The sequence below is a fragment of the Anomaloglossus baeobatrachus genome, chromosome 1 (assembly GCF_048569485.1).
Source record: "Anomaloglossus baeobatrachus isolate aAnoBae1 chromosome 1, aAnoBae1.hap1, whole genome shotgun sequence".
Lineage (NCBI taxonomy): Eukaryota > Metazoa > Chordata > Amphibia > Anura > Aromobatidae > Anomaloglossus > Anomaloglossus baeobatrachus.
Genome location: NC_134353.1, coordinates 967,353,985 through 967,426,073, shown reverse-complemented (window position 1 = coordinate 967,426,073; position 72,089 = coordinate 967,353,985). Strand labels below are relative to the sequence as shown.

The 72,089-nt window shown below is 47.5% G+C and overlaps 1 protein-coding gene across 1 annotated transcript; it reads right to left on the bottom strand.

The window, feature by feature from the left end:
* Nucleotides 1–17,981: 17,981 nt before the first annotated feature.
* Nucleotides 17,982–62,405, bottom strand: LOC142257936 (uncharacterized). The gene is given in 8 exon segments (XM_075330237.1): nt 17,982–19,581; nt 19,583–21,465; nt 25,114–25,234; nt 25,358–25,455; nt 26,320–26,443; nt 27,672–27,845; nt 28,799–28,947; nt 62,271–62,405. Coding segments are annotated over 7 exon segments (2,574 nt in total). The 5' UTR covers nt 28,877–28,947; nt 62,271–62,405; the 3' UTR covers nt 17,982–19,485.
* Between the last annotated feature and the right edge of the window lie 9,684 nt (nt 62,406–72,089).

Genomic DNA, 72,089 nt, shown 5'->3' with positions numbered 1-72,089 from the left:
ACTAGATCGCATTAGCAATAGTGGAGCACATTTTCTAATGGGGATAGCACTAAACAAATGTTAAGTAATTAAACAACTAAATACAAACAATTCTACTCACACTTACTTTTGCTCACACTTTGCTCACTCACGCTCACAATGAAGAAGACAGGCTAAAATTCAGAAGTCTTCCTTCCGGCTGTAACGGCCAAAACCCGGTTCTCCTTGAGCTCGCGGTGACTCTTCACTTATCCCAGAAGGCACTGGGAATATGCAAATTATCCTCGCAAGACTCCTTCCCTGGCTTAAGTGCACTGCAATTATTCATGGCAGTTATACAGGGCAGGAGACAGGTAAGGCATGTAAGACAAACAAACTTGCTCCAAATTTTTGTTTATTGCAAAATGTTTCCACCCTATGTATTTGTACCATTTATATGCTAGTTGCTTCAATCCCTCATTTCTACCACTCTTTCACACACCCAGTGCACTCCATCTATATCAGCCCTTCTCTCCTCCTCTCCTATGTACTGCTCTCATACTCTTTTCAAAATTATAAACCATCCAGATCCATTCACTCCCACCATGTAACGTAATAGACATTCTCATAAATCTCTTAACCACATGCTCACTCTCTCTATTCTCCTTCTCCTTTTAGCAGGAGATATTGCACCTAATCCAGGACCTTCTTATAATAGTAAGCTCAATTCCTTCCCTGGCATACTCAGAAACCCCCTAAATCTCATTAATATCCCTTGCATACCTTCTGTCTCTTTTAACTGTGCCCTTTGGAACTCACGCTCAGTGTGTAACAAACTCTCCTTCATCCATGACTTCTTCCTTTCCAATTCCCTCAGCCTCCTGGCTCTTACTGAGACCTGGATTCAGCAGTCAGACACCACCGCTGCTGCTGCTGCTGCTCTCTCATATGGTGGCCTACAATTTTCACACACCCCTAGACTTGAGAACAGAGCAGGTGGAGGTGTTGGTCTGCTGCTTTCCCCAAACTGCACTTTTCAGGTCATCCCTCCTGTTCCCTCACTTATCTTCCCTTCTTTTGAGGTTCACACTGTCAGGCTTTACAGACTCTTCTCCCTGCAAGTAGCAGTTGTGTATCGCCCTCCAGGCCCAACCAGTCAGTTCTTGGATCATTTCGCCACCTGGCTTCCACATGTTCTAGCCTGTGACCTCCCCACTCTTGTCATGGGGGACTTTAATATCCCTATTGATGATCCCCTCTCCCCAGCTGCCACTTATCTTTTATCTCTAACCACCTCTCTTGGCTTTTCACAACTAACTAACTCTCATACACATGAAGGTGGGAATACGCTGGACCTGGTCTTCTCCCGTCTCTGCTCAATGCATGATTTTACTAACTCCCCTCTCCCACTCTCTGACCACAACCTTGTATCATTCTTGGTCAAGAGCTGTCAACCCACTCAGGACACCCCCACTTACCTCCCATATAGGAATATACACGCCACTGACACACAGAAATTTATGAAGATGTTGCAGTCATCACTGGCCCCAATATCCTCCCTCTCATGTCCTGACTCTGTTGTAAAACATTATAATGAAACCCTACAGAGCACCCAGGATGAAGCTGCACCTGCTACACACAGAGCCACTCTGCACAGATGGCAGCAGCCCTGGCACACATTGCAAACACGCTTTCTCCAGCGGTGTTCCAGGGGCGCTGAACGTCTGTGGAGAAAATCCAATCTAGCCAAAGATTTCATCCACTATAAGTTTATGCTCAAAACATACAATGCTGCCCTTCACCTCTCCAAACAAGCGTACTTTAACACCCTCATCACCTCTCTAGCCAACAATCCTAAACGACTCTGATACTTTCCATTCCCTCCTAGGACCAAGAGTTCTGGCCCCAACCACCAACCTCAGTGCAGATAACCTGGACAGTTATTTTAAAGAACAAATTGACCATATACGCCAGGAAATTTCCTCCCAGCCTCATAACACCACACATTGTCTGCCCTCCTACACTTCATCTAGCTCACTTTCACTCTTTGATCCAGTCACAGAAGAAGAAGTCACCAGGCTCCTCGCATCTTCTCGCCCTACTACCTGCACCAGTGACCCTATTTCCTCACATCTCCTTAAATCTGTCACCCCAGCTGTCACCACTCACCTAACTAAAATATTCAATCTCTCTCTCTCCTCTGGTGTCTTTCCCTCCTCCTTCACACATGCCAGCATACATCCATTACTTAAAAAACCATCCCTGGACCAAAATTGTGCCGCTAACTACAGACCTGTCTCTAATCTCCCCTTCATCTCCAAACTCCTGGAACGCCTGGTCCACTCCCGTCTAATCCGCTACCTGTCAGATAATTCTCTCCTCGACCCTCTACAATCCGGTTTCCACTCCTTACATTCTACTGAAACTGCTCTTACTAAAGTCTCTAATGATCTACTTACAGCTAAATCTAATGGTCACTACTCCCTGCTGATCCTCCTGGATCTCTCTGCTGCATTCGATACTGTGGATCACCAGCTCCTCCTCACTATGCTCCGCTCTATCGGGCTTGAGGACACCGTTCTTTCCTGGTTCTCCTCTTACCTCTCTGACCACTCATTCACTGTATCCTTTGATGGCTCCTCTTCCTCTCCTCTTCCCCTTACGGTTCCTCAGGGTTCAGTCCTAGGCTCCCTCCTTTTCTCTCTATACACGGCCCCTATTGGACAAACGATCAGCAGATTTGGTTTCCAGTACCATCTCTATGCTGATGACACCCAACTGTACACATCTCCTGACATTACCCCTGCACTATTACACAATACTACTGATTGTCTGTCCGCTGTCTCCAACATCTTGTCCTCCCTTTATCAAAAACTGAACTTCTCCTGTTTCCTCCCTCTCCTAACCTTCCGAAACCCAATATTACCATTTCACCATTTCTGTGTGTGGCTCTACCATTACGCCCCAGCAGCACGCCCGCTGTCTTGGTGTTATATTTGACTCCGATCTTTCCTTCACTCCCCACATTCGTTCACTTGCTCGTTCTTGTCAATTCCACCTCAAAAACATCTCTAGAATTCGACCTTTTCTTACCGTTGACTCTGCAAAAACTCTTACTGTCGCTCTCATTCATTCTCGCCTGGATTATTGTAATTCTTTACTAATTGGTCTCTCTGTTACTAAACTCTCCCCTCTCCAATCCATTCTGAATTCCGCAGCCAGGATCATTTTCCTCTGCAACCGCTTCACTGATGCCTCTGCCCTGTGCCAGTCATTGCACTGGTTGCCTATCCGCTACAGAATCCAACATAAACTTATCACTCTCACTCACAAAGCTCTCCATGGTTCTGCACCACCCTACATCTCCTCCCTCATCTCTGTCTATCACCCCACCTGTCCTCTCCACAGTGCAGCACCCCCCTACATCTCCTCCCTCATCTCTGTCTATCATCCCACCCGTGCCCTCTGCTCTGCTAATGACCTAAGACTGACATCCTCAACAATTCGAACCTTCCACTCCCGTCTTCAAGATTTCTCACGAGCTGCGCCTATGCTCTGGAACACACTACCAAGGGAAATCCGATTAATTCCCAACATCCACACCTTTAAGCGGGCTCTAAAAACACATTTCTTTACACCGGCCTATCACCTCACCGCCCTGATCTAATCTAGTCCCTTTCTGCCCTTCATAACAAAAAAATTTACTTCCAGTTCTCGTCCCCTGTACCTGTATAAATTCTGGCCAATGACGGGTTCATGCAGCTGCTTTTGAATCCCCTATTAAATCGATGGCCGGACCGTATATGACAAGCTTTTCTCCCCCATTCACCTTTTGTGTCCCCCCTATTTCCTCATAGACTGTAGCTTACGAGCAGGGCCCTCACTCCTCCTGGTATCTGAATTTTGTTATTTGTATTGTCTCATATGGTCTGTACATGTCCCCTCTGAATTGTAAAGCGCTGCGGAATATGTTGGCGCTATAGAAATAAAACTTTATTATTAATATTATGGCTATATCTGGAAAGCCCCTGCATCCATGTGCTGCCGATGAAGCATTTCTGAAGCATTGTACCTACTAGCTGATGTACATAGCTCATATTAAGTTATTATTCAGCAAAGAAGAGTTTATTTTTGGATTTCGGTCTCCACTTATCTCTCTGCTCTCTGGTCCTCACCTGCCATCTCCAATGGCAACTTGCAGTCTGTAGAGGCGTATCACCCAGGTAATCACGACACACACCTACCAAGGACCCCCATTTTCATACAGCATGGCGGGACATAGAAGATGAGCACCAGATCCACGGCTTTTATCCCCGGTCACATTACATGTGGACTACAATACAATGGCTGCACAAAATACACATTTTGAGCCGATGAAGGGGCATGGTGAAGTAGGAGGCGTCAAATTCATTAAAAAGCGAACACCAGTTAATGAACCTGGCTCTTTTTCTCAGTGGTGTGCACATCTCCAGAAGTAATTTTTCAGTTGTAAAGTGGAGTAGTATTTCTAAAGTAATAATGTAAGTTTTGTTGACTTCGATGGCTGCAACCTGGAGGCCTGTTGAAACCGGGGATCCCCCAAAGAGACGAGGACTCCGTATCTGGACCAGTGGCTGCTTCTTGAAGCCCAAAGCCCTTTGGACGGAACAAGCGATCGAGGTCTGCAACAACCGTGAGTACCGGGTGTGATCCCGGAGAAGTGTGACGAGTGGATGACAAGCGCTCCATCAAGAACCATCCAGCTTTGCTGATGCTTCGTACTCAATATCCCAGAGTTGAGACAGAAGCTAGCTTCCCGGAAGCACATCTGGCATCAATTGGAGTGGCGAGTCCTTCGGCTGTGATCAATGTGGCCCAGGGGCCTCACTCAACTATGTATATCAAGATGGTTGAGTCTAGGAGCACCTGGGTGTGAAAGTATGGCTGTGTGGGAGAAGCATTAGGTCCTGGAGTTCCCCCAGTTGTGCGCGTTGCACCTCAGCACAGAACTGTTCCGTGGATATTAGTTGGGAGACCCGGCCCCTAAAGTTGGCCATGAGTGACCAAAGGTACTTTCGTTTGTGCCCCATCCCAATTTTTTGTTGCTCACGTTGTGCTCCCCTCTTTTGGAATACCAAATGATCAAGCGGTGCTGAATCCATTTGCCTCTGCCCCGTGAACACTGCCCCCATAGACCGTACCCTTTGCCCGAGGACATTGCCCCTTTGTCCCAAAGACTTTGCCTCATTTCCCCAAGGATTTTTTCCCCAACAATGTTGTTTACATTGTACTGGCATCCACAGAGAGGGAAGGAGGTGGAAGGAGCATGTGGACCCTGAGGAGTGGGTCAAGGACTGTCTTTGCTGGAAATGGGCAGCTGCACGGAATATGCCATTGCCGGCGAATAAGAGACTGTTGCCTGCAGGCAGCCTGTATATAGATGTGTGTGTACCCGTTCGGTACCTTGATGGAAGAAAATAGACTCTTGCCTGTGGCCATTCAGACTGTGAAGTCAATAAGTGCATGTTGCCTATTGAAAGTCCTGGCCGAGGAAGGCCCGATTTAAGAAGACAGGCATGTAGGAAGTGGCTAGATTACCCCGATCTATGGTGGTTAAATGTAGGATGTCCGATTGTATTTTATAGTGTGTGTATTGAAACAGTTGTTTTATAATAAATACTGTCCGAGTGTTGCTGAGCCGCAGCAGTGCTGCGGACAGCGCCGTCTGGCGGCCGAACGTTTAAGGTGGTTTTATGTTTTACTGTGTGTTTTATAGTAATATAAAGTATAATTTGTAATATGCGAGTAATGTAATAAGATTATGATGTTAAGTATAGAATGTTAGATGGATAGGGATTAGGGCAAGGGAAAGGCTGAGTATGCGTAGTGTAGTAGGTACTTCCGGTTCCCGAGGTAACGTAGAGTCGGGACGGGAGGAGTGACAGAGCAGAGGCTTTTCTGCTGAGACAGGCCTGAAAGAAGTTAGTTCTGCAGAGGTTCCTGGAGTGTGGACGGTGCTTGGTAACGGACCCAGGGAACACGGAGGTATCCTCCTTGTGTCCAGAGCCTATCGCTCACCTCGGGACAGGCAACAGGCAGTGTAGCCGTTGAAGGCAGCGATTGGACATGACAAGAACTGGGTAAGTAGAGACTTCGGCTCGACAGCTGGAAGGGTAATTTCCAGGGAGATGGCTAGGCAGAAGAAGTACCTCAGGGAACAGCATCAGCAGAACTGGATAGTAATGGCCATGTCTGTCAAACAGGTTGAAGAACAAATAAACTGTTCCATGTTGTTTCGTAAAGAATCTCTGTGTTATGTGTTGTCCTACCACGCCTACAACAGTGACTGGCTGCTGGAAGGAGGACGCTCCACTGAAGACCAAAGTAAGTGTCGCACCCCTCATCCGGAGCGGATCACAAACACAGGTTCAGTGTGGTGAAGTGGAGCGGACCCCTATCGGCCCGGCGTTTGCTCCCCTCTACACTTCCATGGAAACACTGAAATTCACAAAATTTTGTGTACATCTTAGCATTGTACAAAAAATCCTCAATTTTTCAAAGTGTTTTACACAAAAAAAAAAATGGTGTGAACACTGTCACGAATCAGCCCCTTAGAGCACACATAAAAAAACAGGTCCAATTAAAAAAATATATATATATTTTTTTCTAAACTGCAACTCCAGACTAAGCAATCTAAAAAATGTGAAACCAATATTAGGATCATACCAGAAGAGGAAAGGTAAAATAGCTTTCACAAGCTAAAACTCCTGAATTCTATTGGATTTGTAGGTATCAAATATTACTACCCAATGAACTTAAATGGTGAATCTGTCAACTAAATTAACCCCCAAAAGAACCTACTCTATATCAGGGGTCTCAAACTCGGCTGGGTGTATGGGCCGCACAGAGGAAAACAAATAATTTGGGGGGCTGCATTCTTTGCAGGACAAAGTGACATTTTTATATATATATATATATATATATATATATATATATATATATATATATATATATATATACACACATATACAGTATAATATATATATATATTTTTTACACACCTTTGGATCACTGATTTTGAACATTTTTCACTTGTTTATTGTAGCAAATATGTACATTCTTTAACTATATATATATATATATATATATATATATATATATATATATATATATATATAAAAAAAATTGATGGTAAAAAAAAGTCATGCCTTATTTTGAGGTTTTTTTACATTAGATTCCTTTCTTGTAACTAATAGTCTTACAATTATTACAATTATCACTATATAGAAATTTTGACCAACATCTTTTAGTAATGTTCCCCATCTTGTTGTAATGTGCCCATCCTTGTCCCCTTGTAGTATTGGGCCACATCCTAGTCCCTATCCCACAGTAATGTGCTCATCCTAGTCCCCATCCTATAGTAATGTGCTCCATCCTTGTCCCCATCTGGTAGTAATGTCCCCAGCCTTGTCCCCATCTTATCGTAATGTGCCCATCCTTTAGTACTGTGCCCATCCTTGCCCCCCATCTTATAGTAATGTTCTCCTTCCTTGTCTCTTTGTAGCAATGTCCCTATCCTATAGTACTATCCCCATCCTATAGTAATGTCCCCATCCTTGTAATGTCCCCATCCTAATGTCCCAATCCTATACTGATGTCCCCAGCCTTATCCCCATCCCAGAGTAATGTGCCCATCCTGTAGTAATGGGGGGGGGGCAGTAGCGGCGGTGGCTAAAAGGGGGCAGTGGCTATAACTTACCGATCGCTCCCCTCACCTTCCACAGACTGCGGAGTAAAGCTGAGGGGAGTGGTCTCCGGCCCCAGATCCACAGTGATTGGAAAGATCGGTCACAAGGCCAATCTCTCCAATCAAAACTGGCGGCGGGTGAAACAGAGGTCACCCAGCTCCAGCCAATGATCAGGGCTATAGCTGCACTGATCATGGCTGGATTTCAATGTTTCAGCCATTTTCAATAGCTGAAACATTACAGTGGCTGTGATTGGCTGAGCGGCATTCTTCAGCCAATCACAGCCTCTGTAGGTCCGGGGAGGAGACACCACCCCCCCTGAGGTCAGGCAGAGGTCTCTTCCTCCCCGAATCTAAGGTACAGTATTTGCAAAGCGATCGCAGCCACCGGGGCCCAAGGGCCGCGATTTCACCATGACGTACTGGGTACGTCATGGGCCCTTAAGTACCAGGGAGCCATGACATACCCAGTACGTCATAGGTCGCTAAGGGGTTAATGTGCTGTCCTTCACATACACACAAAAAAACAAAAACCACCATTCTCACCTGTCCCACGTTCCCTCGGCTGCCTCATCTCTGCTTCTTGGTGTCTGCTGGCCCGTGCCCTTGTTGACTATCGCGGCTGGTGCAGAGGCCGCAGCACCTGTCAGCGATTGATGTCAGATGATTGTTTTGCCGGCGCTGCGCGCGCAGAGTCAAGATCTCTGTGACAACGTTTCCAATGCAGCCGTAGCCATCCACCAATCAGAGGTAAGCAGCTGAGGTCAGGCAGTTTCCATTGGAGGAATAGTTGTGCACAGAGCGCTGGACTCTGAGAGCGCAGCGCCGTCAAACAATCATCTGACATAAAGCGCAGACAGTGGCTGCGGCCCCTGCACCGGCCACGATAGTCAACAGGGGCATGGGCCTGGGGGCCACACGAAGCAGCCTAAGGGGCTGCATGCGGCTCGCGGGCCGCGTGTTTGAGACCTCTGCTCTAGATAATAAAATTCAAGTAGAATTTCTCGAAGTCTGCAAATGCAAGCAAATTCAAGGGCTGTAGAGTTGTAGTCGGTGTCCATTATGGTGGAGTTGGAGTCGGTACAAAATTGACATTAACTCCTAAAATATATAATAAATTGTGTGCAGTAGCTCAATGCAGTATACATGATAAGTATATTACACTGATGCATGAAAATAATGAAGGTGAACAGCAGCTAGAAGAAAGCATCAGATTCGGTATGTGTGAGATGGAGCCACAGTCCTGATCCTGTAACTGAGGAACAAACAGACATTACTACAGAAGAACAGCAAAAGGATCGTATAGAATGAGTTGATCTGGTTGAAGTTGCTTCACATCTCTCTCCTATTTATCATATGCGCTGTATTGTGCACACGCTGCAGCTGGCAATAAGAGATAGTCTGCAAGAGGGACATGCTAGAAATCTGATTGGCAAAGTGAGGAAATTGGATATTGCTGCCAGAGCCCCTAAAATTTATTCCATCTTGAAGAGACGTGCTGAAAAAGGGCAATTGTCGATCAAGCCACTCGGTGAGCCAGCACTTTTTTAATGATTGAGAGATTGCTTGAGCTGAAACCCTTTCTTGTAGACATGGCCAACCCTCAGGTAACACACAGTTAAGGTCAATGGACACAGGTGACTGAATTGAAGGAATTGCTTAATCACCCATTTACAGTGACTAAAAAATTACAAGCTGAAGATTTAACTACCGGCATTTTATAACGGAGTGAAAGAACTTGCTATTTTGCCCGTCCCAAAAAGGAGGTTTAATCACAGATGGCATTGCTGCTTCAATGAAACGGAGAGAGACACAGCTATTTGAAAATAAAATTCTTCTGGCAGCTGTTTATGTGGACCCAAGCCATCGTATATTTCTGGATGATTAGCAGCAAGGGACACTGAAGGTGATGTTCCTGGTCAAACAATGCCTCACAAAAAATCAAATCAGGCTATAGCACTAGGTGAGGAATAAGAAGTAAAACTTAATCTTTAATCATAAATATTATAAATATATAAAATGTACAAAACACCTCAACCATATAAAAACACAAGAAACACAACTGCCCTGCATAAGGTGCACTGTGCAACATAATACCTACAATAGGTGGCAACTATATCGCATTATAGAAATGACCTGTGCAGGGTGTAGAATAGATTAAAATTCTCACGCATGAAGGTAGAAGTGTAGTCAAAAACACAATAGATCACCAAAAACGTCCAGGGGTTCCTACTATCCGTCACAGCAAGTTTCTGTCATCATGTGGAGTTGAGAGGCACCAGGGTCCCGTATCCAGGTCTGTCTTGACCTAACTCCCACAGGCTCCCGTTCTTACAAGGACAGTCCACATCTATTCCTTTTTGCCGTCCCTTTAGATGCCCCACATGCATCCCGACGCGTTTCGTCCCTCCACAGGACGCATCAGGTGAAAAGGCATACAGTTCTCATAAAAAGGGCTAACGCTGGTGCTCAGACACATAACACCAGGCTGCTGTAGATCAGCACATACAGCTGAAATTTACAAAGAAAACCTCATTATGGATTTTTTTTTTATGTTTCTTTCTTTTTAAACATCACTCAGCATTCTATACACTTCACACGGCCTTTTTTTCTGTCGGTTGATACAATAATGAGAATACCAGATTCATTTAGCTGTTTTATGTCTTTCTACACTTGCTAAACAAAAAAAATATTTTTTACTCATTGCTTGAAACCCGTAATTTATTTTATTTTTCTGTACAGGATTGTGCGAGGGCTTATTTTTTGCAGAATATTCCCCAGCGATCATCCCCAGGTCTCTGGCAGCCATAGTACTCATCTGCTACCTGTGATCGCACTGCAGGGAGCTGATGTGGCGATAAGAGGGAAGTCTCTTAAGGCCACGTCTCACTAAGCGCCATCGCTAGCGCCATCGCTGCTGAGGCACGGTTTTTGTGACGCCACAGCAATCTTGCTAGCGATGTCACTGTGTGTGACATCCAGCAATGACCTGGCCCCTGCTGTGAGGTCGCCGGTCGTTGCTGAATGTCCTGCACCATTTTTCGGTCATTGCTCTTCCGCTGTGAAGCACACATCGCTGTGTTTGACAGCGAGAGAACAACGATCTGAATGTGCAGGGAGCCGGCTTCTGCGGACACTGGTAACCAAGGTACACATCGGGTAACCAAGCAAAGCACTTTGCTTGGTTACCCGATATTTACCATGGTTACCAGCGTCCGCAGCTTTTAGAAGCTGGCTCCCTGCACACGTAGCCAAGGTACACATCGGGTAACTATAAGCAAAGCGCTTTGCTTAGTAACCCGATGTGTACTATGGTTACCAAGCACAGCGTCGTTACACGGGTCGCTGGTGGCTGATCTCTGATCGCTGTGGAGATCTGCCTGTTTGACAGCTCACCAGCGACCATGTAGTGACGCTCCAGCGATCCCTGCCAGTTCACATCGCTGGTGGGATCGCTGGAGCGTCGCTAAGTGTGACGGTTCCTTTACTGTCTCAATCTACACTTGCTGATATCATTTTGATTGTGGCAAGTAAAGAGTTAACTGAGCTATGCAAAGATTGGAAGAACACAATTCTCTCTGCTACATCTCTGCTATCATGGGGAATAGAATGCTGTTCAACACCCGAAGGAAAAAAATCACTGACAATTCCCATCCTAATTGAATATGGCATATCAAGATGTAAAAAGCAGTGCAGTGACTAGACGTGCTTAAAAAATAATTGGATATTATACCATTTTTTTTTCGTTATATTATAAGACGCACCAGATTATAAGAGGCACCCCGAATTTGGAGGGAAAAAAAAAAAAGGTAAAAAAAAAAATATGGGGTCCGTTTTATAATCTGGTGGTGTCTTATCAGGGAGAGGGGGCAGCAGCGGAGCGATGGATCACAGGAGGCAGAGGCGGTACTGGAGTACTGAAATACTGCAAGTAGTATAGAGGAGGGCCCAGATACTCACTGCCGGTGCTGATCTGTGCAGGGCCAGTGACGCCGCTCGGCTCTGTGCGGGGGGCGGTGAGTCACCAGCCATTCTAAAGATGTTGGCGGTCAGCGCTTCAAATAATGGCGGTCAGAGTCAGCGCGTGCGCAGATGAGAGCTTAAGCTGAGAGCTCCATCTGCGCACGCGCTGACCCTAGGCGCCATTATTTGAAACCCTGACCACCGACATCTTCAGAATGACTGCCCGTTGCACAGAGCAGCCGCCCACCGAGCAGAATGGAGCAGCCGTGCACAGCGCAGAGCGGCCCCACACAGAGCAGAGCGGCGCCGCCCGATGCACAGAACAGCGTCGCCCAGACCAGCAGCACAGCACATTGCTCGGAGCATCTCCCCTGCCTCCTTTGACCCCTCTGCACAACCCGCCCCCCCCCCCCCCTCCCGGTAAGCGCTACATTCATATTTTAAGACGCACCCCTCATTTTCCTCCCAAAGTTTTGGGAGGAAAGTGCGTCTTATAATCCGAAAAATACGGTATATATTAATAATAACATGTAATGATCCATGTTTGTGTTTTAGAAGATCATTAATTACTATTTTTTTTTATGAAAAACCAAGAAAATTTCAAAACTGATCAGAGTTCGGTAGATACAAAGCGGTAATCCCCGTTGGGACAGAACAGCACTGAACGCGGCTTGAAGGGGCGACATCGCATTAATTGCACGGTCTTGAAATATGATGCATACTTCCCTTGTGTTGCTCTTTTTTTTATAATTCATTATTTAACTTGACGTCATTAAAGAAATCGTAAACCATAGAGATACATTGCACATAGAAAAATGCAAACCATTTCAGGTAAAACAAAATATAGACTGGACTGTGAAAAGTTTTTACAGCGATAAGACAGCCTCCGGTTCCCCAGAGGTTGGAAGACGAAACAGCCCAAACGAAGGGGAGAGAGTAAGAAAGGAAAAAATAGTAGAAAAGAGACATAGTGAGGGAGCAAAGAAAGGACAAACAATAGGAAGAGCAGAGAAAGAGGATAAGAGGAAAAAAGGGGGGGCAGAGACGAGGGGGGACAATGAGGGAAGGAAGGGGGGCAAGTGCCGTCCCTCCAGACACCTTCATTCATAAGGTATCACTTTCCATTTATCTCAGTGCCTCCTTATATTCGTCTGTCTGTTGGAAGTTGAGCCAATAGTACCAGGTGGCCCAGAACTTCTCGTAAGTGTCATGGATCAAAGCTGTCAGGTCTTCCATGTGTATAAGGTCTTTAACCCTCTCGATCCACAGTGACATGGTGGGACAGGTAATTTTCCTTCAGTTAAGAGGCACACATGAGTGGGTCACCAGAATTAGCAATCTCAAGAGCGAATATGCAGAAGCCGACATTTCGCTGTGCTGCAGTCGGTATAACGCCGGCCCTATTTCTCCCACATACCCTGTTATTTTGTGGATAATATGACTCACTCCTGTCTAAAAGGGCTGCAACACACTATACTACCAAAAGATGTGTAGGAAAGTACTTTCTGCCCTGCTACACCGCCAACACATCGGGTCACTGAAGGAAACGTGTAAATGAGAGGAGACTGAACCAGTGTGAGAGAAGTTTGTAATTCGCCTCCTGTAATCTCGAGCTAAATAACGTCTTATGGGCTAGAGGAAACATGTTGGTGCACTGTTCCTGTGTGAAGGGGGCGAGACTAACAGGGAGTAGGACATAGAGTATGTTGGATGGGCCCTGATGTTAGGCAAGTGGATTCAAAAAGAGTCTTAGCCGTCAAAAACTGCGTCCTGGGTGGAAGTGTGTTCAACAAATGCTTTGGTTGGGAACTTCTTCAGTTCCCCAGTGGCACCGGATCTGAAGCAGCAATCAGCCCTTCAAGAGAGAGCCAGTCTGGTATCTGAGAAGCTAGACCGTGCCACTCTATGGACTCTATCCACAATGTAGGTGAAGTCTGGGGGTTTTTGTGTGCTGGTATTGAAAAATGGGCCTCACAAATTGCAGTAGATCTTCAGCATGGATTTGCTCTTGGATGCCTTTAAGGCGAACATTGTTCCATCAGCCCCTGTTCTCCTGATCATCCACTAGGAGTGCCATGGCCTGTGTATGAGACTGCACCATGGAAAATTTAGTTTCCAGTGCATCCACTCTGTCTGTATTGGCAGACAGAGCTTCTTCATTAGCCAAGGCCCTCTCAGCCAGAGAGTTCAAGTCCCCTTTAATAATGCCAGGGCTCTTTCCTGAAAGGCTTAAAATCTTTGGGCCAGTCTGTCCAGGTCGTATTTTGATGGCAGGGTCTGAATCAATGCCCTGATGCTCTGTAGTTATGACAGAGACTCAGACAGCTGAATGGTTACAGAAGACTGATAGGCCGAGCCAGTCCTCCTGTAATGTATCAATATGTGGCTCTGAGCTATGCAGGCATGGATATTCTGGTGTATTAGATAGTCGAGAACGTTCTGCTGGCCCTGGAGACAATTACTCAGTACCTGTAGAGGCAGCAGCAGCAGTCAGGTCTCTCGGCATTCTCTCTGTTTTCAGAGCCATTACTGAGTCACCACGTAAGGCCGACATTGATGAAGTGGGTCTTACCTTGTTTCCAGCACCCACCTGTGCAGTTCTGACCGGGTGAGTATCATTATCGGATTCGTGGCCCCCTCCGGTGTCCCTGGACGGCATAAGGGATCGCTTCTGAGGTCCCGCGTCCCCCGCTTCTCCTCTCTGTACTGCGCAGCAGCACATGCCTGCTCCTTCTCCTGAGATGCCATAGCTGTCAGTCCGTGCTTAGAGGCCCCTGCCTTAGAGAAAAGCTGCGCCAGCTCCAATCTACCTCTCCCTCTGCGCGATGCAACAGCTGGGGTTATGCGGCCTTCTGTTCTCTTCCTCCTGGACATCGCCGCTGCAATCAGGGATGACTAAACGTGGGTGTAGTCGCCTGTGTCCACGGAGCTCTGGAAGCCTACTTACTCACACGGCCATCGCTAACCCGCGCCACCTTGTGTCGCTCTTGATGAGATTTTCATGAATCCCATTCTAGCCAGCAGTCATAGCAATATCCTATGGTTATTATTATTTAACGGCTTTCGGTTTGATCTTGAGCCACGGAAACTTGATGGATGTACGCTCTGTAGGAAGATCGATCTTGTGCAGCCTAGATAAATCCACTAGGGTCTTCTCAGCTTAGTTAGATCCACCAGGGTCTTCTCCGCCTAGATAGGTCCACCAGGGTCTTCTCCGTTATTATCTTGATAATATCAAGCCATCGTGCTGCTGGTCTTTCTCTTTGCCATGTTTCTTCTATTCTTCAAACCATTATGTCCCCCTCCAGTGATTTTACTTTTCAAATGATGTGTCTAAAAAAGGTAACTAAAAATGGAGGATACCAGAATCTACCGCACAACTATTGAACTAAAAGATCTTCTGAAGAAACTGGCACAACTGGACAGTGACATCTTTTTTAATAATCAATCATTTTTCAACTGGCTAACACGGTACCAAAACTTTTTCTCTTGTAACTAAAAAAGGCAAGTCGTAGCTTAGTGATCCTTGCTTCGAGTGATATGTCTGGCTTGACACTCAAAATGCAGCGACGACACTGGAAATCAATAAGAGAATAGCTATCTGTATACCGACAATGAAGTCACTGGACAGGGTCTTTAAATCAAGGAACATTTCACTGGTGATGAAGACACGGCGTGTACATGGTCTGCTCTTTTCTGTAGTCACATATGGATGCGAAACTTTGACAATAGGAAAAAAGATGTAAGAAGAATTGACGCTTTCAAAATGTGAGGAAGGATGTTAATATCATGGATGGAAAAAAGAACAAACAAGTTAATTATGCATCCTATAGACATAATATGAAAACCTTTTCCATCTGCAAATACATGGATCTCCCTCCAGCTCCATGGGAACAGGAATGCTCAACCCCAACCTTCTGTTAATGGACATAGGAGATCAGTGCAAATATCTCCACTTTAGATGTTCCAACAAAGACACATTAATTATCTAGAAAGTCTCACCATACTTTATAGAAACGTTTTAGTGATAATGCACAGCTATGGCCGAAAGTGTTGGCACTCTTGAAATTGTTGCAGAAAATGAAGTATTTCTACCAGAAAATCATTGTAATTACACATTTTGTCATGCACATGTTTATTTCCTCTAAGTGTATTGGAAGAAACACACAAAATAAAATGGAAAAAAAAAGAAAGCAAACTGCGCATAATATCACACAAAACCCCAAAATGGTCAGGACAAAATTGCTGCCACCTTTCCAAAATTGAAGGGTAAACAACTTTGTTTCAAGCATGTGATACTCATTCAAACTCACCTGTGGCAAGTAACAGGTGTGGGCAATACGAAAATCACTCTTGAAACCAGACAGAAAGGGGAGAGGTTTACTGAGGATTTGAGAACCAAAATTGATTAAAAATAGCAACAATCTCAAGGTTACAAGTCCATCTCCAGAGATCTTGGTGTTCCTTTTCCCACAGTGTGCAAGAGAATCAAGAGGTTTACAACCCATGGCACTGTAGCTAATCTCCCTGGATGTGGATGGCAGAGAAAAATTGATGAAAGGTTGCAACACGGTATAATCCGGATGGTGGGTAAGCAGCCCCAGTCAAGATCCAAAGAAATTCAAGCTGTCCTGCAGGCTCAGGTGCATCAGTGTCAACTCGAACTATCCGTCCACATCTGAATGAAATCAAACACTTTGGCAGGAGACCCATTAGAAATGGACATAAAAAAACTAGACTGCCTTTTGCCAAAATGTACATGAGTAAGGCAAAATCCTATAGGGGAAAGTATCTTGTGGACAGATGAGACCAAGATGCAGCTATTTGGAAAAGCACAGGATTCTACTGTTTAGCGAAAACAGAATGAGACCTACAAAGAAAAGAAAACAGGACCTACAGTCACATATGTTGGAGGTTCTACGATGTTTTGAGGTTGTTTGCTGCCTCTGGCACTGGATGTTTTGACTGTGGGAAAGGCATAATGAAATCTGAAAATTACCAAAGGATTTCGGGTGGCAATGTATTACCCAGTGACAGAAATAATCCAAGAAAAACTACCTGCCACCATCAATCATTTATATAGGCTGATTGAACACCCGTACTCATAATGTTTTACCTCACAAAGCTTCAGGGATGCAGATTATAGAGTAAGAGGAACAAAACTCTTAAATTTGATTTATTTCATCCGAATAAGTAGGAAGTGTTTATAAAAACATACAAAAGATGTTAAAGGGGACAAAACAATACAGTATATACAATCAGAAAATAAAAAGGATTAAGAAAAGTCCTAGATCTGTGGTCACAGGGATGACACGCTTTTTTTCAGGGAACTACTCTGAATGAAATATGGGACAATACACATACCGTGAACTGTAACTTCCAGAATGAACAAGGACCATAATTCAGAATCTGTATTAGATATCTTCCTTCTTTTCCTCTCGCTTCCTAAAACTCAATGTGGCCAAAACTGAACTGATCATCTTTCCTCCGTCTCCCCTACACTCCCAACCTGATCTACCTATTACAATAAATAACATCACGCTCTCCCCAGCACCCAAAGTTCGGTGCCTCGAAGTGACCTTTGACTCTGCCTTGTCCTTCATACCACACATCCAATCTCTCACCACCTCCTGCCATCTTCAACTCTAAAATATTTCCAGAATCCGTCCTTTCCTCAATTCTCAATCTACAAAAATGCTAGTGCATGCTCTTAATCTCCTGCTTCGACTACTGCAACATCCTCTGTAGTCACCCTGCTTACACACTTGCCCCTCTCCAGTCCATCCTTAATTCTGCTGCCCGAATGATCCACCTCTCTCCTCAATACCACCCCGCTTCTCTCTGCAAATCCCTCCATTGGCTCCCAATCTTCCATCGTATCCAATTCAAACTACTAACACTGACCTACAAAGCAATACATAATCTGTCTCCTCCGTATATCTCTGAACTAATCTCTCGCTAGTACACTCCAAAACTTTATCTTCAGTCCTCCCAAGATCTCCTTCTCTCCTCCTCTCTCATTTGCTCCTCACACAACCGACTCCAAGACTTCTCCCGAGCATCCCCAGTCTCCTGGAACTCGCTGCCTCAACACGTCAGACTATCTACTACACTTGCAAACTTCAAATGGAACCTGAAAACTCACCTGTTCAGAAATGCCTATAACCTTCAATGACCCCCCTGCCCCACCACCGTGCGGAGCAGCCGCCCCACCACCATGCGGAGCTGCCGCCCCACCACCGTGCGGAGCTGCCGCCCCACCACCGTGCGGAGCTGCCGCCCCACCACCGTGCGGAGCTGCCGCCCCACCACCGTGCGGAGCTGCCGCCCCACCACCGTGCGGCGCTGCCGCCCAACCAACGTGCGAAGCTGCCGCCCAACCAACGCGCGGAGCTGCCGCCCAACCAACGCGCGGAGCTGCCGCCCAACCTACACCCAACCTGCTGTCTCCTCCCCAAAATCCTTTAGAAAGTAAGCCCGCAAGGGCAGGGCCCTCTTCCCTCTGTACTAGTCTGTCTAGTGAAACTTGTATATGTATTCTGTATGTAACCCCCTTCTCATGTACAGCACCATGGAATCAAGGGTGTTCTATAAATAAATAAATTAATAATAATAATAATAATAATAAAAAAATGCAGCTAATGTTGTCACATCAGAATTATGGGCTGTAGACATGGATCACTGATAATCATAATGATTCTTTATGATTTTACATTGCGTCCGTAAAAACTATTGTCTGTTGATTTTTTAAAACTTTCCAAAAAAAAAAATAGACAAGTCAGAAAAAGAATAGCAGCCCATACCGAGTCATCCAGCATACCAAACGTTGTTGAGTTGTGTAACATCATACCATAATATCATAAACAATATCAAGCCACACATCTAAGCCTTCTTCACTTCATGCAGACTACAACTCAAAAATATCTCCCGAATCAGTGCTTTCCTTAACCAAAAAATCAGCAAAAACATTAGTGCATGCCCTCATCTTCTCCCGCCTCGACTACTGCAACCTCCTGCTCTATGGTATCTCTTCTATCACTCTTGCACTTCTCCAATCTATCCTAAACTCTGTGGCCCGCTTAATCCACCTCTCCCCTTGCTATTCCCCAGCCTCGCCACTCTGCCAATCCCTTCACTGGCTTTCCATCGCCCAAAGACTCCAGTTCAAAACATTAATCATGACATACAAAGCCATCCACAACCTGTCTCCTCCTTACATCTGTGACTTAGTCTCCCAGTACCTACCTGCACGCAACCTCAGATCCTCACAATATCTCCACCACTCCTCTCTTATCTCCTCCTCCCACAATCGCGTACAAGATTTATTCCGTGCCTCCCCCATACTCTGGAACACTTTACCTCAGCATATCAGACTGTCCCCTACCGTGGTAAGCTTCAAGTGGAACCTGAAGACCCATCTCTTCCAACAAGCCTACAACATACAATAACCCTCAGTCCAGTACTCCACTGTGCAACCAGCTCAGTCTTCACCTATTGTATCCTCACTCATTCCCTGTAGCCTGTGAGCCCTTGCGGGCAGGGTCCTCTCTCCTCCTATACCAGTCTGTTTTGTATTGTTAATGATTCTTGTACGTATACCCACTTTCACTTGTAAAGCGCCATGGAATATATGGGGCTATAATAATAATAAATAACTATATCAAGTGACCGTCACACTTCATATGTACAAGTCAAAGTTACAGAGTATAAAATGTACAACTGTATGGTAGTGGAGCACAATTGTATTTTTTCCTCTTAGGTTCATTCTTCCCAGTCTGATTTTTTTTATGGTTAACAAGATTTTATTGAAACACAAATCATTTTCTCCACTCTGAAAATCAAATTTCAGCTCTCTCCTGTGTGAGTTTTCTGATGTTTAACAAGACTCGATTTTTTTGCAAAACATTTCTTACATAGTGGACATAAATGTTTTTTTCCTGCGTGAATTTTCTCATGTGAAAGAAGACTTGAATGACTTGTAAAGTATTTCTCACATATAGAACATGGAAATGGCCTCTCTCCTGTGTGAATTCGATAATGATCATTAAGTTTGGCTTTAGTAATAAAGCATTTACCACATTCTATACATGAATGCGGCTTTTCTCCTGTGTGAATTCTCTCATGCATAATAAAACTTGATTTATGTGTAAAACATTTCCCGCACTCTGAGCATGAATATGGCTTCTCTCCTGTGTGAATTCTTGTATGTTTAATAAGAGCAGAATTATTTGAAAAACCCTTCCCACATTCAAAACATGTATAGGGCATCGCTCCTGTGTGACTTTTCTGATGCACAACAAGACTTGACTTACAAGTAAAACATTTCCCACACTCTGAACATGGATATGGCTTTTCTCCTGAGTGACTTCTCTTATGTTTAACAAAAGTTGATTTATCTGAAAAACATTTTCCACATTCTGAACAGGAGTATGGCTTATCCTCTCTGTGACTTTGCTGGTGATAAACAAAACTTGATCTATTTGTAAAGACCTTTTCACATTCTGAACATGAATACGGCTTCTCTCCTGTGTGAAGTCTTCGATGCTTAATGAAACTTGATTTATCTGAAAAACATTTCTCACATTCTGAGCAGGAGTATGGTTTTTCCCCTGTGTGGATTCTCTGATGCTTAACAAGACCTGATTTATGTGAAAAACACTTTCCACATTCTAAACATGAGTACGGTTTCTCTCCTGTATGAATATGCCTATGTTTAATAAGAGTTGAATTATTTAGAAAACATTTCCCACATTCTGAACATGAATACTGCTTCTCTCCTGTGTGAGTTCTCATATGTTTTGCAAAAGCTGAATTAGACAAAAAACATTTTCCACATTCTGAGCAGCAGTATGGTTTCTCTCTTGTGTGACTTTGCTGATGATAAACAAAGCTTGACCTATGTGTAAAGCACCTTGCGCATTCTGAACATGAATATGGCTTCTCTCCTGTATGAATTCTTTTATGGATAGCAAGCCTTGATTTATCTGAAAAACAATTTCCACATTCTGAACAGGAGTATGGCTTCTCTCCAGTGTGGAGTCTTTGATGATTAACAAGATCTGATTGTTGTGTAAAACATTTTCCACATTCTGAACAGGAGTACGGCTTCTCTCCTGTGTGACTTCTCACATGTCTAATAAAACTTGATTTTCCTGCAAGACATTTCCCACATTCTAAACAGGAATATGGCTTATCCTCTCTGTGACTTTTCTGGTGATCAACAAAACTTGATCTATTTGTAAAGAACTTTTCACATTCTGAACATGCATACGGTTTCTCTCCTGTGTGAAGTCTTTGATGCTTAATAAAACTTGATTTATCTGAAAAACATTTCTCACATTCTGAGCAGGAGTACGGCTTTTCCCCTGTGTGGATTCTCTGATGTTTAACAAGACCTGATTTATGTGAAAAACATTTTCCACATTCTGAACATAAATACGGCTTCTCTCCTGTATGACTTCTCACATGTCTAATATAACTAGATTTGCCTGCAAGACATTTTCCACATTGTAAACAGGAGTATCCCGACTTCCCATGGTGATTTATTATGGTTTTAAAAAATTCTGAGCTTTCTGTAATCTTTTCACATTGAAACCCTTGTCTTCCTGTCAGACTTGTGCTTGAGGTGACAAACTTAAATGGGTCAAAAGGTTCCTCAGACTGAAATGGATTATAAATTAGATCTGTACTGTAAAGTCCTGAATTTACATCAACGGTAATAAAGTTATCTTCTGATGACTGCAGCTTGATATCTTCATCTTCTGCTTTATAATTTAGTAATAACGTAAAGTTGTCCTCAAAATTCTGATTGAGATTTTCTGTCAAGATTAAAAATAGATTTCATAAGTTTTTCACTGAAAAATCTTTGCATGTACTTTAAATAAATGTGACATATGAGATTCTTAATAATCATGAATCTGTAGGATTGGAACATTTCAAAAGAAAGCCTCTCCAAGTATGAGGCATTTGTCCATACAGCAGTATTAATGCAGCCTATTAAATCTAGGGGAATATGTGCACCAGTAAGAAGGGGAGTAGCACTGCAAAGTCCAGCATCATAGAATGGGGTTTTGTCTTATTGGTGCTGGAGTTCGACATATTGTGGATCAGTTTGGTAGATTATTGGGAGGGGCTGGTGTTGATGGTGCACATGGGAACTAATGACAAACTTAGAGGTAAGTGGAAGGTCATTAAAAATTATTTTATTGATCATGATGTAAGCTTAAAGTGTAGCTTTCAATTTAATTTATTTTCATAATCAATAATACACATGGTCATTCATTCTCAAACTTCTGAATTCATGGGTAAAATCTGTCTTCAGTGAATACATATTATCCCATTACTGAGATAGGAGGTGACAGCTGAAGCTTATAAAGATCTATTTAACTATTGTTTCTGGAGAACTTGAAGGAGAATGTCTGTCTGCACCAAGCTCCTCTCCCACTGCTTGGGCCTGCCTCTAGCTCCTCTCTCTACCTCTCTATGAAAACCAACTGTCATCTTCTATCTCGGTAATAGGAAATCTGCATTCAAGTCCTTCCCACTTTCTGCAGCTTCCAATTCAAAAATATTTGCATTTTCTTTAACTCTAAATATACTAAAATGCTAGTGCATGCCCTCAGAATCTCCCGCCATGGCCCTCACAATCTCCCGCCATGGCCCTCACAATCTCCCGCCATGGCCCTCACAATCTCCCGCCATGGCCCTCACAATCTCCCGCCATGGCCCTCACAATCTCCCGCCTTGGCCCTCACAATCTCCCGCCTTGGCCCTCACAATCTCCCGCCTTGGCCCTCACAATCTCCCGCCTTGGCCCTCACAATCTCCCGCCTTGGCCCTCACAATCTCCCGCCTTGGCTACCCCCTCTGTGGCCTCCCTGCAAACACTCTCGCAGATCTCCAATCTACTGTTAACTCCACTACTCGATTAATCTAGCTCTTCTCTCACTATTTCTCCACCTCTGTGTCACACTAGGTACAGGGAAGACCAAGCGCATGGCGAAAGGGAAGGGAAACCCTGTGTCTAGGGAAAGGGAAGATGGTGACCTCTGGGCAAATCTACTACTGGTCCCTGGGGTTCTTCACCACCATAGATAGGTACCGCACCTATGCGCCGAACCGGATACCTGACCCTAGGTATCCCTAGTGCTGTACCCCAAATTTGGAAGGGATAGGATGAGCTCTTCGTCAACTCCACTAAACAGTATAGACGACAAGGAGGACCCACATGGAGAAATGCATGAACTACTTAGCTACAGATGACTCAGGTAGACATTCAGCAAAGTTTTCTGCAATGATATCACAGAAGAGTACAAATCACCTGCTTGCCACCAGAGCTTAAGTGAACTAAAAAATATCACCAGCACCACTCCAAAGGAAGGAAGGGATATATAAACACCAAGAGAATATTGATGATCAGCAGCTGCATGGAAGACAAGGTCCAAAAGGGAGAGAAATTAATCCATCAGGAAAGCTACCTATACCAATGAATACTGATAGCAGGAACAATGGAAAGTCAGGGAGCATTCTGCGCAGCCAAACGCTGTGATCTTCTATTGCCAGAAACCACATGACTATCTGTCATCCGTGACACTCTGCCCTGTCAATCCCGTCAATGGTTTCCAATTCCTCTAGTTTTTCCTTCCAAACCCTCTACAATTTTAAAAGCACCATCTGTTATATGTTGCTGGGAAAGTCTATTTTCACTGAATATAGATTTTACCAATGAATTGAGAGTCAACGATCAGTCCAGAAGAAGAAAGAAGATTTCTCTGATTATACTATTTCTCTGACAATAAGACCTACCCTGAAATTAAGCCCTACCATGATTTTACAGAATTTTTGGAGTATTCTTGAACTATAAACCTTGCTCCAAAAATAAGCCCTACTTACAGTTAGGAACAGTGTTTTTGGAGGGGAAACTGGTAAATTGCCTAGGGCCCCCAGCAATTCCCTTCTGATGTTAAAACTGATTAAGGACCTGTGGTGACATCATGGTCATGTGACCATGATGTCACCAAAGGTCCCTTAACGTCAGGAGTTTGGAGAAACTGAAGAGGAGACAGACTGGTAAGCAGAGCCAGCGTTCGGTGGAAGGTGGGGCAAACTGGGCAATTTTTCAGGGCCCCCACTCAATTTCTATCCCGAGATTAAGACTGCTTAAGGACCTGTGGCGACATCATTTTCATGTGACCATGATATCACCAAAGGTCCCTTACCTTCAGGAGTCTAGAAGAAATGAAGAGGGGTCAGGCTGGTATGCACAGCCGGCGTTAGGTGGGGCAAACTGGACATTGTTTCAGGGCCTACACTTATTTTCTATCCTGAGATTAAGACTGCTTAAGGACCTTTGGTGACATCAAAGTAGGAGTTTATTCCCAGACTTGTCTATCATTATGGGGGGGCATGCAGCAATTTTAGCAACATGTTCCCAGCCAGATTATGTTGTATATGTTTAGTGAATATTGTGATATTGTTCAAAAACAAATGTGCATTCTTGTTCATGGGGAGGGGGAGGAAAAGACATCCCCTGAAACTACGCCCTAGCGCATCATTTGGAGGAAATAATAATGTAAAACCCTGTCTCATTTTCGGGGGAAAGGCGATATTACAAAGTTGCTTATTTTGTAATACTGATTTATTAACTAAAGAGTAACCAATGATTAATGCTTAAGGCAAGAAACTCAAAATGTTATATTTTCTTTTATAGTTCAGCCTCTTGAGCTACAGCAAAGACGTTTTTGGGGATTAGGGAGGAAAATAAGAGTTGGAGAAAGGAAAATCCTAGAGATTGGACTGACTTCGCCGTTATCGAAGGGTTCTGTGGTAGAGATGGCGACACCTCGGTGGGGATGTGACCTCTGTGATGGGAGAAAGAATGGCTAGAAGATGGGGGAGTGTTAAAAAGAATGGATTGTGGTAGAGGCGGGCAAATACAGAACCATTGTGTAAGTGAGGACAGGACACTATCTACACTAAGCAATGGAAGTGCGAAAAGTAACAAAGCTATGGATCTTGGAAGAAGGAGAAGAAAAAAACTTAAAGGGCTGGCATCCTAGCACCCGGAAGTGACCCTTGAGGTCAGCAATCACCCTGAAGGTACTTAAGGCACTCCCCCCTTAGGGAAGGTGCCTGAACAACATTGCCTATTTGTAGTAACTTGATAGGGGGGCAAATATAGAACCAGTGTGGAAATGTGGACAGGACACGATCTACACTAAGTAATGGAAGTGCGAAAAGTAACAATGGGACGGATCTTGGAAGTAAAGTAACACACTAAATTAGGACGGGAAGTTACAAGTTCTGAGATTCTGGGATGGGACGTTCTCCGTGGAACTTGTCTGATTGCCGTATTTGGAGGGAATTTTTACTCTAATTTTTTTTTATCATCCTTTGGATTTAAACATTAGGATAATTTATTCAGCTTTTAAACCTAATGAAATCTCAGCAGTAAATTGTGTCTATACCTGCGGTAACAGCTTCCAGAGGTTCCTCCTTTATGTCCCTCACACACAGCAGACCTTTCGTCATTCTTTCGTCTTCTTCTTCTTCTTCTTCCTCCACTTTAATATTAATCAGATCTTCCCCCTGATATATCAGATGTAACAATCAGCACAATACAAGAGACCTCCAATATCTATGACACCTACGACCGTTGGAGCAGAAATGTCCCCCATATGCGGATCCGGTCCAGGGCTCAGCGCCATCTACCTGATGAGTCTCCGGGACATTGTGCTTCTCCTCTGGACAGTCCTGGGGACACAGAGGACGGGGACATCTCTCTGGGGGATTTCTCCTCCTGGATCCATCTGTGGAAACACACAGTAATGACCACATGGCCCCCGATATTATATATATATATATATATATATATATATATATCTATATATATCTATACCTGCTGTGGCCATTATTTCTATGTTTACGTATCAGTGATGACATTGTGGTCCTCACCACCAGTACTGAGGTCTCAGGGACTTATAGTACAGGCAGCTAATGGCTTTCTGATTTGTGAATGTGCTCAACAAGCATTTAATTAAAAATGTCCAGACAAGGGAGTCATGTGTGCTCCCTGGTAACCAAAAATACGTGTCGTATTGTGGTCCTAACACAATGACACACAGCCATTATGTCAGGACAGGTCCATTTTACATCCTTTAGAGAACAGTTTTGTGTATTTTGGCCATCGGAGGTCATCCATAAATACAGACACTGAGATGCTTTATTTCCACCAGAAGATACGATTGCCGGTGAGAAACAGATTTATTATGATTTTTCTTAGATATTTCAGGATTCACAGGTAACTATTACCACAACCTCTGTACTCGGCGTCCGTCTCTAGACCTCATCTGGACATTTGTTCAAACTCGGCCTAAAATAATTTATTTCCTTTTGAGACTGATAAAACTATTTATGACACTACTGGGGAAAAAAATGTCTCATGTGATTCCTATGTGACCTCTCCATAAGATGAGATCATAACACTCACCTCTTAGATGACATCTCTCCTTTGTAACATAAGGTAAGAAACAAGGAGGACGTCCAGTCTCTTACCAATTATCCGCCTTTCCCCCCTGGAATATAACTGTCACAGCAACCAGGTATTTGCCTAATGTACCGAGTATCTGTGGTGTAAGTACAACAATAAAGCCCGGCCTGTAGACCCTTCTTACCAAGTGATATAAGAAGCAGCTGCTCCTCCATCATCACCTCCTCGTACCGCTCCTTGTGTCCTTCCAGATACTCCCACTCCTCCATGGAGAGAAAGACAGCGACGTCCTGACACCTTATAGGAACCTGACAACAACGACACCGACATCACCCAGAATCCTCCAGTGCCTCCTGTATAATGTCCCAGCAGTCACCTCTCCCCTCATCACCCAGAATCATCCAGTGCTTCCTGTATAATGTCCCAGCAGTCACCTCTCCCCTCATCACCCAGAATCCTCCAGTGCTTCCTGTATAATGTCCCAGCAGTCACCTCTCCCCTCATCACCCAGAATCCTCCAGTGCCTCCTGTATAATGTCCCAGCAGTCACCTCTCCCCTCATCACCCAGAATCCTCCAGTGCTTCCTGTATAATGTCCCAGCAGTCACCTCTCCCCTCATCACCCAGAATCCTCCAGTGCTTCCTGTATAATGTTCCAGCAGTCACCTCTCCCCTCATCATCCAGAATCCTCCAGGGCTTCCTGTATAATGTCCCAGCAGTCACCTCTCCCCTCATCACCCAGAATCCTCCAGTGCTTCCTGTATAATGTCCCAGCAGTCACCTCTCCGGTCATCACCCAGAATCCTCCAGTGCTTCCTGTATAATGTCCCAGCAGTCACCTCTCCCCTCATCACCCAGAATCCTCCAGTGCCTCCTGTATAATGTCCCAGCAGTCACCTCTCCCCTCATCACCCAGAATCCTCCAGTGCCTCCTGTATAATGTCCCAGCAGTCACCTCTCCCCTCATCACCCAGAATCATCCAGTGCTTCCTGTATAATGTCCCAGCAGTCACCTCTCCCCTCATCACCCAGAATCCTCCAGTGCTTCCTGTATAATGTCCCAGCAGTCACCTCTCCCCTCATCACCCAGAATCCTCCAGTGCCTCCTGTATAATGTCCCAGCAGTCACCTCTCCCCTCATCACCCAGAATCCTCCAGTGCTTCCTGTATAATGTCCCAGCAGTCACCTCTCCCCTCATCACCCAGAATCCTCCAGTGCTTCCTGTATAATGTTCCAGCAGTCACCTCTCCCCTCATCATCCAGAATCCTCCAGGGCTTCCTGTATAATGTCCCAGCAGTCACCTCTCCCCTCATCACCCAGAATCCTCCAGTGCTTCCTGTATAATGTCCCAGCAGTCACCTCTCCGGTCATCACCCAGAATCCTCCAGTGCTTCCTGTATAATGTCCCAGCAGTCACCTCTCCCCTCATCACCCAGAATCCTCCAGTGCTTCCTGTATAATCTCCCAGCAGTCACCTCTCCGGTCATCACCCAGAATCCTCCAGTGCTTCCTGTATAATGTCCCAGCAGTCACCTCTCCGGTCAGCAGCTCAATCATCTTGTTGCTGAGCTCTAGGATCCTCTTCTTGCTCCTCTCATGTATCAGGGGAGGGGCTGTGATGGGGCTCTGGCTCCGCCCTCCTGACTCCTGGAGATGGATGATGGGCGTCACACAGTCCCCTGGTGTCTTCCTCACTATGGTGTAATCCTGTGGATGGAGAGAGACACTTAGGGAGGAGATTTCCTTCCCGACTCCAGATCTGACAAACAGTAAAATTAAATGGGTCCAAAGACGACTAAAAAAAAAAAAATGGTGAAAGATTGTAAGTAAAAAAACGTCTCAGGAGAGATGTAAAGACTTTCATGTGTACTCTCTGGAGGATACAAGGGAGAGGATATGATGGAAACCACAAAAACAAAAGGCAGAATGTGGAAGAGGAAAAGAAATGATGTAAGAAAACATTTTACTGAAAATGTAGTAGATGCCTGGAAACACTTCCTCAAATGCAACAGGAATAGTTACAGTGACTAAACCTGGGATATATATGTAGCAATCAGAAGGTAAAAAGGAGATAAAATATGGGTTGAATAGTTGGATAATGTGAGTTCCCTCTGCCATTAGTCTTACCGATATATTTATATCCCAGGTTTATAAGGACAGCTTAATGGATCCTGTACTCGCTCCCTGCCATCAGTCTTATATGTGTCTATATAGAAGTAAACCTGGGATATACATATAATATAAAGATAAACCAGATGAGTCTTGTTCACTCCCTTTGTCATTAGTCTATATAGATGTATCATATGTACAGTATATCCCAGGTGTATAAGGGTAGACCAGATGGATTGTGTGCTCGCTCCCTGCCATCAGTCTTTTGTGCCTATATATATAATAGCGGTAGAAATCCTCCCTGAGGGTCACACGCTCCTGGATTTCACGCTCTTGGTTCCCCATTCTTTTCCCATAGATACACGACTACTTGCTCTTCTCATTGCTCCTCTACTGTTGGTGTATGGACACCATGTTGGTGGCTGATCCTTTTTGATCACTTCTTTCCTTCCCTGCTCTGGGCGCTGTTATACAGGACACTGCATCTTATGATTCTGGATTTCCTCTCCTCGATGTCACATAACACAATGACAGGAATGTGGAGGAGTTACCTCTCCGCTCAGCAGGGAGATGATCTCCAGGGTGAGGGTTAATAATCTTCTGCTGATCTCGTCCCCGTCCTCGTCCATTTTCGGGGGATCATTCAGGAGAAGGAGGGATGAAAACTGGATCAGCTGCAGGGATCTTGCCCTCCTGGGGTCTATTGTAAAGGAGAAGATGGAAATCATAAAAGGACAAAATAATGTGATATACAGAATATCAACAACTAAGCATCGAGAGGAACAGGTTCTCCAACCCATCACCACATGGATTATAGGAGGATCCCAACATGGACATCCTGAGGCTTCTCCAGGTCTGTACAATACAGTGGAACTTCGCTTAACGAGTAACCCAGTTAACGAGAATTTCACGTAACAAGCAAAGCTTTCTGTAAATTTGTAACTCTGTTTACGAGCAAGCTTTGCCGTATGAGCAAAATCCTCACCGCACACACTTCCGGTTCCGTACATCCACCGCGCGCTAACCTGCTCTTGCAGTCCACACAAACACACACAAGCACGCACAAAACACACAAACACACACGCACGCACACACATGCAGTATTATGCTCACCTTCCATTCCATTGCAGGCCTCCTGGGTTTTGTAGTCCGCCGGTACATCGGGACGAGGGAGGAATCTTCGCGGCAAACTACAAGACACAGGAGGCCAGCGATTGAACGGAAGGTAAGGTGAGCATAATATGTGTACCTTCCGTTCCATCGCTGGCCTCCAGGATGTGTATCGGCAAGCATTGCGACGAGGCAGGAACTTCCCCTGTCAGCCCCTACTCAAAGGCAGCGCGCTGGCCAATCAGAGGCAAGTGGCTCCTGCCTTTGACGTCAGCGCTCTGGGTGCGGAAGTTCCTCCCTCGTTGTTATGGTAACCCGACACACAGCCCGTACCAGAAAACAGCAAGTCCTAGCAGGCCGGCGATGGAACGGAAGGTAAGGTGAGCATAATATGTGCGTGTGCATGCGTGCTTGTGCGTGTTTGTGCATGTGTGGAATGATAGAATAGGGGACCAGGATGGGACATTGAACAAGTTGTGGAACGGATCGTCTGCATTGCAATGTTTTCCTATGGGAAATCTTGCTTTGCTGAACGAGTAACTTGGTTAACAAGCACAGTCCCAGAATGGATTGCTCTCTTAAACTTAGGTTCCACTGTATAGAGAATTTATATTAATTTTTTATAATTTAAATGGTAAAATAAAAAAATTGGAATTTAGATAGAAAAACATATTGATTTGTGTTGCCATTTTCTGAGCCCGTCACTTTCTAATTTCCTGTTGGAGTTGTGTGAGGTTATTTTTTATAATGATCTGATGCGTTATCAATAATCTTTTGGTATATTATATATATATATATATATATATATATATATATATATATATGTGTGTTTTAATCTCTTTTTTTGTATTTTAGGGAGGTGTGGCAACTGAATAAGCAGCAATTTTTCCCTATTCATTATATGGATGAATTATTTTTTTAACCTGGAAAACATGAGTTTGAGATGACAAATTCTCCAGCAAGGCCAAGTAATGTGGAATCTTAAGGCTGTGTGCGCACGCTGCATCCATGTGGTGACCACAAATAAAAAATAGCAACAAAAAGAGGAATAAATATCCTCCAAAAATTAAGCATTACTTACAGCAAAGAAAGGCAGCAGTTGTACATCGCCCAGGCCAAAAACGAATACTCTACCAGGATACAGCTAAACCCCCACTAAGTGGAAGCGTCACAGGTGCAGGAGAAGCGAATCACACACACACCTCCATGAAATGGAAGGTGGCGAATGCTAGATGATAAAACTGCACACTAGTGGCTTGCATAGAGCGCTGTTCACACATGCAGATAACACAGTCACAAACCAGCAACCTATTAGGTGACGCCCATACTATTAGATCAGGCGGGCTGCCAAGCCGTACTCCACCTGTGTATCATGCACGGACAGACACTCTACAGTGCAAGGCCCAACAGAAAGGGGCCTGGTTGCATCCTATACAAAAAAAAATATTATATATATATATGAGATTTTAGTTGGTATTATGGCCATAAAAAGGAAGCCTACAATCCTCGTCACGGGAACCTCAAGCTTGTACGTGACTACAAAGATGTATTTTGGTCCCAAAAAAAAAAAAACCTGCTCCCTTGGCATGCATTTCTTGCCGTGTTTTACTGCGGTTTTTTTTCCAGCGTTTTTGCCCAGTGCGTTTTTTTAAGTCAAATCTATTGATTGGAAGTGCTCAAAAACGCTGGAAAAAAATTGACATGCTGCAGTTATGTGGTCACTTCAAAGACGCAGCCAAAAAAGTTGCAACGTGTGGACAGAAAACTGAAATGTCATAAACTGTGCAGTTCTGGGACCAAAACTGCATCCGAAAAACGTGGCAAAAAAACGCAGCGTGCGCACAAGGCCTTATTGTTTTGTGGGTGAAGATTTCGCTGCCTCCTGAGAGGAATGAGGTTAATAATTAATCAGAAGGAAATATTCGGTTTTCAAACAGGAATGAGGATAGAATAAAACTCTGTCGCCTTTTCCTCGCTGGAATGAGAATCGAAGAGAAGCTTTACTTCTTCTCCATTGTGGACTGTCGTAAGGGACTGTCGTGGTCCCGATTCATCAGCAGTCTTGATAAAGTGAGCGCTGGCATAAATTCATGAACTTGGCACCATCAGAAGACACTCCTGTCATGAACTAGATGACAATGGTCATAATTTATTGTGAATTTTCTGTCCGCACTCGGTCACGCCCGCTCCGGTCCACTCACTGCATTCGTTACAGAAAGTTGCTGGAGTTCGGCATAAAACACCAATTCTTAAGACTTAAGCCTGCTTTACACGTTGCAATTTCGCATACGATATCGTATGCGATTTGAAACGCCCCCATCGTATGTATGGCACGTTCAATTTGTTGAACGTGCCGCACAAACGATTAACCCCCGTCACACATGACCCGCCCCAGGGCCGTAGGGTTCTCGGTTCCGGGTGTTGGTTAATGGGATTATGTCACGGAGGCCTGTGCCCGGTTCCGTGGCCCTGGTGGTCGCTGAAAGTCAATAAATAATAAAAATAATAAAATTAAAAAAAAAGAAAGAAAAAAAAAAATAAATAAATAAAAGTATTTTGTGACGCCACCTACGGTTCCAGTATGGTTACTGGGGCTGCAGGTCAGACCTCTGGGGTGATGGTTAGGCAGCCAGTTGTTTACGCTTCCCGTAGGTGAAGCGGGGTCCCCAGGGCAGTTTTAGTAGTACACAGATATGGCGGTTTTTCTTCACAGCCTTTTCAACTGTCACTTTAGTGCAGCAGCCTTTAGTGCAGTGTCAGGCCCTTGAACCTGACACATCATCTGATCGCTTTGCCTTCCAGCAAACTGAGTCACTAATTGTGTTGTGTTTTATTTATAATAAAAATATTTTTCTGTGTGTTGTGGTTCTTTTTATCAGTACTAGAAATTCATGGTGGCCATGTCTAATATTGGCGAGACACCATGAATTTCGGGCTTAGGGCCAGTTGATAATATACATCTAGCCCTAACCCCATTATTACCCAGCGAGCCACCTGGCTTCAGGGCAGCTGGAAGAGTTGGATACAGCGCCAGAAGATGGCGCTTCTATGAAAGCGCCCTTTTCTGGGGCGGCTGCGGACTGCAATTCACAGCAGGGGTGCCCAGAAAGCTTGGCCCAATCTGTGCTGTGGATTCCAATCCCCAGCTGCCTAGTTGTACCTGGCTGGACACAAAAATATGGCGAAGCCCACGTCATTTGTTTTTTAATTATTTCATGAAATTCATGAAATAATAAAGGGCTTCCCTATATTTTTGGTTCCCAGCCGGGTACAAATAGGCAGCTGGGGGCAGCCCGTAGCTGACTGCTGTACCTGGCTAGCATACAAAAATATGGCAAAGCCCACATAATTTTTTTGGGGGGCAAAAAACTCCAGCATGCAGTCCTGGATGGAGTATGCTGAGCCTTGTAGTTCTGCAGTTGCTGTCTGTCTGTATGGAGGAGAGCAGACAGCAGCTGCAGAACGACAAGGCTCAGCATGCTCCATTCACTAGTGTATGGAGGAGAGCAGACAGCAGCTGCAGAACGACAAGGCTCAGCATGCTCCATTCACTAGTGTATGCAGGAGAGCAGACAGCAGCTGCAGAACTACAAGGCTCAGCATCCTTCATCCAGGACTCTATGCAGGAGTTTTTTGCCCCCCAAAAAAATTATGTGGGCTTCGCCATATTTTTGTATGCTAGCCAGGTACAGCAGGCAGGTACGGCTACCCCCAACCCCCAGCTGCCTATTTGTACCCGGCTGGGAACCAAAATTATAGGGAAGCCCGTTTTTTTTTAATTATTTCACTTATTTCAGGAAATAATTAAAAAATAAATGACGTGGGCTTCGCCATATTTTTGTGTCCAGCCAGGTACAAGTAGGCAGCTGGGGATTGGAATCCGCAGCACAGGTTAGCCCGAAGTTTCTGGGCCCCTCTGCTGCGAATTGCAGTCCGCAGCCGCCCCAGAAAATGGCGCTTTCATAGAAGCGCCATCATCTGGCGCTGTATCCAACTGTATCCAACTCTTCCAACAGCCCTGGAGCCGGGTGGCTTGCTGGGTAATCATGAGTTAATACTAGCTTTGTTTTACTAGCTAGTATTAAGCTAGAGATTCTTAATGTCTGGCAAGTTTGACCTGGCCATTAAGAGTCTCCAATAAAGGGTTAAAAATAGACACCACACAGTGAAAAAATACTTTAATAGAAATAAATACACAGACACATTAGAGACTCCATGTTTATTACTCCCTGTCATCCGTCCACAATCCATGGTCTTCTGTCTTCTTTCTCCTTCAACCCATGCAGCTCTGCTACATTAGTAGCGCTGCATTGGAAGAAGACGCTGCTGCTCCCATGCAGTCTTTTCACTCCGAGTGAGCAGCAGCTGCGTGCTGTTAGTGGTGACGTCACCACTGACAGGCGCGTTGCTATAGCAACGGTGATCTCCGTTATTGACCGGCTGTGGCAGGCGATGAATAATGGAACGGTGAAGCAGACCGGGAACCCGACCGTGTGCCAGAGAATGTCGCCGGTACACGGAGATACACAAACGATCATCGCGTACTGGAGAGATGAACTGACAGGACCTAGCATGACGTCAAAGCCATGTGACCAGTCTGTAGCCAATGAGATAATAGACAAGTGACTGGTCACATGCTAGTTTGATGTCACGATAGGTCCTTTCATCAGTGCTGGTTACCGGGAGGACGCAGTGATTATCGGAAGGAAAAGCGTCGGGAGACAGAGTGCAGGACGCGTCGCGGGGACCTGTAAGTGTTATGGCAATGTTTATTAATTGTATGTGTACATATATAATGTGTTTTTATGTGTTTCTGTTTGCCTCCCATTGTTTTCAATGGGGTTGGAGAGGTCTGTCGAATGGCTCGCCGAACCGAACTCGAACGCAGCCTCCGTTCGACGAACCGAACTCGAGCCTTTAGAGGCTGGCTCATCTCTAGTCAGCACCAAGACGTCCTTCTGGCTTTGATCCTGGAGCGTCATGAGACTTGATCTTACTTGAAATCGACCATTGGCTCTTCCCCAGAAGCATGTTGCGTGCCTTCCGACCTAGGGTCACATCTTCCATAACTAAATCCAATTCCTTTAACTGCAGTCTCCATCAAGTTTTCTTGGCAGAATACAAAACTAGATTGCCCGGCCATTCTTCTGCGCAGTGAAGAACACGGAGATGTGGGGAAAGCTGAGAAGGAAAAAGGCAGGGCACTACTCTATATAGTCAGGATCAGTTCACAACCAAGCATGTCACTGCTGTACACTCTGCCGGTAATGCGTTTAACTGTTTTTTGCCAGGATAATCACAGCTCCGTGGTGCTCATATACAAAGTCCACAAAAGTTCAAGGCATAAAAGTTAAGAAAAAATATGAGCACTCACCGGTTATTTGCTGTGTGGAAAAACCTTTTATTCAGGCATCGGAGTTACATGCTGTGCAGGGAGGGGAGAGGGAAGGAACAGGCAGCACGTGTAGACGACGCTCGTTTCGCACACCTGCGGTGCTTCGACGGGTCTAATTGTGACATCACATACTGATATTTAAATTAGCAAGTCAAGCTGTCATCAAAAGGGGAGTGATTAAAACAATGTTAAAAACAAAACCTATACAGGTGATGTGACAAACTGAAGAGTGCAATGTATGGCAGGCAACGAGGCAAATAAAAATTAATTTAGCCTAAAAAGACTACTAAGTCGTTTTTATCATTGAAGCCAATTTGGCTCATAGCCTTGTATCTCATGATATATTGAGCTTCTTTGCGGAGCAGTAGTTTGTGGGTATCACCGCCCCCTACTGGTGTTTCCACCAGTTCCAGTCCAGCAAAGGTTAATAAATTGCAGTCTGCATTATGTGTAGTTATCATATGATTGATCAATTTTGATGTTCTCTGAACCTTATAAACAGTGGTCCAATTGTCTTCCCTATATAAAAGAAGCTGCAAGGGCAGAAGACGATATAGACCACCATTTTTGTCCGGCATGTAATTAGTTGTTTCGTTGTGTGCCATATATCGCCTACTCTAAAGGATTTTTCTGTTACGTGATATTGGCAAAAAGAGCAATTTTCACATCTGTGGTTACCCACTGGTCCTGTGCCATGCAACCATGTTTTGGGGGGGAACGTACCATTTTTTAACCAAGACATCTCCAATATTTTTTGTACGTCTATAGGAGATAAGAGGTCTGTTACTGGCTCTCTCTGATAATTCTTTTTCTATAATGTGCCAGTTCTTATTAAAGGGGTGGTTCACCCATTTTTTTTATTTTCTGTAGGAGTTCTACTTACCTTTCTAGGCGTTTTCTCCATTGGCTTCTGTTTCCAGTTCTGGCACTGAGCGGCGCTATCCTGCACGCTCAGTGCCGGTCACATGACCCCCTGGAGCTGTGGCCGCCAGCATCCTCTGACGTCCCGGCATTTCCGGGCTCTCAAACTCGTCGGGTACGTCAGAGGAGGCTGGCACCACTCAGATTGAGTGACAGGGCTGTGGGCGGTGACTACCGCACATCACAGCCCAGCATCGAGGGGAGGAGCCGGAGGACGTCAGTGTGGAGCCGGCGTCCTGAAGATGGTGAGGCACGGGGCGCCAGTGTGCAGTACAGGGGGGGGGGTTCTTTAGCTGAAATCCCCCCCTGCACGTAAGTATCTGATCACACTCTCCACCCGTCCGCTCTACTGCGATGTCAGGAGAGCGGCCGGTGTCGGGCAGTGTGATCATCTGCTCCTCCCAGCAGCAAGACACTGACAGGCATGTCACCGCTGTGCTCTGTCACCTGCCCTGCTGCATGGGACCAACTGTCTGCACTCTGTCACCTGCACCACAAGTCACAGAGTGGAGACAGTTGGTGACAGAGCACCTCTGTCCCCCCCTTCTTTCCCCACTCTTCTCTCCCCTCACTCTTCTCCCCCTCCCCTCTTCCCCCTCTTCTCTGCCCACCTCTTATCCCTCTCTCCTCTCTTTTCCCTCGCTCTCTTCCCCCCCTCTCGCTCTCTTTTCCTCCCCCCCTCGCTCTCTCTCTCTTTTCCCTCGCTCTCTCCTGGCATGTTCAGTATAGAAATCTCTCCATCGTGGAGGGGAGAGAGGGAGTAATAAACATGGAGTCCCTACTGTGTCTGTGTATTTATTTCTAATAAAGTATTTTTCTCTGTGTGGTCTTTTTTTTTTTTTTTAAACCCTTTATTGGAGATTCTTAATGGCCAGGTCAAATTTGGCCTGACATTAAGAATCTCGGGCTTTATACCAGCTGGTAAAACATAGCTGGTATTAACCCCTTATTACCCAGCGTGCCACCTGCCACCAGTGCCACTGGAAGAGTTGGATACAGCGCCAGAAGATGGCGCTTCTATGAAAGCGCCATTTTCTGGGGCGGCTGTGGACTGCAATTCGCAGCGGGGGGCCCAGAAAGTTTGGGCACCCTTCACTGCGGATTCCAATCCCCAGCTGCCTAGTTGTACCTGGCTGGACTCAAAAATTCGGCGAAGCCCATGTCATTTTTTTTTTTAATTATTTAATGAAATTCATGAAATAAAAAAAAAAAAAGGGCTTCTCTATATTTTTGGTTCCCAGCCGGGTACAAATAGGCAGCTGGGGGTTGGGGGCAGCCCGTAGCTGCCTGCTGTACCTGGCTAGCATACAAAAATATGGCGAAGCCCACTTCGTTTTTTTAAAAAAGTTTTCAGGCAAAAACCTTTATAAAAAAAAAAAAAATGCTTCCCTGGATTTCTATTGCCAGTGAAAGTAACACCAAGCAGCGGTGGTTAGCAGCCAGTAGCTGCTTGGGTTACCCTTAACAATAGAAAATGCAGCGGGAGCCCACAAACAATGTGATTTTTTTTTTATTTTTAATGAATTTTTAAAAAAAAAAATCGACATGGGCTTCACCCATCGAGCACCAGAGCATTTTACTGCTCAATTCATTCCAAGTAATCAGATGACTCCAGTGTCTGCCAATTACTTGTTCTGTGTCCCCCTGCATACATTGCAGCGTGTACGGGCTGTGAGGTCACCTGAGTTCAGTCCAGCACTGGAGTCAGCTGATCTGAACTCAGCTGAACTCCAGCCCGCACACGCTGCGATGGATGCAGGGGGACATAGAACAAGTAAGGTCTAAGCCACACGGCGAGAAAAACAGTGCGAGTGGAGTGCGATAAAACATCACATTCCACTCGGACCAATATTAGCCTGTGTGTCAGTGCACATGAGCGATTATTTTCTCAGCCCTAATTGGACCGAGAAAACAATCGCAGGATGCTGCGACTGTAATGCAAGACTCTCTCTTTTACCCATTCAAGTGTATGTGGTGAGAGAAAAATCGCACTGCACTTGCGGTACATCGGTGGACTACGGAGGAGAGAGGGAGAGAAACCCTCCCAGCCCTCCTCAGAGCTGGCCCACCCCTTGAGTGGCGGACCGCCCCCCGCAGCTGAGGTCTGCTCGCAGAGTCAGACCTCAGTCGCATTGACACACGCATGACACTCAGCTCTGCTGTACTGAGCGTGAGCCGAGTGTAATGCGAGGGGATCGCAGTAATCCTCGTGTGGCCCCAGCCTAATCGGCCGACACTTGAGTCAGCTGATCTGAACTCAGCTGAACTCCTGTACACACAGCCCGCACACACAGCCCGCACACGGTCACATGTGATCGGCAGCAGGCAGCGACTGCTGTTAAGGCTACATTCACATGACCGTTCCGTTTTTGCGGGCCACAAAAAACAGTCCTTTTTTTTATGGATGCATCCTAGTGGCATCCGTGTGACATCTGCGTGCCTTCTGGTTTTTTTTGCGGACCGCAAAAAACGGAAGCAGCAAGAAAGATAAATAGATGAGTAGATATAGAGATGAATAGATAGATATAGAGACAGAGGGATAGAGGGATGGATGGATGAATGAATGAATGAATGAATGAATGAATGGATAGATAGATAAGAAATACATATATAATGTCTTACCCCCTGCATATTCTAAGCTGGCACCCTTTTGTGACTTTCATGTGGCACTAAGGGGTGCTTAGCCTTGTATTTAGCCAAAAAATAAATAAATAATAAATAAAAATGACATGCGGTCCCCCTATCTTTTGTAGCCAGCTAGGGTAAAGCAAACGGCTGCAGCCTGCAAACCACAGCTGGCAGCTTCACCTTGGCTGGTAATCCACAACAGAGGGCACCCCACACTGTTATTTTAAATTAAATAAATAATTTAAAACAAAAAACACGGGGTCCCCCAAAATTGGATCACCAGCCAAGGTAAAGCGGACAGCTGTGGTCTGGTATTCTCAGACTAGGGAGGTTCACAGTTATTGGACACTCCCCAGCCTAAAAATAGCAGGCTGCAGCCGCCCCAGAAGTAGCGCATCCATTAAATGTGCCAGTCCTGGTGCTTCGCGCCATCTCATCCCGTTGCCCTGGTGGTACGGTGGCAAACGGGGTAATATATGGGGTTAATACCAGATGTGTAATGTCACCTGGCATCAAGCCCTGGAGTTAGTGAAGTCAGGCGTGTATCAGATATCCGACATCACCAACCCAGGCAGTAATAAAAAAAAAAAAAAAAGACAACAAACACATTTTTATTTGAAAAAAACACTCCCCAACACATTCCCTCTTTCACCAATTTATTAGAAAGAAAAACAAATCCAGGTCTGGTGTAATACAAGGGGGTCCCACGATGATCCATACCATAGTCAATGTCCCAGTCAATGAAGAACAGAATGTTCCCCATTGGCTGGGAGAGCCGTGCAGTGACCTGAGCTAACATCAATAGGTCAGCCCAGGTCACTGCAGGGCATGACGAGTGCTGCTATCAGAAGGTTAGCGAGGTATATTACCTGCGATGATCGCTGAACTCCTGACAGCAGCGCTGTCACCGAGTTCAATGACCGCCGCCTTCACAAACCAAGTATCGCGAGCGGCCCGTGACGTCACCACTAGTCACAGTCTCGGGTCGACAGCGAGAGGTGATGTGACAAGCGGCGGGCATAGAAGGCAGTGACGACCGCTGACGTCAGGAGGGCAGGACTTCATCACCGTAGGTAATGAACTTACTAACCTCCTGACGGTAGCGCTTGTCATCCCTGCGGCTGCTGACACTGCAGTGCGGGCCGCTGCTGACACTGGTGAGCGGGCAGCCGCGAAGCTAGAGCGGGACACTGACTGCACGGGCACCCGACGGAAGTCACACGGAAGTGCTTCTGTGTTGCTTCCGGGAATTTTGCGGACCCATTGACTTGTATTGAGTCACGGTTCGTTATTACGGAACAGAATAGGACAGGTTCCATAATAACGGAGTGGACATACGGCATCCGATGTGGTTTTTTTTGTAGGATCGGATGCACATGGAAGTGCTACCGTGTGCCATCCGATCCAACACAAAAGACATTGAAAAGATGGTCCTGTCCGTGGGGCCGCAAAAAAACAGGAACTGACCAGGACAAACGGAACGATCATGTGAATGAGCCCACCTGCAGCCATTGCAGCGTGTGCGGGCTGTGAGATCAGGAGTCAGCTGACTCCAGTGCCGGCCGATAAATTCTGTGTCCCGCTGCAGAAGGATCCGGTAAAATAACGGTTGCATGCGCTGCACATTTAATCCACAGGATCCGGTCATATGCGGTTTGTGGATGATACGGACGACACACAGACTAGGCAAGAGGGAAAAAAGCAATCTCATCACCCCGGCACTTTTTTTTCCCCAATTATTTTTTTCACATGTTGCGCCGGCTAATAATCCTAATTTCTGCGTACACAAACACACACACACTGTATATACGCACACACACACACACACTGTATATACGCACACACACACACTGTATATACGCGCACACACACTGTATATACACACACACACACACACACACACACTGTATATACGCACACACACACTGTATATACGCGCACACACACTGTATATACACACACACACTGTATATATACACACACACACACTGTATATACACACACACACACACACACACTGTATATACACACACACACTGTATATACACACACACACTGTATATACACACACACACTGTATATACACACACACACACACACACTGTATATATACACACACACACTGTATATACGCACACACACACTGTATATACACACACACTGTATATACACACACACACACTGTATATACGCACACATACACTGTATATACACACACACTGTATATACACACACACTGTATATACACACACACACACACTGTATATAAGCGCACATGTCGCGGGCGGAGGAGGGGACGCTGCGCTCTCCCACTGCTCGGGTCCGGCTGCTGCTGCTGCGGCCTGCTGCTGCTCGGTGGCTCGAGCGATGGGCCGGATCCCGGGGACTCGAGCGGCGCTCCTCGCCCGTGAGTGAAAGGGAATTGGTTTTTGGGATGGTTTATTGTCCGTGACGCGACCCACGGTTGTGGTGATTATGTGGACACCACCGCTGCTCTGTATGGGGATCCCGGGAGCGATGACAGGGAGCAGCAAAGTTGTTGGTTCTCCCCTCCGTGGGTAGGGGGTGGTTGTCCCGGGGCCCAGTGATGAGGTGGGTGATGAGGGATGGCGGGGCTGGTGCAGGGCTTGGTGGGGTGCAGGGACGCGGGGGCAGCGCTGTGCCTCACGGCACTGTGGTACTCACTCAGCCTGAGACGGGGACACAGTTCTCGGTAAAACACACGGCTGGAAAGACGGTTCCCACGGACGGCTGCAGTTGCTGTTCCCCAGTAGTTGACGGTGACGGTCCCTTTTCCTGCACCTGAGATGATGATGGTAGCGATGGGTTCCCACCGGTAACCCACTCCCCGACTTGGTTATGGGCCGGAGGAGCCCTACTTTGCCCGCAGGCGCTGGCCCTGAGAAACTGGTGCCCTGGCGGTGTCTCTCTCTAACGGTCGGACTGTTGCCTTCAATCGGGACTTGGTTGTTGGGAGACCCAGAGGTCCCCTTCACTGACGGATTTGGCAAATTCACGGCGACTCCTAGCCTTGCTGGGATCCGAAAGGCCCCTGCCAATGGTGCTGACTGCTCTTCGTATACCGCTCCGGTACCGCCGGGCCACCACCCGTCCACGGTCCTTCCGGCAACCTCCAAGCAGCCTCTCCTGCAGACAGTCATCGCCGTCTGCTAACCTTGCTGTTCTCAGTCCGGGGCACACACCCGGACCAACTTCAGGCTTTCTTAACTGTTACTTTTTCTGTCACTACTCTCACTGTCCTCCTCTACCACTTCCTTCTACTTCACTCCCTAGACTCATCTGCCTGGTTTCCCGCCTCCAGGGCTGTGAACTCCTCGGTGGGCGAAGCCAACCGCCTGGCCCACCCCCTGGTGTGGACATCAGCTCCTGGAGGAAGGCAACAAGGATTTTTGTGTAGCTTTGGTGTACCTACCTGGGGTGTAGGGTGTGGTGGTGACATGACCTGTGACCCCTGGCTTGCCCAGGCCGTCACATTCCCCCTTAGCAAAATGCAGACCGTCCGCGGGCTGCCCGTCCAACTCCGGTTTTATTTTCTGAAAAGATATAAAAGGTAAACATACAAATAAAATAACTTCATCCCACATCGGGAGGTTCATTTCTTAAACGTTACTAACATTTTAAACGGTTGCGGCTGCCGCTCTCTCCCACCCAAGTAACCTGGCCCTGATGCTGCCCCTAAAACCCAGGCAGCACCCCTTGACCCCAGTCCTGAACCAGTTACCCGAGCGGGATCTGTCCTTCCCCTCCAGAGGGTAGCCACCGGTTCCTGTGGTGGCTGGGCCCCAGCCTGCTCCACTGCGGGCCCTCCCTCCAACCTGCCTCTCCGGAGACGGTAACGGTTAGCTGCAACAACAGATTTTATTTACAAGCCACTAATGTTTGTGGTTGCCCTGCAAGTTCACGGGCTTGTCCATAGGAGTTCCTATGCAAAACTTTTTGAAGAGTCCCCACGGGGACAACAATGCCGGCAACGGCCGGTTCCAAATCACGGTTAATCAGGTTACTGTTCGGTAATCACTTATCATTTTCTCATAACTTGTCAAACTCAAACATACAGACTTTGTTCCCACTGGTGGTCCCTACCGGGACGGTGCAACGGTGCTCCGCTGCCTTTTGCGGCTCAACAGTCCATTCCCACTCGTGGGGCTCTAGTGCCACCTTCACATGGTGCACCGCTCTGGACCCCAATGGTAGCTCGCTGCAGGCGATCTTCTTCCATATACATGCGGGCATGCACATCTGCTCTCCACCCCTCTCGGGCATCGATCTCTCTGCGCAGCTGCCATTGCCGCCGCTCCCAGTCTGGAGCACTTTCTGCTTGCTCCGGTTCAGCGTGTGCAGGGGACGGACCCAGCCAGAGTCCCTCCGTGTCGGCTACGACCGGCACCTTCAGTAATGAGGGACCCCGCTGTGACATGGCCTGCTCTGCCTCCTGGCAGCTGCATCCCCGCCGTGCCTCCGGTGAATCTTTGCTGACGGCCTCAGCCTTCGGCTTCATCCACTGAAGCGGATCAGGGTGGTCACGAGCTTCTGCTGCAGGTCGGTCCGCCGGGGCGAATTGGCAGGGTACCGCTACCGGTGCTGGTGGTGGTAGCGGGCCTAGTGGCGGGGCAGCAGCAGCCAACACGGGTAGCGGGGGAGATAGCAGGGCGAGCGGGTATGGACCGGGTCCCTCAGCCGCGATGACCGACCCACTAGGGGTACAGGGGCGTGGGTCACTTACCCTCCCTTCCAAGACTCCCTCCACCTCGCGTCTCCGTATGGCCGCCACCACTTCCGCCATGTCGGCCTCCCACTCCTCCAGGAGGAGCTGCATGCGGACCTGCAGACGGCTGCTTACCTGGACGGTCCGGACTTCCACCCAAGCTGCGGGGCCAGGCGCGGGGACCACGGTGTTGTCGGTCGGACTCAGCATCTTTAGCAGCGGCCTCTTCCAGGAACCAGTCAATGGCCGCAGGGTCCTGGCGTCCCTGCTTCTATAGCCGCGGCTACATGCGACCAGTCGCCATTTCGTCCCCCTTAGCCTCTTTCTGGCCCCTCCTCTATCGGGGCGGGGTTTTGGCCTTCGCGCCTCCGCTACTCGAGAAGACGCTCGAGCGGGAACTCTTCACGCCAAAGATGGCGACTTCTGAAATTTTCCGGCCGGACACCTCCGGCGGTCACAAGGTGCACCTCTACCCAACGGCAGAGTGGTAAGATCCTGTTCGTGATGCCAAGTTGTCGCGGGCGGAGGAGGGGACGCTGCGCTCTCCCACTGCTCGGGTCCGGCTGCTGCTGCTGCGGCCTGCTGCTGCTCGGTGGCTTGAGCGATGGGCCGGATCCCGGGGACTCAAGCGGCGCTCCTCGCCCGTGAGTGAAAGGGGATTGGTTTTTGGGAATGTTTATTGTCCGTGACGCCACCCACGGTTGTGGTGATTATGTGGACACCACCGCTGCGCTGTATGGGGATCCCGGGAGCGATGACAGGGAGCAGCAAAGTTGTTGGTTCTCCCCTACGTGGGTAGGGGGTGGTTGTCCCGGGGCCCAGTGATGAGGTGGGTGATGAGGGATGGCGGGGCCGGTGCAGGGCTTGGTGGGGTGCAGGGACGCGGGGGCAGCACTGTGCCTCACGGCATTATGGTACTCACTCAGCCTGAAACGGGGACACAGTTCTCGGTAAAACACACGGCTGGAAAGACGGTTCCCACGGACGGCTGCAGTTGCTGTTCCCCAGTAGCTGACGGTGACGGTCCCTTTTCCTGCACCTGAGATGATGATGGTAGCGATGGGTTCCCACCGGTAACCCGCTCCCCGACTAGGTTATGGGCCGGAGGAGCCCTACTTTGCCCGCAGGCACTGGCCCTGAGAAACTGGTGCCCTGGCGGTGTCTCTCTCTAACGGTCGGACTGTTGCCTTCAATCGGGACTTGGTTGTTGGGAGACCCAGAGGTCCCCTTCACTGACGGATTTGGCAAATTCATGGCGACTCCTAGCCTTGCCGGGATCCGAAAGGCCCCTGCCAATGGTGCTGACTGCTCTTCGTATACCGCTCCGGTACCGCCGGGCCACCACCCGTCCACGGTCCTTCCGGCAACCTCCAAGCAGCCTCTCCTGCAGACGGTCACCGCCGTCTGCTGACCTTGCTGTTCTCAGTCCGGGGCACACACCCGGACCAACTTCAGGCTTTCAACTGTCACTTTCTCCTTCACTTCAACTCCTCTCACTTGCTCCTCTACCACTTCAAACTCTATCTCTCTTCGACTTCCACCACTAATCTGCCTGGTTTTCCCGCCTCCAGGACTGTGAACTCCTCGGTGGGCGGAGCCAACCACCTGGCCCACCCCCTGGTGTGGACATCAGCCCCTGGAGGAAGGCAACAAGGATTTCTGGTGTAGCTTTGGTGTACCTAACCGGGGTGTAGGGTGTGGTGGTGTCATGACCTGTGACCCCTGGCTTGCCCAGGGCGTCACACACACACACACACACACACACACACACACTTTCTTCCCCTGGCTGTGCAGAGCTGCTGCTGTCTCTGTGATTTCTCTCAGTGCACATCCACTGGGAAGAGGCAGGGAGGAGGGTTTGGGTGGGAGCAGAGTGGGTGTATTAGACACAATTGGTGTGTTAGATAAGCTAGACACCGCCCTAGAGCCACAAAGAATTATGGGACTTGTAGGAACTGAACACAGGAAGTCAGAGGAGAGATTAACCCCATCAGAGCTGGAGCCAGCAATGACCGTGTGCTGCTAGTGCACAATAAAAGGTAATTTTGCTGAAAAAACATAATAGATGTGTTGAGGGGCACATATTAGCAAGATTTATCAGAAAAAAAAAAAATCAGTTTTGGTAACTGGACAACTTCTTTAATGATGGATTCAATGCTCTTATCCATCAGACCGTATTTGAAATTAATTTTCTTTGCCATGGAGACTGAGCAGATGGAGGCAGCTGGCTCTGTGGAGCAAGATATATTTTCGGGGAGAGAGGACGCCAGCACGTTCTTTTTAGAGTGCAATAATAAAGCAGACACTGATGTTATGAGCACAAAGTCTCTGGAACATAAAATAGCCAACCTAGCAGAAAAGGTAATCTCACTGTTTTGGTCAACGCAGTCTTTACGCTCCTATAAGGAGTGTAACCGGGTACCCCGAGGTCTAAGGCCGGTTTCACACATCCGGCTTTTTGCCGTTTTACCGGATCCGGCGCTCTCCCGTACAGATAATACAGTACAATGACAGCGCTGTAACTTCCGGGTCACATGCGCCGGTCACATGACAGCATGTGACCGGCACTTGTTGCTCTGTCATTGTACTGTATTAACTGTACGGGAGAGCGCCGAATCCGGCAAAACGGCAAAAAGCCGGATGTGTGAAACCGGCCTAAGGGTCACGAAAGCCATCTCGTTTTATCAAGAGGATATGGACTTCAAAAAACAATGGGAGCAAGTCCAGATGGAAAGTTCCTTGAAATTTTTGGACATAGTCTAAAGGTGGCTTTTACACACTGCAACATCGCAAACGACATCGCTGTAACGTCACCGGTTTTGTGACGTTATAGCGACCTCCCCAGCGACATTGCAGTGTGTGAAACCTATCAGCGACCTGGCCCCTGCTGTGAAGTTGCTGATCGCTACAAATCGTTCAGGACCATTCTTTGGTCCTTTGTTTCCCGCTGTGCAGCAAAGTCTCAGTGTGTAAAGGGGACTTTACAGCGACTTCCCTTTCAAAAAGCTGCTTTACAACGTCCCCAATGACTAGCGAGGTCGCTCTGCAGGTCCGGATCGCTGCTGCGTCGTTGGCCAGGTCTGCCTGTTTGACAGCTCACCAGAGACTTTGTAGCGATCCCGGCCAGGTTGGGATCGCTGGTGGGATCGCTAGAAAGTCTCAGTGTGTAAAGGGGCCTTTACAAAAGAATGAACAAGAACATGAAGCCGTCACAGCTGAGCTAGTCAGGCTCAGGCAAGAGATGGGGACTAGAATTCCAAAGAATCAATGGAGGCTATTTTTAAACAACTTGGATAAAAAATTAATCCCCTTCCAAACAGTGGTGAAGGAACGTAAAAAGGAAACATTTCTACGGGACAAAACAGACTATGAAATAAACAACATTTTTAAATGGAATAAAAATTCTGACAACACACCATTTTTTAAAAAAAAAAAATAGATCAAAGAAAAGATTTGTTAAACCTGCTAATAAGGGCACTTCCAGAAAAACAGCATGGACGACTGATTCAGACTCTAGTGGTTTGGATGATCCACCACCATCAAAAAGGAGGCTCAGCGAGGATACTACATTCAAGCAACCGAGTAACCCTTTAGAAGACGCACGAGGAGAGGTCGAGGCAAACACAAGGAAGAAAGTAGCGTGGAGAGCCTAATCCAGCCAAGCAGAAAATATTCAATCTTACCGACCATGTATTACACACGGAAATGACAGCCGTGCTGGAAAAGGGGCTCAATTTTTGTGTCCCGGAGCCCTTCCATATTGTGGACTTTGAGACTGACCTTTTTAAAGCTTGTCGCAAGTTACATTTAAAAAAGTTTTTTGCTACTAAAAACACACAGAGAAATCCAGTGATGGCCTCTTCAGCAGAGAAACAATGTAGCAGTGACCCTATCGGGTTCCGCTACAATGATCCTGGATCTGCGTCTGTGAAATCTGACGCAATGCTGTTATTAAGCATTGCGGATGATAGTATCGATCTCACAGCTGAAGAGACCGATGCGGATCAAAATATTAATAATAAAAAAGGGATCATTCCTCATTTTTCACTGATGGAATAAAATCTACCTTTTTTCCTCCTGTAACACAAGGAAATAATATGTTTCAGGAAATCGTACTCCGTGAAATCCGAGCGGTAAAGGATCCCTCCCGCCAGACAACCTGTCCAGTGCTGAAAAACATACAATCGCTAAAAAATCTGACAATAAGAAAAGCAGATAAAGGCGGTGCTACGGTGCCGCTAAACACAGATTATTACCTAACAGAAGCACATTCCCAGGTAGATAATGCTGAAGTTTATATAACACTGAAAAGTGATCCCACCATCAAGCTCAAAGAAAAACTCCGCACCCTATTAAACAAACAAGTAGCTTCAGGCTATTAACCAAAAACAGAGCGGAAAAACTTTTACCTCTATTTCCAAATAAACCACACTGGTATGCGGTCCCTAAAATTCATAAGTCCACTACTGCACCACCAGGGAGACCCATTGTATCAGGGGTAGGTTCACTAAGGCTAGTTTCACACTTGCGTTAAATGGTATCTGTTGCATTGCGTTGTGTAACGGATGTGTTGCATATTGTGGCACAACGGATGCAACGAATGCTGCAAAACAACGCAATTTGTTTTGATTTTTTTTTTTTTACAGTTTTACCAGCGGCAGACTATTGTAAACGATCAGCTGATAGCTCCCTGCAGCCGACCGCCGGTGATCAGTTGAGCGCTGTCACTTGCCGGCCACCGGGTGATCAGCTGATCGCTCCCTGCAGCCGACCGCCGGTGATCAGCTGAGCGCTGTCACTTGCCGATGGCCGGGCGCTCAGCTGATCGCTCCCTGCAGCCGACCGCCGGTGATCAGTTGAGCGCTGTCACTTGCCGGCCACCGGGTGATCAGCTGATCGCTCCCTGCAGCCGACCGCCGGTGATCAGCTGAGCGCTGTCACTTGCTGGCCGCCGGGTGATCAGCTGAGCGCTGTCACTTTCCGGCGCTCGGGCATGCCGGCGGGCGCTCAGCTGAGTGCTGTGACTTGCCGGCGGCCGGGCATGCCGGTGGCCAGTCGCTCAGCTGAGCGCTGTCGCTTGCCGACGGCCGGGCGCTCAGCTGAACGTTCGGCCACTGCGAGCCAAAATAAAGTTTGATTTAAAAAAAAAAAAAAAAAAAAGAATGCGCAGTGGAATCCAGAGGATTCCGCTGCTCAAAATAACGTTACATGCTGCGTTCCTCCCGCTGGGCGGAAGCAACGGAGCGTCGCCCAGCGGAAGCAACGCAGGTCCTTTTGGTACAATCCGTCACCCATACAAGTCTATGGGAAACAGCGGAATCCGTTAACAGATTCCGCTGTTTTCCAAAAGGACGGATTGTAACGGAAAGAAATAAACGCAAGTGTGAAAGTACCCTGACAGAAGCACTTTCCAAATATTTGGATTGGTTACTGCACCCATTGCTTTTTTGCATCCCTTCCTTTGTTAGAGATACAGGAGATTTAGTCCAACAACTTGAAAATTGTGAGTGGCAACCCTCTTTTAAATGGGTCTCCCTGGACATCGAAAGTTTATTTACCCGCATACCACAACAACTTGGGGTTAATGTAATTACTGATAGACTGAAAAGGACAGGGAAAGTGCTGCGCAGATTACATTTATAGAGGAATCTTTAGACTTCGTCCTATCACATAATGCCTTCAAGTTCGGCAATACCTGGTACCTCCAGCATAGCGGAGCAGCTATGGGAACTCCTGTAGCATGCACGTTTGTGAATTTATATCTGGCTCCAGTGGAAGAAGAACTTATCTATAATATCAGAAACCCAGATATAAAACACATCAGAAAATATCTACGTTTTGTAGATGATGCACTGATTATATGGGATGGGGACCAGGCGGACTTGGAGGCATTTGTGAGCTATCTAAACGCGAATAAATAGAACATGTTTTTCACATCCGTATTTGGTGACCAAATCATTGAATTTCTGGATGTAAGGTTGTCTGTCATAGAGGGAAAAATTACACGCGAACTGTATAGAAGTCCCACAGCAGTAAACACATTACTACACCATAAAAGTGCACGTCCCAGACATGTCCTTCAATCCATACCATACAGTCAGTTCCTGCGAGGACCCCGTGAGGCTGTCCAAACAAAGTGATGATCTGACATTGAGATTTCTGGAACGTGGTTACCCACGGTCCGAGATTGTATTGGCACAGGAACGAGCCTGGGAAAAAAATGCCATAGGGAATAGAAAAAAACAACCAAGACACCCCCAGACCAATAATAACGAAACACAAGCTAAAACGCAACAACGGTTTGTGTTTAATTTCAAATACGGTCCGATGGATAAGATCATTCATCCATCATTAATAAGAACTGGCACATCATAGAAAAAGAGTTATCAGAGATAGCCAGATATCTGTGTGGCATTGACCTGGTCTCTAATCTGAGCTGCTGTTAACCTGCGATTTCTGAAGCTGGTGACTCGGATAAACTTATCCTCCGCAGTAGAGGGGACTCTTAAGCGGGTTTTACACGCTGCGATCTCGCTAGCGAGATCACAAGTGATCGTAACAGACCTCTTATCTCCTATAGACGTACAAAAAATATTGGAGATGTCTTGGTTAAAAAACCGTACGTTCCTCCCAAAACATGGTTGCATGGCACAGGACCAGTGGGTAACCACAGATGTGGAAATTGCTCTTTTTGCCAATATCATGTAACAGAAAAATCCTTTAGAGTAGGCGATATATGGCACACAACGAAACAACTAATTACATGCCGGACAAAAATGGTGGTCTATATCGTCTTCTGCCCTTGCGGCTTCTTTTATATAGGGAAGACAATTGGACCACTGTTTATAAGGTTCAGAGAACATCGGAATTCCATCTCCACGGGGATAGGCGCTACTCGATTGATCAATCATATGATAACTACACATAATGCAGACTGCAATTTATTAACCTTTGCTGGACTGGAACTGGTGGAAACACCAGTAGGGGGCGGTGATACCCACAAACTACTGCTCCGCAAAGAAGCTCAATATATCATGAGATACAAGGCTATGAGCCAAATTGGCTTCAATGATAAAAACGACTTAGTAGTCTTTTTAGGCTAAATGAATTTTTATTTGCCTCGTTGCCTGCCATACTTTGCACTCTTCAGTTTGTCACATCACCTGTATAGGTTTTGTTTTTAACATTGTTTTAATCACTCCCCTTTTGATGACAGCTTGACTTGCTAATTTAAATATCAGTATGTGATGTCACAATTAGTCAGACCCGTCGAAGCACCGCAGGTGTGCGAAACGAGCGTCGTCTACACGTGCTGCCTGTTCCTTCCCTCTCCCCTCCCTGCACAGCATGTAACTCCGATGCCTGAATAAAAAGGTTTTTCCACACAGCAAATAACCGGTGAGTGCTCATATTTTTTCTTACCTTTTATGCCAAGAACACGGAGATGTATGTTGTCAACACAAACCACCATCTTGTGCAACATCCTGCTCAGGGCTGTGGAGTCGGAGCTCATTTTGGTGGTCGGAATTGGTATAAAATGGACTGACTCCGACTCCTAAAATATATAATAAATTGGGTCCAGCGTGCAATGCAGAATGTGCTGAATATTTTTTGATAGCAATTTGGGAAAGTTGTGAAATCTCCTATAAATGGCTGTTCTATTCCTGATCTAAGGCTGCATTCACACACAGCGTTTTTGCTGCGTTTTTTGAGGATACATTTTTCAGCTGCAAAAGCAAATCAGCTTTTTAAAAAACTGCATCACCTGAAAGGTTTCTGAGCTCATAAATAATGTTTTCAATAGCAAAAACAGATTAGAAAAATAATGAACAATGCTTCACACATGATAAGTGCAATTACACTGATGAATGAGAGTAATGAGCAACATCTAGAAGAGAATGTAGGATTCATTATGTGTGAGATGGAGCCGCAGCGCTGCTCATGTAACTGAGGAACAGACAGATATTACAGCAGAAGAACAGCAAAATGATACTTTACGATGAGAGGATCTTGTTGAAGCTGCTTCAAAACACTTTCCTATTCATCACATGCGCTGTGTTGTGCACACGCTGCAGCTGGCAATAAGAGATAACCTGCAAGAGAGACATGCTGGAAATCTGATTGGAAAAGTGAGGACATTGGTTATTGCCGCCAGAACCCCTAAAATTGATTCCATCTTGAAGAGACGTGCTGGGAAAGGGGCAATTGTCGATCAAGCCACTCGGTGAGGCAGCACTTATTTAATGACTGAGCGATTGCTTGAACTAAAATAATTTCTTATAGATATGGCGAACCCTCAGGTAACCCTAAATGAAAGTCAATGGACACAGGTGGCTGAACTGAAGAAATTGCTTAATCACCCATTTACCGTGACTAAAAAATTACAACCTGAGGATTTAACTCCTGGCATTATCATAAGGGAGTGGAAGAACTTGCTATTTTGCCTGTCCCAAAAAGGAGGTTTAATTGCAGATGGCATTTCTGCTTCAATGAAATGGAGAGAGACACCGCTATTGGAAAATAAAATTCTTCTGGCAGCTGTTTATGTGGAGCCAAGTCATCATATACTGCTTGATGATCAACAGCTTACTAAAGGAAAAGAAGCTCTGACTGAGGTAGCAGTTAGGATGAGCGGCTACAGGACTGCCAGGCGCAAGAGGACTTGGGGCCTGACAGTGCTACTGCTGCCATATCTTCATCCTCGTCAGACGAGGAGTTTAACTTTGACAAAAATTTGGATGACATGGAGCAGCAAAGCGTTGCCGCAAGGAAAAAGATTTCACTCCGTCTCCTATAGCAGCAGATTGACCAGATTTCAGTAACATTTTTCACTTGCTCTCAAAGAAATAGAAAAATTCAACCGTTCATCAAAACTGACTGTGCATGAGGCAATTCCTTTATACCCGGAGATTGTTAGAGATGTTCCCGTGTGGTTACGGCTTTGCCTCCAGCCCAAGTTACTGTAGAGAGGTCGTTCTCCAGCCTTAACATTATTAGGTCAGATTTGAGGTCATCTGCGAAGGAGGATCTGATGGAGGCAATTCTATTTCTTACAACAAATTCATGGACTGCACAAATGTTATTTGTTTTTGTTGAAAACTGTTTTTTTGCCACTTACATAGTGCATTACATAGTGTTATATAGTGTATTACATAGTGTTATATAAATACAGTATAGACCAAAAGTTTGGACACACCTCATTCAAAGAGTTTTCTTTATTTTCATGACTCTGAAAATTGTAGATTCACATTGAAGGCATCAAAACTATGAATTATCACATGTGTAATGAAATACTTAATAAACAAGTGTGAAACAACTAAAAATCTGTCTTATATTCTAGGGTCTTCAAATTTTCCACCTTTTGCTTTGATTACTGCTTTGCACACTCTTGGCATTCTCTTGATGAGCTTCAGTCACCGGAAATGGTTTTCCAACAGTCTTGAAGGAGTTCCCAGAGATGCTTAGCACTTGTTGGCACTTTTGCCTTCACTCTGCGGTCCAGCTCACCCCAAACCATCTCGATTGGGTTCAGGTCTGGTGACTGTGGAGACCAGGTCATCTGGCGTAGCACCCCATCACTCTCCTTCTTAGTCACATAGCCCTTACACAGCCTGGAGGTGTTTGGGGTCATTGTCCTGTTGAAAAATAAATGATGTTCCAACTAACTGCAAACCGGATGGAATAGCACGCCGCTGCAAGATGCTGTGGTAGCCATGCTGGTTCAGTATGCCTTCAATTTTGTATAAATCCCCAACAGTGTCACCAGCAAAGCACCCCCACACCATTACACCTCCTCCTCCATGCTTCACGGTGGGAACCAGCCATGTAGAGTCCATCCGTTCACCTTTTCTACAAAGACACGGTGGTTGGATCCAAAGATCTCAAATTTGGACTCATCAGACCAAAGCACAGATTTCCATTGGTCTAATGGCCATTCCTTGTGTTCTCTTCTGCTTGTTGCCTGTCCTTAGCAGGGGTTTCCTAGCAGCTATTTTACCATGAAGGCTGCTGCACAAAGTCTCCTCTTAACAGTTGTTCTAGAGATGTGTCTGCTGCTAGATCTGTGTGGCATTGACCTGGTCTCTAATCTGAGCTGCTGTTAACCTGCGATTTCTGAAGCTGGTGACTCGGATAAACTTATCCTCCGCAGTAGAGGGGACTCTTAAGCGGGTTTTACACGTTGCGATCTCGCTAGCGAGATCACAAGTGATCGTACCCATCCCCGTCGGTTGAGCGACACGGGCATATTGCTGCCCGTGTCGCACAAACTCACTTTCCCCCGTCACACGCACTTACCTGGCTGGCGTCCCGCCTCCTTCTTAAGGAGGCAGGTCGTGCGGCGTCATAGTGACGTCACATGGCAATAGAAGCGGAGGGGTGGAGATTGGCGGGATGTAAACATCCCGCCCACCTTCTTCATTCCTCATTGCCAATGGAGGCAGGTAGGAGATGTTCCTCGCTCCTGCAGTGTCACACGTAGCGATGTGTGCTGCAGCAGGAACGACATCGCTAATGAGAGGAAAACATTTTTTTGTTTTAGGACGACCTCTCCACGGCAAACGAAATTGGCTGCTTTTGCGATCGTTTAAGGTCGCACATAACTGTTACACGCTGTGATCTTGTTAATGACGCCGGATGTGCGTCACAAACAACGTGACCCCAATGATAATTCATTAATATCGTAGCGTGTAAAGACTGCTTAAGGCTCTGTGCGCACTGGGAAATGGAATTTTCTTGAGAAAATTCCGCATGCCCTCAAAGATTACCGCACCCGCGGTAAAAACCGCGGGAAACCGCACCCGAAAACCGCATGCAGTTTGCCGCGGTTTTACCGCGGTATTATTCGCGGTATTGCCGCGGTTTTGCCGCGTGCGGGTTGGGATGTGCTTTATTGCATTCAATGCAATAAAGCACATTGAAAAAAAAAAAAAAAAATACATTTAATTCTGATAGTGGATAGACAGAATAGATAGAGGGATAGATAGATAGATAGAGGACAGATCGCTGCATTTCCCACGGTTGGCAGTGAGTTCACATTACCGGCTGTGGGAAATGACCGGTAATTACCTCTGCTGTCTGCTGCTTTCATTCAGCGCTGTGTCTGTGACAGTCGCGGCTGGATGGAAGCAGCGCAGGACGTCGGACCTGTGGATTACGCCGGAGCTTTGTTTGGGGGGGGTTAATAAAATGGTGAACGAGGCTTGTTGGTTTCATTTAAAATAAAGGATTTTTCGGTGTGTGTTTTATTCACTTTACTTACGGGTTGATCATGTCAGCTGTCACATAGACGCTGCCATGATCAAGCCTGGAGTTAATGGCGGTGGTCCCCCACCATCATTAACCCCTTGTATTACCTTGCTGCCACTGCTACACGGTGGCAAGAAGAGCCGAGGACACGCCGGTACTGCCGCATATATGTATGCGACAGTGCCGGGGCAGCTGCGGCTGATATTCTCGGCTGCCGGAGGTGGAGTGAGGCGGGGGACATTATCCCTGCCCCTCTCCCTCCCCAGCCTGAGAATACCGGGCCGCCGCTGTGTGCTTACCTCGGCTGGAAGGTAAATATGCAGCGGAGCCCACGTTCTTTGTTTTCTATATTTCCGTTTTCTTTCTATGTGTGTTCTATGTGTGTTCTATGTGTCTGTGTCTATGTGTTCTATGTCTGTGATGTGTTCTATGTCTGTGATGTGTTCGTGTGTCTGTGATGTGTGTGTTTACTCTGCACGGCTTCCTCTTCCTGTAATAACATCACTTCCCTGCAAAACCGCAGACAAGCGATGCACATTACCGGAGGTAAACCACGAAATACCGCAGGGAATAACGCAGGAAAACGCAGTGAACCGCACAGAATTTGCTGCCTGCGTTATTCCCTGCGGGATTTCATGATTAACATTGGAGTCAATGGAGTGAAATCCCGCAGCGACGTGCGGAAAAGAAGTGACATGCACTTGTTTTTGCTGCGGGATTCCCGCAGCAAAACATGCAGCTGTCAAATTCCGCCCAGTGCGCACAGGATTTTTTTTCTCCATAGGATTTGCTGGTGATTCACTGCAGAGATGTTATGAACATTTTCTGCAGCGAAACATGCAGCAAATCCGCGGAAAATCCGCGGCAAAATCCGGTAAGTGCGCACATAGCCTTAGGCTTCCTTGATGGTTTTTGCCACTGCACTTGGAGACATTTTCAAAGTTTTCCCAATTTGACTGACTGACCTTCATTTCTTAAAGTAATGATGGCCACTCGTTTTTCTTTACTTAGCTGCTTTTTTCTTGCCATAAGGCCCCCTTCACACGTCAGTGATTCTGGTACGTTTGTGCTTTTTTTTTTTATACGTACCAGAATTACTGACATACGCAGACACATTAAAATCAATGGGTCTGCTCACACATCAGTGATTTTTCACTGAACATGTCTCCGTGCGGCGTGCACGTGTGGCCGTGATTCTGCAGGGAGACAAGTCAGTTTTTGTCTGGCATCACTGATGACCCACGGACCACGCAGTGGTGTGATCAGTGAAACACGTACCAGAAAATCACGGACATATTAATTATTTTCTACTTACCTTGCCTGCGATTTGCTGTGCCTGCTCCGCTCTAGGCAGCTCCTGCCCGGCTCATGAATATTCATGAGAGCAGGAAAACCTGACTAAGAAGTAGGTGCAGAGAGTGGTGGGCGGACGCTGGAGACCCGAGGAGATCAGCGCCATGGACAGCAGCAGTGAAGGCAGGTGAGTAATGTCCATATGCAATCACAGGATCACGGATTGCACATGGACAACCCACGTGTGCCGTGAATCATGGCACATGGAGGGACATGTGCGTGTTTTACACGTCAGTGAAGAATGTCTGTGGTTTTCACTGACGTGTGAAACGGGCCTAATACCAATTCTAACAGTCTATTCAGTAGGACTATCAGCTGTTTATCCACCAGACTCTGCACAACACAACTGATGGTCCAACCCCATTTATAAGGCAAGAAATCCCACTTATTAAACCTGACAGGGCGCACCTGTGAAGTGAAGACCATTTCCGGTGACAAGAGAATGCCAAGAGTGTGCAAAGCAGTAATCAAAGCAAAAGGCGGCGACTGTGAAGAACCTAGAATATAAAGATATTTTCAGTTTTTGACAATTTTTTGTTAAGTATTTCATTCCACATGTGTTACTTCATAGTTTTCATGTCTTAAATGGGAATCTACAATTTTCAGAGTCATGAAAATAAAGAAAACTCTTTGAATGAGAAGGCGTGTCCAAACTTTTGGTTTATACTGTATATATATATATATATATATATATATATATATATATATATATATATATATATATATATATATATATGAGGATAATTTTATATTACAGGGAGATTTATGTAAATTGGAGGATTGGGCTGAGAAGTGGCAATTGAAGTTTAATGTAGATAAATGTAAGGTCATGCACTTGGGTAGAGGAAATAACATTTATGATTATGTACTTAATTGTAGAACACTGGGTAAAACAGACACAGAAAAAGACTTGGGTGTATGGGGGGATGGTAAACTTCACTTTAGTGGACAGTGTCAGGCAGCTGCTGCCAGGGCTAATAAAATAATGGGATGTATTAAAAGAGGTAGAAGTGTTCATGAAAAAAATATAGTTCTACCTCTGTACAAGTCACTAGTGCGACCGCACGTAGAATACTGTGTACAATTCTGCTCACCGATATATAAGAAGGACATAGCTGAACTGGAGAGGGTGCAGAGAAGACCACCAAGATTATTAGAGGAATGGGGGGGCTGCAATACCAAGACAGGAAAAATGAAGGCTTAGGGGGGATCTAATCACAATGTATAAATATATGAGGGGACAGTACAGAGACCTTTCCAAAGATCTTTTTACACCTAGGCCTGCGACTGGAACACAGGGGCATCCGCTACGTCTTGAGGAAAGAAGGTTTAATCATAATCACAGACGAGGATTCTTTACTGTACGAGCAGTGAGACTATGGAACTCTCTGCCGCATGATGTTGTAATGAGGGATTCACTACTAACATTTAAGCAGAGCCTGGACGCCTTTCCTGAGAAATGTAATATTACCAGTTATGTATATTAGATTTTATGACAGGGTATTGATCCAGGGAACTAGTCTGATTGCCGGATGTGGACGAAGGAAGGACATTTTTTCCCCATTGGAACTTGTTTGCCACATTGGGGTTTTTTTTGCCTTCCTCTGGATCAACATGTTAGGCTACGGGGTGAACTAGATGGACTTAGAGTCTCCCTTCAACCTTAAAAACTATGATACTATGATACTATGAGATATATATATATATATATATATACAGTTAGGTCCAGAAATATTTGGACAGTGACACAAGTTTTGTTATTTTAGCTGTTTACAAAAACATGCTCAGAAATACAATTCTATATATAATATGGGCTGAAAGTGCACACTCCCAGCTGCAATATGAGAGTTTTCACATCCAAATCGGAGAAAGGGTTTAGGAATCATAGCTCTGTAATGCATAGCCTCCTCTATTTCAAGGGACCAAAAGTAATTGGACAAGGGACTCTAAGGGCTGCAATTAACTCTAAAGGCGTCTCCCTCGTTAACCTGTAATCAATGAAGTAGTTAAAAGGTCTGGGGTTGATTACAGGTGTGTGGTTTTGCATTTGGAAGCTGTTGCTGTGACCAGACAACATGCAGTCTAAGGAACTCTCAATTGAGGTGAAGCAGAACATCCTGAGGCTGAAAAAAAAAGAAAAAATCCATCAGAGAGATAGCAGACATGCTTGGAGTAGCAAAATCAACAGTCGGGTACATTCTGAGAAAAAAGGAATTGACTGGTGAGCTTGGGAACTCAAAAAGGCCTGGGCGTCCACGGATGACAACAGTGGTGGATGATCGCCGCATACTTTCTTTGGTGAAAAAGAACCCGTTCACAACATCAACTGAAGTCCAGAACACTCTCAGTGAAGTAGGTGTATCTGTCTCTAAGTCAACAGTAAAGAGAAGACTCCATGAAAGTAAATACAAAGGGTTCACATCTAGATGCAAACCATTCATCAATTCCAAAAATAGACAGGCCAGAGTTACATTTGCTGAAAAACACCTCATGAAGCCAGCTCAGTTCTGGAAAAGTATTCTATGGACAGATGAGACAAAGATCAACCTGTACCAGAATGATGGGAAGAAAAAAGTTTGGAGAAGAAAGGGAACGGCACATGATCCAAGGCACACCACATCCTCTGTAAAACATGGTGGAGGCAACGTGATGGCATGGGCATGCATGGCTTTCAATGGCACTGGGTCACTTGTGTTTATTGATGACATAACAGCAGACAAGAGTAGCCGGATGAATTCTGAAGTGTACCGGGATATACTTTCAGCCCAGATTCAGCCAAATGCCGCAAAGTTGATCGGACGGCGCTTCATAGTACAGATGGACAATGACCCCAAGCATACAGCCAAAGCTACCCAGGAGTTCATGAGTGCAAAAAAGTGGAACATTCTGCAATGGCCAAGTCAATCACCAGATCTTAACCCAATCGAGCATGCATTTCACTTGCTCAAATCCAGACTTAAGACGGAAAGACCCACAAACAAGCAAGACCTGAAGGCTGCGGCTGTAAAGGCCTGGCAAAGCATTAAGAAGGAGGAAACCCAGCGTTTGGTGATGTCCATGGGTTCCAGACTTAAGGCAGTGATTGCCTCCAAAGGATTCGCAACAAAATATTGAAAATAAAAATATTTTGTTTGGGTGTGGTTTATTTGTCCAATTACTTTTGACCTCCTAAAATGTGGAGTGTTTGTAAAGAAATGTGACAATTCCTACAATTTCTATCAGATATTTTTGTTCAAACCTTCAAATTAAACGTTACAATCTGCACTTGAATTCTGTTGTAGAGGTTTCATTTCAAATCCAATGTGGTGGCATGCAGAGCCCAACGCGCGAAAATTGTGTCACTGGCCAAAGATTTCTGGACCTAACTATGTATATATATATATATTATATATATATATATATATATATATATATATATATATATATATAAACACTATGTAATACACTATGTAAGTGGCAAAAAAAAGGGTTTTCAACAAAAACATAGTAAATAACATTTGTGCAGTGTATGAATTTGTTGTAAGAAATAGAATTGCCTCCAACGCAGATGACCTCAAATCAATACACACAAATACAGAACACACACACATACATAGGAACACCCCGCAGTGCCAAACAATGCAAACACTAAGTGCCCAAATAATGAAAAGCAAATAATATCAGTGTACAGTAAACAACCATGAATACAGTGAAGGCCACGGCCAAACCCTCTGATCAGCCTCATAAGAAACCTTTATATTGACTAACAAGTAACAGTCTGAACAGAGCCCGGTGACCGGTGTGGTTCAGAGTAGGGCGAGGCGTAAGACGGTCACCATCTCCCTTCTATATATACAGACGATATTCTCAGACGGCCGGACGTGCAGGATGGATGATCAGCGACCTCACACCCGCAGAGGACACAGCCCCGATAGAACAAGCAGAGGTGGAGGCTCCGTACAGAGGCCAGGATGGAAAGAGCAAATGCGGGCAGATAAAATACAGAAAATGTGTTTGTAATCAGCTCCTGGAAACAAGCTGCTGCAAGAGACCGGTCACAGGAAAAACAGCGCGGTCACAGGAAAAACAGCGCGGTCACAGGCAAAACAACGCGGTCACAGGAAAAACAGCGCGGTCACAGGAAAAACAGCGCGGTCACAGGCAAAACAACGCGGTCACAGGCAAAACAACGCGGTCACAGGAAAAACAGCGCGGTCACAGGAAAAACAGCGCGGTCACAGGAAAAACAGCGCGGTCACAGGAAAAACAGCGCGGTCACAGGAAAAACAGCGCGGTCAAAGGCAAAAACAGCGCGGTCACAGGAAAAACAGCGCGGTCACAGGAAAAACAGCGCGGTCACAGGAAAAACAGCGCGGTCACAGGAATAACAGCGCGGTCACAGGAAAAACAGCGCGGTCACAGGAATAACAGCGCGGTCACAGGAATAACAGCGCGGTCACAGGAAAAACAGCGCGGTCACATCATCAGAATGATAAAATATCCATTACATCATCCATAAAACATGAAGATGGGAATCCATAAAAATATCACAAACTGAGACACAGGTGACGCGCTTCTGGCCTAGATCAGCCTCAGCCTTCATTGTCCTGCCAACTACAATCACAATAGCCGGCTCCCCGTAGTAGCTTCCTCCGCCCCGCTGCGCCACTCAGCCCCACTGCACCCCTCTGTGTCCTTCCACCCTGCTGCGCCCCTCTGCCTCGCTGCACCCCTCTGCCCCGCTGCGCCCCTCTGCCTCGCTGTGTCCTTCCGCCCTGCTGTGCCCCTCTGCCTCGCTGTGTCCTTCCGCCCTGCTGTGCCCCTCTGCCTCGCTGTGTCCTTCCGCCCCACTGCACCCCTCTGCCTCGCTGTGTCCCTCAGCACCGCTGCACCCCTCTGCCTCGCTGTGTCCCTCAGCACCGCTGCGCCCCTCTGCCTCGCTGTGTCCTTCCGCCCTGCTGTGCCTCTCTGCCTCGCTGTGTCCCTCAGCCCCGCTGCGCCCCTCTGCCTCGCTGTGTCCTTCCGCCCCACTGCCTCGCTGTGTCCCTCAGCCCCGCTGCGCCCCTCTGCCTCGCTGTGTCCTTCCGCCCCACTGCCTCGCTGTGTCCCTCAGCACCGCTGCGCCCCTCTGCCTCGCTGTGTCCTTCCGCCCTGCTGTGCCCCTCTGCCTCGCTGTGTCCCTCAGCACCGCTGCGCCCCTCTGCCTCGCTGTGTCCTTCCGCCCTGCTGTGCCCCTCTGCCTCGCTGTGTCCTTCCGCCCCGCTGCGCCCCTCCGCCTCGCTGTGCCCCTCAGCACCGCTGCGCCCCTCCGCCTCGCTGTGTCCCTCAGCACCGCTGCGCCCCTCAGCACCGCTGTGTCCCTCAGCACCGCTGCGCCCCTCTGCCTCGCTGTGTCCCTCAGCACCGCTGCGCCCCTCTGCCTCGCTGTGTCCCTCAGCACCGCTGCGCCCCTCTGCCTCGCTGTGTCCTTCCGCCCTGCTGTGCCCCTCTGCCTCGCTGTGTCCCTCAGCCCCGCTGCGCCCCTCTGCCTAGCTGTGTCCTTCCGCCCCACTGCCTTGCTGTGTCCCTCAGCACCGCTGCGCCCCTCTGCCTCGCTGTGTCCCTCAGCACCGCTGCGCCCCTCTGCCTCGCTGTGTCCCTCAGCCCCGCTGCGCCCCTCTGCCTCGCTGTGTCCCTCAGCACCGCTGCGCCCCTCTGCCTCGCTCTGTCCCTCCGCCCCGCTGCGCCCCTCTGCCTCGCTGTGTCCCTCAGCCCCGCTGCGCCCCTCTGCCTCGCTGTGTCCCTCAGCACCGCTGCGCCCCTCTGCCTCGCTCTGTCCCTCCGCCCCGCTGCACCCCTCTGCCTCGCTGTGTCCCTCAGCACCGCTGCGCCCCTCTGCCTCGCTGTGTCCCTCAGCACCGCTGCGCCCCTCTGCCTCGCTGTGTCCTTCCGCCCCGCTGCGCCCCTCTGCCTCGCTGTGTCCTTCCGCCCCGCTGCGCCCCTCTGCCTCGCTCTGTCCCTCCGCCCCGCTGCACCCCTCTGCCTCGCTGTGTCCCTCAGCACCGCTGCGCCCCTCTGCCTCGCTGTGTCCCTCAGCACCGCTGCGCCCCTCTGCCTCGCTGTGTCCCTCAGCACCGCTGCGCCCCTCTGCCTCGCTGTGTCCTTCCGCCCCGCTGCGCCCCTCTGCCTCGCTGTGTCCTTCCGCCCCGCTGCGCCCCTCTGCCTCGCTGTGTCCTTACGCCCCGCTGCGCCCCTCTGCCTCGCTGTGTCCTTCCGCCCTACTGGGCCCCTCCGCACCCCTCAGCTCTGCTGCACAAAGTATACTAAGTGATACATGGTTGGATTCAGGGCCTCTTTGTCAACATTCAGATTAAGCAGCAAAAATCTGCTGACAGATTCCCTTTAAATGAGAACATGAGAAAAACATATAAGCTGCAGGGATCTAGTAGTGCAGGCAGCGTGCCTGGGGGCTGACGCCGGCCCCGTGTGCTGCGAGCTGAGGTGACACTGGGTGCCTTATTGCTGCTGTCTGCAGAGCTGTGCGGTTACTGCGCTGTATATACGCGTGGTGTGCACAGTGCCGCTGCCTGCGGATTCTCTGCCGTCCACAGCACATAACAGCCCGGTATATGAGCGCATCAACAGAGCCAGCCTTTTCCCTCCTCCACACTCCTCTCAGTGTTACCTGCAGCCTCCGGAGAACGGCTCCTTATCTGCCTGTATGTACGGTATATCCTGTACAGAGGGCTCTGTATAATGGCTGATAACAGAGAACAACACACATCACCAGGCCGGGATGTGCAGCACTACAAAGATGAAGGACCTGTGGTGACGTCACCGTCATGTGACTGAGAAGGCGGAGTTCTTTCCTGAAAAATGCGGGTGATGTTCAAAATCATTGGCACTGACGTCATCACAGGTCCTTACCCCCAAAATGTCTCCTGAGGTCCGCCCCCTAATCACATGGCAGTGACGTCATCACAGGTCCTTACCCCCAAAATCTCTCCTGAGGTCCGCCCCCTAATCACATGGCAGTGACGTCATCACAGGTCCTTCAGGTCACAGACTTTAGGACTGAGGTTGACCCTAGAATGTACGGGCTCCTCCCAGGTCCAGACTGTAGCCCATATAATCTAGCTGGTTTACTACTGAGGACATCAGAGTGTACGGGCTCCTTCCAGGTGTATATTACATCAGAGTGTACGGGCTCCTTCCAGGTGTATAGCACATCAGAGTGTACGGGCTCCTTCCAGGTGTATAGGACATCAGAGTGTACGGGCCCCTTCCAGGTGTATAGGACATCAGAGTGTACGGGCTCCTTCCAGGTGTATAGGACATCAGAGTGTACGGGCTCCTTCCAGGTGTATGGGACATCAGAGTGTACGGGCTCCTTCCAGGTGTATAGGACATCAGAGTGTACGGGCTCCTTCCAGGTGTATAGGACATCAGAGTGTACGGGCTCCTTCCAGGTGTATGGGACATCAGAGTGTACGGGCTCCTTCCAGGTGTATAGCACATCAGAGTGTACGGGCTCCTTCCAGGTGTATAGGACATCAGAGTGTACGGGCTCCTTCCAGGTGTAAGGACATCAGAGTGTACGGGCTCCTTCCAGGTGTATAGGACATCAGAGTGTACGGGCTCCTTCCAGGTGTATAGGACATCAGAGTGTACGGGCTCCTTCCAGGTGTAAGGACATCAGAGTGTACGGGCCCCTTCCAGGTGTATAGGACATCAGAGTGTACGGGCTCCTTCCAGGTGTATAGGACATCAGAGTGTACGGGCTCCTTCCAGGTGTATAGGACATCAGAGTGTACGGGCTCCTTCCAGGTGTAAGGACATCAGAGTGTACGGGCCCCTTCCAGGTGTATAGCACATCAGAGTGTACGGGCTCCTTCCAGGTGTAAGGACATCAGAGTGTACGGGCTCCTTCCAGGTGTATAGGACATCAGAGTGTACGGGCTCCTTCCAGGTGTAAGGACATCAGAGTGTACGGGCTCCTTCCAGGTGTATAGGACATCAGAATGTACGGGCTCCTTCCAGATGTATAGGACATCAGAGTGTACGGGCTCCTTCCAGGTGTATATTACATCAGAGTGTACAGGCTCCTTCCAGGTGTATAGGACATCAGAGTGTACGGGCTCCTTCCAGGTGTATAGGACATCAGAGTGTACGGGCTCCTTCCAGGTGTATAGCACATCAGAGTGTACGGGCTCCTTCCAGGTGTATAGGACATCAGAGTGTACAGGCTCCTTCCAGGTGTATAGGACATCAGAGTGTACGGGCTCCTTCCAGGTGTATAGGACATCAGAGTGTACGGGCTCCTTCCAGGTGTATAGCACATCAGAGTGTACGGGCTCCTTCCAGGTGTATATTACATCAGAGTGTACAGGCTCCTTCCAGGTGTATAGGACATCAGAGTGTACGGGCTCCTTCCAGGTGTATAGGACATCAGAGTGTACGGGCTCCTTCCAGGTGTATAGGACATCAGAGTGTACGGGCTCCTTCCAGGTGTATAGGACATCAGAATGTACGGGCTCCTTCCAGGTGTATAGGACATCAGAGTGTACGGGCTCCTTCCAGGTGTATAGGACATCAGAGTGTACGGGCTCCTTCCAGGTGTATAGGACATCAGTGTACGGGCTCCTTCCAGGTGTATAGGACATCAGAGTGTACGGGCTCCTTCCAGGTGTATAGGACATCAGAGTGTACGGGCTCCTTCCAGGTGTATATTACATCAGAGTGTACGGGCTCCTTCCAGGTGTATAGGACATCAGAGTGTACGGGCTCCTTCCAGGTGTATAGGACATCAGAGTGTACGGGCTCCTTCCAGGTGTATAGGACATCAGAGTGTACGGGCTCCTTCCAGGTATATATTACATCAGAGTGTACGGGCTCCTTCCAGGTGTATAGGACATCAGAGTGTACGGGCTCCTTCCAGGTGTATAGGACATCAGAGTGTACGGGCTCCTTCCAGGTGTATAGGACATCAGAGTGTACGGGCTCCTTCCAGGTGTATAGGACATCAGAGTGTACGGGCTCCTTCCAGGTGTATAGGACATGAGAGTGTACGGGCTCCTTCCAGGTGTAAGGACATCAGAGTGTACGGGCTCCTTCCAGGTGTATAGGACATCAGAGTGTACGGGCTCCTTCCAGGTATATAGGACATCAGAGTGTACGGGCTCCTTCCAGGTGTATAGGACATCAGAGTGTACGGGCTCCTTCCAGGTGTATAGGACATGAGAGTGTACGGGCTCCTTCCAGGTGTAAGGACATCAGAGTGTACGGGCTCCTTCCAGGTGTAAGGACATCAGAGTGTACGGGCTCCTTCCAGGTATATGGCACATCAGAGTGTACGGGCTCCTTCCAGGTGTATAGCACATCAGAGTGTACGGGCTCCTTCCAGGTGTATAGGACATCAGAGTGTACGGGCTCCTTCCAGGTGTATAGGACATCAGAGTGTACGGGCTCCTTCCAGGTGTATAGGACATCAGAGTGTACGGGCTCCTTCCAGGTGTATAGGACATCAGAGTGTACGGGCTCCTTCCAGGTGTATAGCACATCAGAGTGTACGGGCTCCTTCCAGGTGTATAGGACATCAGAGTGTACGGGCTCCTTCCAGGTGTATATTACATCAGAGTGTACGGGCTCCTTCCAGGTGTATAGGACATCAGAGTGTACGGACTCCTTCCAGGTGTATAGGACATCAGAGTGTACGGGCTCCTTCCAGGTGTATAGGACATCAGAGTGTACGGGCTCCTTCCAGGTATATATTACATCAGAGTGTACGGGCTCCTTCCAGGTGTATAGGACATCAGAGTGTACGGGCTCCTTCCAGGTGTATAGGACATCAGAGTGTACGGGCTCCTTCCAGGTGTAAGGACATCAGAGTGTACGGGCTCCTTCCAGGTGTATAGGACATCAGACTGTACGGGCTCCTTCCAGGTGTATAGGACATCAGAGTGTACGGGCTCCTTCCAGGTGTATAGGACATCAGACTGTACGGGCTCCTTCCAGGTGTATAGGACATCAGAGTGTACAGGCTCCTTCCAGGTGTATAGGACATCAGAGTGTACGGGCTCCTTCCAGGTGTATAGGACATCAGACTGTACGGGCTCCTTCCAGGTGTATAGGACATCAGAGTGTACGGGCTCCTTCCAGGTGTATAGGACATCAGAGTGTACGGGCTCCTTCCAGGTGTATAGGACATCAGAGTGTACGGGCTCCTTCCAGGTGTATAGCATATCAGAGTGTACGGGCTCCTTCCAGGTGTATAGGACATCAGAGTGTACGGGCTCCTTCCAGGTGTATAGGACATCAGAGTGTACGGGCTCCTTCCAGGTGTATAGGACATCAGAATGTACGGGCTCCTTCCAGGTGTATAGGACATCAGAGTGTACGGGCTCCTTCCAGGTGTATAGGACATGAGAGTGTACGGGCTCCTTCCAGGTGTAAGGACATCAGAGTGTACGGGCTCCTTCCAGGTGTATAGGACATCAGAGTGTACGGGCTCCTTCCAGGTATATAGGACATCAGAGTGTACGGGCTCCTTCCAGGTGTATAGGACATCAGAGTGTACGGGCTCCTTCCAGGTGTATAGGACATGAGAGTGTACGGGCTCCTTCCAGGTGTAAGGACATCAGAGTGTACGGGCTCCTTCCAGGTGTAAGGACATCAGAGTGTACGGGCTCCTTCCAGGTATATGGCACATCAGAGTGTACGGGCTCCTTCCAGGTGTATAGCACATCAGAGTGTACGGGCTCCTTCCAGGTGTATAGGACATCAGAGTGTACGGGCTCCTTCCAGGTGTATAGGACATCAGAGTGTACGGGCTCCTTCCAGGTGTATAGGACATCAGAGTGTACGGGCTCCTTCCAGGTGTATAGCACATCAGAGTGTACGGGCTCCTTCCAGGTGTATAGCACATCAGAGTGTACGGGCTCCTTCCAGGTGTATAGGACATCAGAGTGTACGGGCTCCTTCCAGGTGTATAGGACATCAGAGTGTACGGGCTCCTTCCAGGTGTATAGCACATCAGAGTGTACGGGCTCCTTCCAGGTGTATAGGACATCAGAGTGTACGGGCTCCTTCCAGGTGTATATTACATCAGAGTGTACGGGCTCCTTCCAGGTGTATAGCACATCAGAGTGTACGGGCTCCTTCCAGGTGTATATTACATCAGAGTGTACGGGCTCCTTCCAGGTGTATAGGACATCAGAGTGTACGGGCTCCTTCCAGGTCTATAGCACATCAGAGTGTACGGGCTCCTTCCAGGTATATAGGACATCAGAGTGTACGGGCTCCTTCCAGGTGTATAGGACATCAGAGTGTACGGGCTCCTTCCAGGTGTATAGGACATCAGAGTGTACGGGCTCCTTCCAGGTGTATAAGACATCAGAGTGTACGGGCTCCTTCCAGGTGTATAGCACATCAGAGTGTACGGGCTCCTTCCAGGTGTATATTACATCAGAGTGTACGGGCTCCTTCCAGGTGTATAGGACATCAGAGTGTACGGGCTCCTTCCAGGTGTATAGGACATCAGAGTGTACGGGCTCCTTCCAGGTGTATAGGACATCAGAGTGTACGGGCTCCTTCCAGGTGTATAGGACATCAGACTGTACGGGCTCCTTCCAGGTGTATAGGACATCAGAGTGTACGGGCTCCTTCCAGGTGTATAGGACATCAGAGTGTACGGGCTCCTTCCAGGTGTATAGGACATCAGAGTGTACGGGCTCCTTCCAGGTGTATATTACATCAGAGTGTACGGGCTCCTTCCAGGTGTATAGGACATCAGAGTGTACGGGCTCCTTCCAGGTGTATAGGACATCAGAGTGTACGGGCTCCTTCCAGGTGTATAGGACATCAGAGTGTACGGGCTCCTTCCAGGTGTATAGGACATCAGAGTGTACGGGCTCCTTCCAGGTGTATATTACATCAGAGTGTACGGGCTCCTTCCAGGTGTATAGCACATCAGAGTGTACGGGCTCCTTCCAGGTGTATATTACATCAGAGTGTACGGGCTCCTTCCAGGTATATAGGACATCAGAGTGTACGGGCTCCTTCCAGGTGTATAGGACATCAGAGTGTACGGGCTCCTTCCAGGTATATAGGACATCAGAGTGTACGGGCTTCTTCCAGGTGTATAGCACATCAGAGTGTACGGGCTTCTTCCAGGTGTATAGGACATCAGAGTGTACGGGCTCCTTCCAGGTATATAGGACATCAGAGTGTACGGGCTTCTTCCAGGTGTATAGCACATCAGAGTGTACGGGCTCCTTCCAGGTATATAGGACATCAGAGTGTACGGGCTCCTTCCAGGTGTATAGGACATCAGAGTGTACGGGCTTCTTCCAGGTATATAGGACATCAGAGTGTACGGGCTCCTTCCAGGTGTATAGCACATCAGAGTGTACGGGCTCCTTCCAGGTGTATATTACATCAGAGTGTACGGGCTCCTTCCAGGTGTATATTACATCAGAGTGTACGGGCTCCTTCCAGGTGTATATTACATCAGAGTGTACGGGCTCCTTCCAGATGTATAGCACATCAGAATGTACGGGCTCCTTCCAGGTGTATAGGACATCAGAATGTACGGGCTCCTTCCAGGTGTATAGGACATCAGAGTGTATGGGCTCCTTCCAGGTGTATAGGACATCAGAGTGTATGGGCTCCTTCCAGGTGTAAGGACATCAGAATGTACGGGCTCCTTCCAGGTGTATAGGACATCAGAGTGTACGGGCTCCTTCCAGGTGTATAGGACATCAGAGTGTACGGGCTCCTTCCAGGTGTAAGGACATCAGAGTGTACGGGCTCCTTCCAGGTGTATAGGACATCAGAGTGTACGGGCTCCTTCCAGGTGTATAGGACATCAGAGTGTACGGGCTCCTTCCAGGTGTATAGGACATCATTGTGTACGGGCTCCTTCCAGGTGTATAGGACATCAGAGTGTACGGGCTCCTTCCAGGTGTATAGGACATCAGAGTGTACGGGCTCCTTCCAGGTGTATAGGACATCAGAGTGTACGGGCTCCTTCCAGGTGTATAGGACATCAGAGTGTACGGGCTCCTTCCAGGTGTAAGGACATCAGAGTGTACGGGCTCCTTCCAGGTGTATAGGACATCAGAGTGTACGGGCTCCTTCCAGGTGTATAGGACATCATTGTGTACGGGCTCCTTCCAGGTGTATAGGACATCAGAGTGTACGGGCTCCTTCCAGGTGTATAGGACATCAGAGTGTACGGGCTCCTTCCAGGTGTATAGGACATCAGAATGTACGGGCTCCTTCCAGGTGTATAGGACATCAGAATGTACAGGCTCCTTCCAGGTGTATGGGACATCAGAGTGTACGGGCTCCTTCCAGGTGTATAGGACATCAGAGTGTACGGGCTCCTTCCAGGTGTATAGGACATCAGAGTGTACGGGCTTCTTCCAGGTGTATAGGACATCAGAGTGTACGGGCTCCTTCCAGGTGTATAGGACATCAGAATGTACGGGCTCCTTCCAGGTGTATAGGACATCAGAGTGTACGGGCTCCTTCCAGGTGTATAGCACATCAGAGTGTACGGGCTCCTTCCAGGTGTATAGGACATCAGAATGTACGGGCTCCTTCCAGGTGTATGGGACATCAGAGTGTACGGGCTCCTTCCAGGTGTATAGCACATCAGAGTGTACGGGCTCCTTCCAGGTGTATAGGACATCAGAGTGTACGGGCTCCTTCCAGGTGTATAGGACATCAGAGTGTACGGGCTCCTTCCAGGTGTATAGCACATCAGAGTGTACGGGCTCCTTCCAGGTGTATAGGACATCAGAGTGTACGGGCTCCTTCCAGGTGTATAGGACATCAGAGTGTACGGGCTCCTTCCAGGTGTATAGGACATCAGAGTGTACGGGCTCCTTCCAGGTGTATAGGACATCAGAGTGTACGGGCTCCTTCCAGGTGTATAGGACATCAGAGTGTACGGGCCCCTTCCAGGTGTATAGGACATCAGACTGTACAGGCTCCTTCCAGGTGTATAGCACATCAGAGTGTACGGGCTCCTTCCAGGTGTATAGGACATCAGAGTGTACGGGCTCCTTCCAGGTGTATAGGACATCAGAGTGTATGGGCTCCTTCCAGGTGTAAGGACATCAGAGTGTACGGGCTCCTTCCAGGTGTATAGCACATCAGAGTGTATGGGCTCCTTCCAGGTGTATAGCACATCAGAGTGTACGGGCTCCTTCCAGGTGTACAGCACATCAGAGTGTACGGGCTCCTTCCAGGTGTATAGCACATCAGAGTGTACGGGCTCCTTCCAGGTGTATAGGACATCAGAGTGTACAGGCTCCTTCCAGGTGTATAGCACATCAGAGTGTACGGGCTCCTTCCAGGTGTATAGGACATCAGAGTGTACGGGCTCCTTCCAGGTGTACAGCACATCAGAGTGTACGGGCTCCTTCCAGGTGTATAGGACATCAGAATGTACGGGCTCCTTCCAGGTGTATAGCACATCAGAGTGTACGGGCTCCTTCCAGGTGTATAGGACATCAGAGTGTACGGGCTCCTTCCAGGTGTATAGTGTGAAGATGTAATTTACCCTCTCACTGTATATGCTGTACAGATTCCTATTTCAAGCTGGGTTCATTGTCTTATTTGAACTACTTCTGTGTACATTTCTATTGTTGTAGGTAATCACCCCCTAAAATGCAAGGTTATATCCTCTTGAGGCACTTCCATCCCTGGGAGTAGGGGGAGGTGGGCCTAGAGTCCAACTAGTGTAAACTCTGCTTACCTGGGAGATTCAGTCAGAGTGAGCTGAAACTTGAAGGGAGCAGGAGCTCCAGCCTGTGTGGCTGTGGCCACGGACGGAGCTAGGCCTGTGTGGCGGCCCGTGGGATTGTGTGGAACTCTTTGGACTACTGTAAGGACGATTGCTTTGTAATCCGGTCCGAGGATTGTCGGGAAGGGCCCCCGAATCTGTTTTACGTGGACTTATCGTGTGCTGTTCCAGTGTTCTTGTGAATAAACCTGTTGGATCGTTCCTCGGCCTGTTGTCTCTCCTTGCTCTGCTGTACACCCCGTCACATATAGGACATCAGAATGTACGGGCTCCTTCCAGGTGTAAGGACATCAGAGTGTACGGGCTCCTTCCAGGTGTATAGGACATCAGAGTGTACAGGCTCCTTCCAGGTGTATAGGACATCAGAGTGTACGGGCTCCTTCCAGGTGTATAGGACATCAGAATGTACGGGCTCCTTCCAGGTGTATAGGACATCAGAGTGTACGGGCTCCTTCCAGGTGTATAGGACATCAGAGTGTACGGGCTCCTTCCAGGTGTATAGGACATCAGAGTGTACGGGCTCCTTCCAGGTGTATAGGACATCGGAGTGTACGGGCTCCTTCCAGGTGTATAGGACATCAGAGTGTACGGGCTCCTTCCAGGTGTATAGGACATCAGAGTGTACGGGCTCCTTCCAGGTATATAGGACATCAGAGTGTACGGGCTCCTTCCAGGTATATAGCACATCAGAGTGTACGGGCTCCTTCCAGGTGTATAGGACATCAGAGTGTACGGGCTCCTTCCAGGTGTATAGGACATCAGAGTGTACAGGCTCCTTCCAGGTGTATAGCACATCAGAATGTACGGGCTCCTTCCAGGTGTATAGCACATCAGAGTGTACGGGCTCCTTCCAGTAAAGGACATCAGAGTGTACGGGCTCCTTCCAGGTGTATAGCACATCAGAGTGTACGGGCTCCTTCCAGGTGTATAGGACATCAGAGTGTACGGGCTCCTTCCAGGTGTATGGGACATCAGAGTGTACGGGCTCCTTCCAGTAAAGGACATCAGAGTGTACGGGCTCCTTCCAGGTGTATAGGACATCAGAGTGTACGGGCTCCTTCCAGGTGTATAGGACATCAGAGTGTACGGGCTCCTTCCAGGTATATAGGACATCAGAGTGTACGGGCTCCTTCCAGGTGTATAGGACATCAGAATGTACGGGCTCCTTCCAGGTGTAAGGACATCAGAGTGTACGGGCTCCTTCCAGGTGTATAGGACATCAGAGTGTACGGGCTCCTTCCAGGTGTATAGGACATCAGAGTGTACGGGCTCCTTCCAGGTGTATAGCACATCAGAGTGTACGGGCTCCTTCCAGGTGTATAGGACATCAGAGTGTACGGGCTCCTTCCAGGTGTATATTACATCAGAATGTACGGGCTCCTTCCAGGTGTAAGGACATCAGAGTGTACGGGCTCCTTCCAGGTGTATAGCACATCAGAGTGTACGGGCTCCTTCCAGGTGTATAGGACATCAGAATGTACGGGCTCCTTCCAGGTATATAGGACATCAGAGTGTACGGGCTCCTTCCAGGTGTATAGGACATCAGAATGTACGGGCTCCTTCCAGGTGTAAGGACATCAGAGTGTACGGGCTCCTTCCAGGTGTATAGGACATCAGAGTGTACGGGCTCCTTCCAGGTGTATAGGACATCAGAGTGTACGGGCTCCTTCCAGGTATTTAGGACATCAGAGT